General features: G+C 48.9%; 1 protein-coding gene across 3 annotated transcripts; it reads left to right on the top strand.

The window, feature by feature from the left end:
• Window positions 1-5,090: 5,090 nt before the first annotated feature.
• On the top strand, window positions 5,091-58,359 carry LOC114680185 (SH3 domain and tetratricopeptide repeat-containing protein 1-like). 3 transcript variants are annotated; one of them, XM_077943046.1, is made up of 8 exons: window positions 5,091-5,223; window positions 33,758-33,875; window positions 48,504-48,684; window positions 49,860-50,009; window positions 53,104-53,226; window positions 53,932-54,087; window positions 55,049-55,245; window positions 57,973-58,359. In XM_077943046.1, the coding sequence occupies exons 3-5, from the start codon at window positions 48,551-48,553 to the stop codon at window positions 53,144-53,146; spliced, it is 327 nt and encodes a 108-aa protein (XP_077799172.1). In that variant the 5' UTR covers window positions 5,091-5,223; window positions 33,758-33,875; window positions 48,504-48,550; the 3' UTR covers window positions 53,147-53,226; window positions 53,932-54,087; window positions 55,049-55,245; window positions 57,973-58,359. The 3 variants fall into 3 exon arrangements, with proteins under 3 accessions (XP_077799172.1, XP_077799169.1, XP_077799171.1); XM_077943043.1 differs by lacking the exon at window positions 33,758-33,875; XM_077943045.1 differs by lacking the exons at window positions 33,758-33,875; window positions 53,932-54,087.
• The last annotated feature ends 1,658 nt before the right edge of the window (window positions 58,360-60,017 follow it).

The raw sequence follows: 60,017 nt of genomic DNA, 5'->3' as shown, positions 1-60,017 counted from the left end.
AGGAAAGATGAAAAGAAGAGAGGCACAAACATTTTTTTTTACAGTAGAGTGTCAGATAATTTATTCTCCACTTTCCTCTCATATAAAATGTTTGGAAACAGAAAAATATTTTGGCCAAGGTGGCTCACGCCTGTATTCCCAGCGCTTTAGGAGGCCGAGGTGGGTGATCAGTTAAGGTCAGAAGTTCAAAACCAACCTAACCAACATGGCAAAACTCTGTCTCTACTAAAAATACAAAAATTAGCTGGACGTGGTGGTGGGCGCTTATAAGCCCAGCTACTTGGGAGGCTGAGGCAGGAGAATCGCTTGAACCCGGGAGGCAGAGGTTGCAGTGAGCTGAGACTGCGCCATTGCACTCCAGCTTGGTGACAGGGCGAGACTCTGTCTCAACAACAACAACAACAACAACAGCAACAACATAAAAAAATATATATATATTAAAAAACTATAAATTTAAAATTACTACATGTAGATAGTATTTGAAGTCATGGGACTGACTGTAGGTAGAAACAAGAGAAGGCAAGGAAAGTTTTTATATTTATATTTATATATATTACATAAAATTAATATACATAATTATAATATATAAATATATAATATAGGCTGTGCACAGTGGCTTACACCTGTAATCCCAGCAATTTGGGAGGCTGAGGTGGGCAGATCAGCTGAGGTCAGGAGTTCAAGACTAGCCTGACCAACATGGAGAAACCCCATCTCTACTAAAGATACAAAAATTAGCCAGGCGTGGTGGTGCTTGTCTGTAATCACAGCTACTCAGGAGACTGAAGCAGGAAAATCACTTGAACCCAGGAGGCGGAGGTTGCGGTGAGCCCAGATTGTGTCATTGCACTCCAGCCTGGGTGACAAGGGTTAAACTCTATCTCAAAATAAATAAATAAATAAATAAATAAAACAAGAAATAGATATTTATGTCTAAATATATAATTATAATACATAAATGTGTATATATACATTTATTATAAATTTATTAATATATGAAATATATTTATTTCTGAGACAGGGTCTGGCTCTGTCACCCAGGCTGGAGTGCAGTGACACTATCATAGCTCATTGGAGCCTTGAACAGATGGCTCAAGCGATCCTCCCATCTCAGCCTCCTGAGTGGCTAGGATTGCATGCACACACCACCATGCGTAGCTAATTTTAAAATTTTTTGTAGAGACAGGGTCTTCCTTTTTTGCCTAAGCTGGTCTTGAACTCCTGCGCTCAAGTGATCTTCCTGCCTCAGGCTTCCAATGTGTTAGACGTGGGCCACTGCATCTGGTCTAATGCATTTTTTAATTTGCGAGTTTATATTATTTAATATTTTTAAGTACTGAATGTGTTGAACAACCAAGTTGCAGAATTCCCACACAATGGACGGTCAGCTGTCATGACCTGGTTCAAATTGTCCCAGCACACCAAGGCTAGAAACCTTTCAGCCAACTTCCACTTATGTCTCCCGGGGCAGGACAATGTCACTAGGCCAATCCCCACTAAGAGGGACTCTGGAAAGGCAAGAAACTATTCTGTTCTCTATAATGGAATGTGACCAAAGAGAAGGCAGCTGGGAGGACCAGCTGGGCCCTCCAACCAGCAGCATGCACCATCGACTAACTGCCCTAGAGCTACACCGTGCTGGGCATTTGGGGCACTGTTATGAGCAAGAGTTTCCATTTTTCTTCTCATGGAACCTTCATGCTAGTGTCAAGAGACAATTTTTTTTTTTTTTTTGAGACAGAGTTTTGTTCTTGTCAATCAGGCTGGAGTGCAATGGTGTAATCTCAGCTCACTGCAACCTCTGCCTCCTGGATTCAAGCAATTCTCCTGCCTCAGCCTTCCGAGTAGCTGGGATTACAGGATTGCACCACCACATCTAGCAAATTTTTGTATTTTTAGTAGAGATGGGGTTTCACCATGTTGGCCAGGCTGGTCTGGAACTCCTGAGCCACTGCACCCAGTCAAGAGGGAGATTTTAAATCAGTAAGTATAATTGTGATGAATGCCAGAAAGCAGAATGTGTGTGATGGGGAGGGGACTTAAGTTATTGTCTCATATTTTAACACTTTCATAGGCAATAACTAAAAACTTAGAAGCTCAAAACAACACACACCTTTAAGCCAATTTTGGCAAGCTAGGAGTTGAGCACATTTTAGCGGGTCGTGTGCTTGGGATCTCACGCTAAGCAGCTGGGCTGCATCCTCATCTGAGGCTACATCAGGGCAGAATCCATTTCCAGGTCCGCCGAGGTTATTGGCCGAATTCATTTCCTCGGACCCGCTTGGCAAGGGCCCAGCTTTTTGCTTCCTTGCCTACGGGCCCCTCCAAAGGTCCTTTCTCAGCACAGCATCTCCCTCCTGCAGCGCCTGCAGGCGGAACCGTTCTCTCTAGTGTGCGAAGGTGATGCACTGTGACATTGACATCCCATTGCTTTCGCCAGGCTCTATGGGTTAGAAGCCAGTCACCGGTTTTGCTCGTACCCAAGGTCAGGAAGATTATGCAAGGGCATAGGTCACTGGGGGGTGGTCAGCCACTTTAGGGTGTGGCTGCCACCACTGAATTTGGTGAGACTTTAAGGGTTGGTAGGAGTTGGTCAAGTACAGGGGTGAGGGTGTGTCAGGCAGGGGTGAGGGCATGGAGGGGGATGCAGAGGCCTGCACCCTGGAATGTCCTTTCACTCCCTGAGGTTTTGTTCTCCTGATCCCTGAGTACATCCCAGAACACGGTGGGGCACTAGCAGGGGAGAGGTAGGGAAGCATGTGTTGTTCATCCGGGGACCTTGTTAGGCAAATCAGATTAAGGAACAGGCTTTCAGTGGTGGGTGCAAGCTTGGGAGTGATGAGTGTGCAGGTGTGTGTGGGAAGAGCGATGGGGATGGGGTCAGCCCCAGCCACCAAGAAGACTTTAACTGTGCATCCACCCATCCCAGCAGCCTCCCTGGGTGAGTGCCTTCAGGGTGCAGGTCCTGTTTTACACATGGAAGTGAATCAGAGTGGGACACTGCCTTGCCTTAGAGAGGTCACACTTCTTCTCCTTCTTCTTCTTCTGCTTTTTTTTTTTTTTTTTTTTTAATTTGCAACAGATTCTCACTCTGTTGCCCAGGCTGGAGTGCAGTGGTGTGACCTTGGCTCACTGCAACCTCTGCCTCCCAGGTTCGAGCAATTTTCCTGCCTCAGCCTCCTCGGTAGGGTAGCTGGGATGATAGGCACGCATTACCATGGCTGGCTAATTGTTGTATTTTAGTTTCACCATATTGGCCAGGCTAGTCCCAGTCTCCTGGCCTCAAGCGATCTGCCTGCCTCAGCCTCTCAAAGTGCTGTGACTACAGGCGTGAGCCACCACACCGGGCAAAAGGTCACAATTCATGCCACGTGGGTGGCAGCCACTCAGACAGCACCCCAGCCGGCGCTGGGAGTGAGGGGTGCTCAGTGTCCTAGGAAGGCAGAGGGCTGCATGAGAGGTTCTGGGAGGAAGGACTGGAGGAGGATTTGAGATTTTCACCTGAGCAGCTGGGTGGATGGAGGGGCTGTTCACAGAGAATCACAAGAATGTGAATGAGCAGGTTAGGGCACTAATAAAGCACTCTGTTTTGGCCTGTGGAAAATTTAAGATGCTTCCCTGCGTCCAGCTGGAGCTTTGGGAAAGGTCAGGGCTGGGCATCTGATGGGATGGATGTCTCTGGCAGGCAGCAGAGCATGTGGATGGTTTGTGAAGCCCGGAAGAGCAAGAGATTTCTTGTGGCAGTGCCCACTGCAAATGGAAGGGCATTTGGCCTGAGTCCAGACATATATAAGTTGGGCAGAGAAGGCGGTGGGTCCCTGGGACCCACCGAGGAGCAGCTATGGGAGTACAGGGAAACCAAGGGTGTGGGGTCACATGAAGCAGGAAGCTCAAATAAGATGAGGAAAGAGGTTTTAAAGACGATCAGGTCTGGGGACAGTGGTTCATGCCTGCAATCCCAACACTTTGGGAGGCTGAGGAGAGGATAGCTTGAGGCCAGGAGTTTGAGACCAGCCTGGGCAACATAGGGAGACCCCATTTCTATAAATAAATAAATACCATTGGTACTTGGCATTTCAGGCGGGGAACAGCAAACACATGAAAGCTCTGAGGCAGGAAAGGGAAGTGATTAGTGCTCGCTCCTGGTTCGTTTATCAGACCTTAAAGAGATGCAGAGACATTTCAGGTACTCCTTGGCCGAGCTCCTTCAGGGAAGGCCTAGGTTCGCCTCTACTTCCCATCTATTATTATTATTTTTTTTTTTTTCGAGACGGAGTCTCATTCTGTCGCCCAGGCTGGAGCACATGCAGTGGCACCATCTCAGCTCACTGCAACCTCTACCTCCCTGGTTCAAACGATTTCTCCTGCCTCAGCCTTCCCAGTAGCTGCAACCACAGATACGCGCCACCACGATCGGCTAAGTTTCTGTATTTTTAGCAGAGATGGGGTTTCATCTTGTTGGCCAGTCTGGTTTCGAACTCCTGGCCTCAAGTAATCCACCTGCCTCGGCCCCACAAAGTGCTGGGATTACAGGCGCCAGCCACCGCGCCCGGCCCTACTTCACTCCTAACGCCCACCATCCGTGCTTCCAAATGTTTGCTGAATGACAAGGTGAACGAGTGAATGGGACTACGTGACTTCGGGCAGCAGGCAATCCTATTCCTTGGACCTCAGTTTCCCTTTTTGTAAAGCAAGCCTGTCTCTCGCTCTCTGTCCTAAAAGCCAGAGTTCTGGGCTTGAGATGAGCGCGTCCTGTACAGTAGACTCCAGGTGGACGTTGAGCTGGGTCTTCCAGGAGGCCAGGATCCGGCCAGCTCTTGGGTCCGGTCCTCCCGCGGTACCCCGCACGCCCAGTCCCAGCGCCGCCCCGCCCAACCTCCCTTTGTTCCCCCAGGCCCCACCTTCTCCGCGCAGCTGGCTCCCCCTTGGCCGGGGGGCGGGCCCTGGGCGCCCGGCTCCGCTGGGGGCGGGGCGGGGCGGCGGGAGGCGGGCAGGGCCGTGTGCACCTGCAGGGTGTGTTTCCGGGCCGCAGCCCCGCGCCAGCTGCAGCTCCTTGATCCGAGCCGGATCCTGAGCGGGCAACACGGGCTGAAGCGGCGCGGCGGCGGCCCCGCCCTGGGGCTCCATTGTTGAGGCTGCCGTGGCTCTGTCGGCTGCTCAGCTGCGCTCCAGTCGGCCCAGGCGCCGCGGCGAGGAGCTAGGGCTGCGAGGCGGCGGCCTGAGGTGAGACGGCGCCATGGGCGACGGGGTCTCCAGACCGGGTGGGGGTCTCTGCCCCGGGTGTGGCGGCTCCGAGCTCGGCTCCGCAGGGTCCGAGCTCGGCTCCGCAGGGTCCGAGCTCCGCTCCGCAGGGTCCGAGGTCGGGATCCGGGGTCCTTGCGCCTGGGCTTTGTCTCGGCCCCGTGTGGCACCGGGGGCTCGCGCCTGCTGCGATACCGCGTGGGCCCGCGCGGGGAGTCCCGGTTGCCCTGCGGGTGGGGGCCGGTCCCCACTGCTCCCCGGCTCCCCGCGTCTGCCGCGGAGGGGACTGCATGGACCCGGGCGCGGGCTTCTGCCCCGTACCCCGCAGCGTGGCTGGTCCCCGCGTGCGGCAGAGGGGGCCCTGCGAGGACCCACTCGTGGGGCGGGGTACGGGTCACCGCGAGTGGGAGACTCCGCCGCCCTCCCCGCCCTCCCTCGCGCAAGACTGCTTCGCCAGACTCACCGAGGGGACTGCGCGGACCCTCGGACGAGGGAGTCCGTGACTCTGCGTGGGGGCTCTTTCCCGGCCCCGCATGACGGCTTCCTGAGTGTTTTGTCACCTATATAGGTGGCTGCGTGGACCCGCGCGCGTGGGTCCTGGCCGCCCTGCTAGTGGGGCTGTGCGGCGCCCCGTGGCTCGTCTGGGTCGACCCCGCCTGGGACGCGCGTGTAGTGGAGGTCCGTGCGCGGGGGGCGCGGTTGGTGGGGGCGCACTGCCCCCGCCCCATGGTTTATCCTCTCACTTGCCTGGCGGGAGGAAGCGAGAGGCGCGGGCCCGGAGCTGTCGCGCAGCGGCCACACAGACCCCACTGACCTCTGCCCTGGCCGGCGGGTCCCCGGGGTCGAGGGGCTGTCGCCGCGCGTCCCACCGCCGCACTTCCTGCTCTGGCCCCGGGCTGGGCTCTTATTGGCGGGAGCAGGGCCCTTCTGCCCGGCGCTTCTTGATTTTTTTCCGTTAGTAATGGGAAGAAAAAAAAATCTGGAAAGCCAGATTGAACTTTGTAGCTCTCAGCGCCTGGAGAGTGGAAGAAACTCTCCCAAGAATTTGGCGGGTTGGAAAATGCGTTTCAAGCAGGAGCATCCACACCCACGGAATGAGACCAAGGCAGTTACAGTTAGAGGTCAGATTTATGAGGGGAGAGCGAGGGTGAGGTCCGTGGGTGGGGAGACTCCGACCTCAGCTTGATGGGAAGACCTGATGCTGCCTCTCAGACGCTGTATTTCTCAGCCACCAAAGAAAGTGGAATCACTCCTTAGTGAATGCTTTCATCAAACTTTTGAAAAACCTGTAATGTACCGGGAAGCGAAATCGAACTGGACAGTTTTCCCCTTTTAAGAGTGTTAAACGTCCCGGAGACAAACAGCAGAAGGCTCAAGGAGTCCAAATACTCAACCTGAAGTTCTTTCTGAACAAGAGATGGTGTATAAGTAACAGGCATAGGAGACAAAACTGAACTAATCACCACAGCTGTGGCTCCTAGCCCTGTAGCGTGTCATGCAGGCCCTTTTGCCTTCTCTGCCCTCCGCTGTCCCAGACCCCAACGCTACCGCGCACCTCCAGTCATCAGCTCCTGCTGACCCATTGCTATGAACTCTGTTTGGTGGCTCCCTTCTCTCTGAAGTTTTGCTTGTTCTCCTGAAGTCCTGGTCTTTAAGAGCTTATGATCTGCAGAGAGAGATTGGCTTTGGGCAGTACATAGTTAACTGTAGCACAGCTTGAAAAATGCTCTGATAGAAGTGCGCAGGCAGTTTGTACATGCGGGTAAATGCGAGGTCCTTTTTCAATACCATGAATCCAAGTAGTCATGCTATTTTAAATCTGCAATTCTTTGACTCTCCAGAGGGTTTTTAGATTAATTTTTTTTCTATTACTTCCTAGTGTTTGTTGCATAGTTCAGAGTACTTGATTAAAACTTACCAGGTCGGCCGGGTGCGGTGGCTCACGCCTGTAATCCGAGGACTTTGGGAGGTCTAGGCAGGCGGATCACTTGAGGTCAGGAGTTGGAGACCAACCTGGCCAACATGGTGAAACCCTGTCTCTACTAAAAATACAAAAATTAGTTGGGCGTGGTGGTGGGCGCCTGTAATCGCAGCTCCTCAGGAGGCTGAGGCAGGAGAACAGCTTGAACCCAGGAGGCGGAGGTTGCAGTGAGTGAAATGACTGCACTGCACCCCAGCCTGGGCCATAGAGTGAGACTTCCGCTCAAAACAAAAACAAAAACAATGTACTGGGTCTACCTCCGGCTCTGGAATTCTCCTGGAAGGCCTTCTCTTCTGGGCTTCATTTTTCTCACTTTTGAGGATCGTAAACTGAATAATTCCCAAGAATTTTTGCCCTACACCTTTAATTCTTTCAAGCAAATATAGCAGAGAAAAATTCTCTTCCCCGCAATGGTGTAAATAATGGAGGCCTTTGAAAATGCGGATTCTAAAGTGGAAGTTCTTTTTCTTCTTCCCCTTTGTTTGCTTTTAAATGAGTTTAGTTACATGAGTATATACTTTATCTCAGAGTTAAGGACAAGTATCTATGATGAAAACTTAAGCAGCTTTTTGGCAATATCTTGCATATTCTTCACAATTGTGTTTTATGTGCAGCATCTTCTCTATATCCAGTTGGTTTTTTTTTTTTTCTCATTAATGGAGTTGTTGAGCTCAGAACTTTTCAGGAGCATTTTGTTGATCTTTTAAGTGTCGTGTGAAATATGTTCCAATTTAACATTTTATTTTGTCGAGTAAAATGGGAGTAAATGGAAACTTGAGAGTGCCTTGAGTAGATGTACTTGGCTTGTGTAATGGTTTGAAGCATAGTTGAAAATTACCACTTGTGGCCGGGTGTGGTGGCTCACACCTGTAATCCCAACACTTGGGGAGGGCAAGACAGGCAGATCACGAGGTTAGAAGATGGCTAATCTGGCTCATACAGTGAAACCCCGTCTTCACTAAAAATACCCCGTCTCCACTAAAAATACAAAAAATTAGCTGAGTGTGGTGGCACACGCCTGTAGTCCCAGCTACTCGGGAGGCTGAGGCAGGGGAATCACTTGAACCCGGGAGGTGGAGGTTGCAGTGAGCGGAGATTGCACCACTGCACTCCAGCCTGGGCGACAGAGTGAGACTCCATCTCAAAAAAAAAAAAAAAAAAAAAAAATAGCACTTGTAAAAAATTGCATCACATGTTGAATGACCTATATAGGAGCTACAATTCTAAGGTATATGGTAATTAATTCTTTAAAATAGGCCGGTTGCTGTGGTTTACACCTGTAATGCCAGCGCTTTGGGAGGCTGAGGAGCGAGGATTACTTGAGCCCAAGATTAGAAGCTGCAGTGAGCTATAATCATGCCACTGCACTCCAGTCTGTGTGACGGAGTGAAACCCTTTCTCTAAAAAATAAAAAGGTAAATAAATAATTTAAAAATAAAATACTAAGCTCCTTTCCAATTTATCTGTTTGGTAAGGTGGGAATTTGATGTGTTTGAGTTTCTTAAAGCCAGCCACGTGTCTCTGTAGAAAGGAGACACAATTTTCTCTGCTATTCCTAGTTATTTGGATGATTATAGGGATTAAAAATAGCCATTTGGTCAAGTCTTGAGCTACTGAATTACAATTTTTGCTTCACTCAGTAGGATTTTGCCTTTATTTTGATTTGCATTCTTAGTTTAGGAAAATATCTTTGTTATATGCCCCATACACTTTGTTCTTTTGGGGAATCTGATCTTAGGAGAGGGCTTCAAAACGCGACCAGATTTTCTTTATGGTTTTCTAGATTTTATTAATGTCTTAATAAAACTTAACTAGTTAATGCTGCTTCTATGTCGAAGTATTTTTCATTTAGAGTAGGCTTGATTTTTATATGGATTAAATGAAAGGAAGTCTCTCACGGAAGGGGACATATGGGTATGGAGAAGACAGAGGGTGTGTGTGTGTGTGTATATATATATATATATATATATATATATATATATATATATATTTTTTTTTTTTTTTTTTTTTTTTTTTGGAGACAGAGTTTTGCTCTGTTGCCCAGGCTGGAGTACAGTGGCAGGATCTCGGATCACTGCAAGCTCCGCCTCCTGGGTTCACTCCATTCTCCTACCTCAGCCTCCCAAACAGCTGGGACTATAGGGGCCTGCCACCACGCCCGGCTAATTTTTTGTATTTTCAGTAGAAACAGGATTTCACTGTGCTAGCCAGGATGGTCTCCATCTCCTGACTTCGTGATCTGCCCGCCTCGGCCTTCCAGAGTGCTGGGGATTACAGGTGTGAGCCACTGCCTGTGGCCGACAGAGGATGTATTTCTGAGCTCTACATTTCAGAGTTCTTTTCTCTAGCCCTGGCCTGGGTCCCAAACAGGGAACTTAATTCACTCTATCACTGAAGTATACTCTTGCTTTGATGCCATTGGTATGTTGTCCTAGAGATTTGCTGTGGCTGCTAGGAGTGTTTCAGAGTTAAGAACTGATGCAACCTCTCTTTTGTCAGATTTTGAGTCTATAAACCATCTTGTTTCCTTTAGCGTTATCTCCCTGGAACTGGAAGGTCAGAGATGAAGTTTTCTTAGATTATAAGTCTCAGCCTTTGCTATCTACCTTCGTCTGTCTCCCATATCACCTGCTGTTTTTTTCCCCGTTTTTCATTTTAATGTTTTTATTGGATAGGTGTCTATTATTGCAGGCTACCTCAAAACATTTTTGGATATTGACAGGATATCAGTATGAATAATATGTAAAAGATAACTTATTCTAGTTCTTTTGAGCAGAGGATTTGGTTTCGATATGTGGCCCTATTAAAGCTTTTGTTAAGCCCAAGTACTTGCTGAACTTCAGTTCCCTTACCTATAAAATGGAGTTAGTTGTTAGTAATACCTGTTCTGCCTAACTCAGGAGATTGTTTTGAGGATCAAACGAAATTATGAATGGAATGGAATTTTGTAAATTTTAAATGAAATATTGTATTACCTAAGATTTTTTTTTTAAACGCCATATTAAGAATGGAATGAATCTGGGTTTTCCTTTGAAATCTCAAATGTTTAACGTACAGAGAAGTTTTAATGTGTCTGTTGGGGAGCTTCATTAGGATTGTTTTCTATCTTTAATTGGCCAGTATTTTTTTATATGTTAGCATTTTGGGGGAACATCAAAATTTGTGTTTCAGTTATCATTAATATTTTACAAAGTTATTGAATGTGCATGATTAGTCTTTAACAATCTCTTCAATTATTTACATTCCCATGTAAAAAAAATGCAGTAATGAAGGTTCATGTAAATAACATTCCCATGCCTTAATGAAGCATAATTTCTTGACATTGCGGTTTCTAAGTGCCCTGTCTTGAGGTTGGGAAGGCTAAAGGGCAGTCAGACGTCAAGGTCAGCAAAGCGTCACCTTTGACATTTGAAATCCAGCAGCAGGTATCACAGTGAACCCCATCCCAGCATCCAGGAAGTTTCTCTGTCCTGCCTCTCCTCCAGCCACCTCAGAATCTGTGTCTGCGGTGTTGGTCCTGCTTTCCTCTCTCTCCTCTGCCTTTTCTTTCTCTTCACCAACTTCTACCGAGTGCCTCTGATGTCCCAGACAGTGGCAGTGGGAGTACGAAGGCTAATAAACCCTGCCCTGGTCCTCAAAGAATTGATGTTTTCTGTGCAGATATTAAGTGACACTGTCATATATAGTGTTGACAAACATTGATACAGATTTCCTGTGAAGTGCAGAAGCACCATCCTAGAAGCAGAGATGCAGAGGCAGCACTGGTGAGTCACACATGGAGAGCTGGAGTTCTTGGTCTAGTGGGATAAACTGACTTGGACATCATTTCAGTGCAGCGGAGTGAGTGCTGGGACGGGCTCCCTCGGGGCATCTGGGGCTGGGTTTGTCTGGTGTTTAGTCTCCTGCCTGGTACTTAGAGTTTGTCAGTAAGATGAGCATTGGGAGGTTTCTAAGTGAAAGGAAAGGCAATCACTTACCTGAAACTTAAAATTTGTAGGTGTTCTGGGCCATTTATAATTCACTGAATCTGTTTTGTCAGAACAAGTCTATCATCTATTGTTTTGGATGGAGTGTGGCCAGCCCTGCCTTGCGATGTAAGGAAATCAGTAAACACTTGTCAAGTGTCAACACCGTGCCAGACACTCTTCTAGGGGTTTCCACGTAAATCACTATTCATTTCTGTTGCTGCTTTACCACATTTCCACAAATTTTGTGGCTTAAAATAATTGAAATTGTATCATCTCACAGTTTTTTGGGGCACCCACTGTTCTGACGTGGGTGTCACCGGGCAAAAATCATAATGTGGGCTGAGCTGCATTCCTCACTGGAGAATTGTTTCCAAGCGCTTTTGGCCAAATATAGTTCCTTGTGGTTGCAGGACTGAGGTGTCTGTTCCCTTGCTGGCCATCTGTTGAGGGCTGCCCTCAGCTCCTGAGGCCTCTATCTGGTCTTTGCACGTGGTCCCATCAGCTCAGGACTAGCTAACCCAGGGACCTGGTCAGGCTCTTCAGTTCCCCTGTGTGCATTTCTCTTCTTGCACTTGGAGAAAGTTCTATGCCCTATTTTAAAATATTTTTTTGAGATGGAGTCTCGCACTGTTGCCCAGGCTGGAGTGCAGTAGCATGATCTCAGCTCACTGCAACCTCTACCTCTCGGGTTCAAGTGATTCTCCTGCTTCAGCCTCCTGAGTAGCTGGGACTACAGGTGCCCGCCACGATGTCCAACTAATTTTTGTATTTTTAGTAGAGATGGGGTTTCACCATTTCAGCCAGGATGGTCTCCATCTCTTAATCTCATGATCTGCCTGCCTTAGCCTCCCAAAGTCCGGAGATTACAGGTGTGAGCCACCTCACCTGGCCAGTTCTATGCTCTTAGAGGCTCATACGATTAGATTGGACCTCCCTGGATAGCCCAAGATACTCCTCCTAAGGACTTTGGCAAAGCCCTTTTGCTGCGTGATATAGTCACAGGTCTCGCGGGTTGGAATCTCCCACCACAGTTACCGATCCACTTACTACAGCAGCCTGGGAGGTGCTTTTCATTACCTCTGGTTAACAGATACCAATTTTTTTTTTTTTTTTCAAATTGGCAGGAACATGAAGATCCTTCTTTTTTTTTTTTTTGAGACGGAGTCTCATTCTCTTGCCCGGGCTGAAGTGTAGTGGTGCAGTCTTGGCTCACCACAACTTCCACCTCCCGGGTTCAGGCAGTTCTCCTGCCTCAGCCTCCTAAGTAGCTGGGACCACAGGCACGTGCCACCAAGCCTGGCTAATTTTTTTATTTTTAGTACAGACAGGGTTTCAGTATGTTGACCAGGCTGGTCACAAACTCCTGACCTCGTGATCCGCCCACCTTGGCCTCCCAAAGTGCTGGGATTACAGGCGTGAGCGACCACACCCAGCCATGAAGATCCTTCTTAAATGAAAAAACCGTTCCTCTGACTTGATGTGAGGCTGTTGGTGAGACTGATAGCAGTGGAGACAGGTCCATCAGAAATGGAGCTAAACTTTGTGTTCTGGAGTATTTTGATGGCCTGCCCTGATCATGTAAGTTTTGCTAAGAAGTCATTAGAGTAATTCCTCTACTGGAAGAAACACCCATATGGGGAATTTGGGACCTTGCCTTTTCAAGTTTTACACAAAGGACTCTTCATAGTCGCAAAGTACATGATTCCAGGTCCATTTCTAGAATGGAAACAGCTGCATCCACCCAACAGCGATTCACATTCCTGAGTTTGAGAGAATCCGATTGTTTCAAGGCTGAAGCCAAAAGCCCAATAAACAATGTTTGTACCTTTATTCATAGTTAGGAATTAGGTGCATCCTGTGGTCAAGAAAACAACTGATGGTGGTCACCAAGTAGTTTAAGACCAAGCAGGACCTCATTTTATCATGTAGGTGTTTTTGCTTTTCTTAACGAAATTTTTATTTTCCTGTGCAATAAATGACAAGCTCTGACTTGAAATAAATTTCCTTTAATAAACCAGAATCTAGGGCCGGGCGCGGTGGCTCACGCCTGTAATCCCAGACTTTGGGAGACCGAGGAGGGTGGATCACGAGGTCAGGAGATTGAGACCATCCTGGCTTTGGGGAAACCCTACCTCTACTAAAAATACAAAAAATTAGCCGGGCATGGTGGCGGGCTCCTGTAGTCCCAGGTACTCGGAAGGCTGAGGCAGGAAAATGGCGTGAACCTGGGAGGCAGAGCTTGCAGTGAGCGGAGATCACGCCACTTCACTCCAGCCTGGGCGACAAAGTGAGACTCTGTCTCAAAAAAAGGAAAAAGAAAAAAAAAAAACCCAGAATCTATAATCCTAAGGTTTTTAACCTGGCTTTCAGAACTTTATGAAGTCCCCAAAATCCTGTGCAACAATTTTGTGTATATGCATCCATGTGTGTTTATGGGGAGACGATTTATAGCTCTCCATAGTTTTTCAAAGTGGTTGGATTACAAAAAATTTTAGAAGACACCACTTTGGCCTGGTGTGGTGGCTCACACCTGTAATCCTAGCACTTAGGGAGGCTGAGGCAGTAGGATCCACTGAGGTCAGCAGTTTAAGACCAGCAACATAGTGAGACCTCCACCTCTACCAAAAAAAAAAAAAAAAAGAAAAGAAAAAAAAGAAAGAATGCTGGGCGTGGTGGTGCACACCTGTGGTTCTAGCTGCTCGAGAGGTTGATCACCTGATCCCAATAATTTGAGGCTGTAGTAAGTTAGAATTACACCACCGCACTCCAGCCCAGGCAACAGAGCAAGACCCTCTCTCAAACAAAAACACAAAACCATATCACTTAATATACTATTGTTGTTGGTCAAGTATCAGATTTTGTTTAAAAACTAAAAACTTTTTTTTTTTTTTTTTTGAGATGGAGTCTCGCTCTGTTGCCCAGGCTGGAGTGCAGTGGCATGGTCTCAGCTCACTGCAAGCTCCGCCTTCCAGGTTCACACCATTCTCCTGCCTCAACCTCCTGAGTAGCTGGGACTATAGGCACCTGCCACCACGCCCGGCTAATATTTTGTATTTCTAGTAGAGACGGGGTTTCACCGTGTTAGCCAGGATGGTCTTGATCTCCTGACCTCGTGATCCGCCCACCTTGGCTTCCCAAAGTGCTGGGATTACAGGTAAATGCTCATTTTTAGCAAAGTTGTACAGACCTACAGCTCTAAGAGTCAGAAATTAACAAGGCTTAGGACAAAACCCAGCAATCCCCTACCTTATCCTTCTCCACTCTGATCCCTGGTCCCTGGAGGTTACTGTGTTTATGTTTTAGCTCGTTCTTCCAGATTGTGTGAAAGACAGGGAGATGTCTTACTGTGGAAGACAAAGATTCAGGCTGCTTACCTTCCCCGCTCCTCCAGTTCCCCATGTTTTTCTCCCCCATCCTCTCAGTATAATTATTGTGATAGTGAGGCCAGGCACAGTGGCTCGTGACTTATCCCAGATTTTTGGGAGGCCGAGGCGGGGAGATCACTTGAGGCCAGGAGTTGAAGGCCAGCCTGGCCAACACAGTGAAACCCCATCTCTACTAAAAAATACAAAAATTAGTCAGTTGTAGTGTTGCACACCTGTAGTTCCAGCTACTCAGGAGGATGAGGCACAAGAATTGCTTGAACCTGAGAGGTGGAGGTTGCAGTGAGCTGAGATCGCACCATAAGCTGAGATCGCACCACTGCACTCCAACCTGGGCAACAGAGGTAGACTCTGTCTCAAAAAAAATTATTGTGATAGTGGGATACATAGTACAATAGTGTATATATTTAGTATTCTTCCTGGTTTTTGGCCCAGAGCTTCTAAAACCCTTGTAATTTCCTGAGTGATAGGAACATCATTGGTTATAATATTTGGTCTTAGGTTTCAATACCTGATACAAGAGCTTCTAAGACTTTTGGAATCTCTGGGGTGATAGGAGTGTCTTTTGTAAGATAATGAGATGACAGGTGGCTTCGGCCCCTAGACAGGTTCAGGATCAGGGCTGGTTTCCAGAAAGATGAGTCATGATTATAGAGTTGGACATGTCAGCCCCACCCCTACCTCTGGGAGGGGAGACGAGACAGGCTGGAGATTGAGCTAGTCACGGGTAGCCAATGACTTAATCATGTTGATGTTATGAAAACTCCATAAAACCCTCTAAACACTGGGTTTGGGGAGCTTCTGGTTTGGTGAAGTCATTTGGTGCTGGGAAGGTGGCACTTCCAGGGACGGCATGGGAGCCCCGACCTCTCTGCCCCGTGGTGTGCCCTGTGCCTCTCTTGCATTTGGCTGTTCCCGTGTTCTCTTCTTTGTAATAAACCAATAAGAGTAAGTAACTGCCAAGCACTTTGCGTCTGTCACCTCACTTACTTTTTCAGCAACACTGTGTGGCAGATAATGTCCTCATTTTGCCGGTGACAAAATGAGACTGATGCATTGAGTAACTTGCTCAAGGTCACATAATAAGTGGAATTCAAGCTCTGACTCCGAAGCCTGTGCTTTTAACTGGCATGCTGCATACGCGGCCTCTTTATTTGTTAGGAGTTTCGGTGTCTCTAGGGCCTGACACCAAGTTGACCGTTGTGGCCTAGAGCTGTTATAACGGAGCTTTTAGCGGCCCTGCTGAGAACAGAGCCAGCACCTCCGGATTGGCAGGGCAGGGGCTGTTCCTGCTGGGAGCTGCAGGTCACTCCCTGTAGCCCTTGGCTGATCTTGCTCATCCACTCCCTCCCTCATTCAGTAGTTCCTGAGTGTGGCCTCTGTGTGGAGGAGAAGAAGGCAGCCTTCCAGCCCAGGTGGGGCCTGCAGGTACACACAGGGAGATGCAGCTGCGCACTAAGCTGGCTGTAGGCTGGGACAGCGTGGCTCCAGAGGTGGCGATAGAATGCTCTGGGACTGCAGAGGGAACACATGCTTGTGAAAGGGAGGAAGGGGCAGGCACCGCAGAGGAGGTGTACTTGAGTTGGACTTTGAGGGAGGAGTTGGATTTCCACAGTGGAACCGAGCAGCTGAGGCTTTCTCAGCAGCTGAAGATTACAGCCAGCCAGCCTCAAATGTTCAGCTTTTCCTGAATTCCCTTTTTTAAGACAGTGCAGTAAGTTTTCCACAGAGATAAAGCGGTCACCTCCATGTCATTCATGTTCTGCGAATCCTGTGTGTAGTTTTCGATGCTTAGCAGATGGGAGCAACCTGGGCCATAAGAGAAGAGCCTGTGTGTCCACTTGTTTGGACATCAGTCAGGTGTGGCACAGGGCAGTGATCACTGCCTTCCCCTGAGGAACTCAGTTGTACTTTTATGTGGAGAGGACAAAGAAAGCTGTTGTACAGGGGGCAGGAGACATTTCACCTGCAAAGCAAGGCACAAAATACATAGTCTGTGCCCTGCATGAGAAACCTAGCAGAACTGTGTGCTGATTCCCACCCCTGCCTCCCCTCCTGAGAGCGAACCGTCCATTGTACCATGGCGGAGGACATTTCAGAAGCCTCTGCAATCGGAGTGATCTGTTACTTGCCCATTGAGCGTTAGGGGCAGCAACCAGGTGGTGTGGCTGAAACACAGGCCTTGGCCAGACGTGGTTGGTCATGTTGGTTCTGCCACTGATTGTGAATTACAGAACCTTGGAGAAGTCATTGTCTTTGTCTGTGCCTCTCATGTAAGATGGGGAACACTGTGGCCATTGCAGAAAAGCAGATAGGTGGAGCGAGTATGGAGTGCTTTGTGTGTGTGTCATACGGTGAATGAAATGGCACTGATTGACATTATTGATAGTAATAACAGATTTAATTCAGGAATAAAACTGGTAAAGTAGGCCAGGTGCGGTGACTCACGCCTGTAATCCCAGCACTTTGGGAGGCCAAGGCGGGCGGATCATGAGGTCAGGAGTTTGAGACCAGCCTGGCCAGTACGATGAAACCCCATCCTTACTAAAAATACAAAAATTAGCTGGGTGTGGTGGTAGTCCTGGGTGCGCCTGTAGTCCCAGCTACTTGGGAGGCTGAAGCAGGAGAATCGTTTGAACCCTGGAGGTGGAGGTTTCAGTGAGCCGAGATGGTGTCACTGCACTCCAGCCTGGGTAGAGAGTGAAACTCTGTCTCAAAAAAAAAAAAAAAACCTGGTAAAGTATTTTACCCAGCCTAGGTACATGTGGTAGAGCCGAATGAAAGCTTAGAAAAAGATGACTTGAGAACTAGCCCAGCAGAGGAATCAGGCGGGATGTGTTGTTACTGAGTAAGTGAAATTTGCACCTGCTTTCTCCCAGGCCTTGCTGAGTTGTGTACAACAGAGAGGTCAGGTGTTGGGGGCAGTGGACCGGTTGAAGAATGCATTGCTATTATGTGAGGAACATTGGGCTTTGAAAAAGCAGAACTGGATCCACGTTTTTGCCTGGTAACTCTAACTATCATCTAGTTTGTAAAGGGGATTGCAGTTCACTGAAAAATTCTTATGACAGTGGGGAAAGGATTGGGGCGTCTGCATTGGTGTGTGTAATATAGGTCATATGAAAGAGCATTTAGGCTGGAGGGAGACTTTTCATCTCTATAACTTTCACAGAACAATTCCATCATGATGTGAAGATTTTTGAGTCAAAACTACACTGTTCTGCTATGTGTGTTGGGGCAAATTTATACATACAATTTGCTTAAATATTTCAGATGATACAAGAATATACGTGTAGCATAAAAAGCTGAAATTTGCATTCCCCCTTCTCTAGAAGTAACCTTTGTGAATAGTTAAGTCTGTATTCCAGCTATTTTGTGTATTATAAATACGCTGTGAATACATGAGTGTGTATATACATATACGTTACAGAAACACATTTTTAGAGATGGAATATTGCTGTGTTGCCCATGCTAGTCTCAAACTCCTGGGCTCAAGTGATCCTCTCGCCTCAGCCTCCCAAAGTTTTGGAATTACAGGCATGAGCCACCGTGCATGGCCTGCATGAATATATTTACTAATTGCTAAGTTACTCTGTTCAATACGTGTCTATTGAAGTCCCCCATGTGCCAAGCATTGTTCTGAATACCTTATATGCACGAATTCACTTAACTTTGAGAGCAGCTCTATTATTGTGGCCCTTTTACAGTGAGGAAATGGAACCACAGAGAGGCTGGGGACGTTGTCTAACATCACACAGCCAGCGCTGTTGGAATTGAGGATGGAACCCAGACAGCTGGCTTCAGATCTCTTAGCTGTTATCATAGATGGCACACCCAAACCTTAGGGCCGCCTCCCAAGCCTTGCGTGAGCTCTGCCTGAGCTCTGCGAGAGCCGTGTATGTGAGGCTTCTTTCCTCTTTAAGAACACAAGTCTTGGAATTGTCCCAGACCCTGGTAGGACCCCTTGAGGACCAAAATCAGGGATTCTTCCAGCCTGCCCCAAGGCCGGATCTCTGATTTAGCTACTTGGAAGGTAGACGTGGAAGAGAGTAATTTTGCCAGAATAAAAAGTCAGGATGGCTGGGCTGACTCGGCCAGATGCGGTGGCTCATGTCTGTAATCCCAGCACTTTGGGAGGCCGAGGCAGGTGGATCACCTGAGGTCGGGAGTTCGAGAGCAGCCTGGCCAACAAGTAGAAACTCCGTCTCTACTAAAAATATAAAAATTAGCTGGGCGTGGTGGTGGGCGCCTGTAACCCCAGCTACCAGGGAAGCTGAGGCAGGAGAATTGTTTGAACCTGGGAGGCAGATGTGGCAGTGAGCTAAGATTGCACCACTCCACTCCAGCTTTGGTGACAGAGTGAGACTCCATCTCAAAAAAAAAAAAAAAATGAAAAGAGGGAAAGGGAATGGCTGGGCTGGCTCATTCTAGGGAAGAGACCCTACAGCAGCCGTAGGACCTTGGCCACTTGGGTGGAAAAGAAGGAAGGAAAAACTTCACCCATGGCGGTGACCTGGACTGCAGAAACCACACTAAACAGTCCACGTCCTGGAGCCTGGCCACCCCGTTTGCTTCTCTTCTCCTTGGGTAGCGGGTGTGGGGAGCTTTCTACCCTGGAGGCTGAGCAGCGCAGCTTCTAATGAGGGTAGGCGTTTGTCTGTCCCTGGGAATACAGACAGCATTCTCATAAACAGCCCAAATCCTCCTGAACAGCTTTTTGTAGGGCGGGGCGGGGCAGAAGGTCATTTTGACTCATAGGTACCTTTTCCACTTTCGCTGCTGATAACTGTGTTACAGGTTAAAGTTTTGTTTTTGATACTGAAGAGGGCTTAAGAGAGTGAGCTATTATGGCACATCTAAGTCTGCTAAAATAGAACCACGGGGTAGTGTAGGAAAATCTCTTCTAAATTATGGATCATACATGGTGAACGTTAGAAGCCATGTGTACCTAAGTTGAAAAATGAAAACATGTCTTGTATTTGGGTGACCCTGGTAAGTCTGGATACCACTGTGCCTTGTGTGAACACCGGTTGCTGAGGTATAGGGATCAACAGGCTTTTTCTGGACATCTTGTGCTTCTCCCTTGGGGTAAAGTGGGGCGGCTGTAGGAGCACACAGCTGTTGGGCCCCTAATGTTTGTCAGCTGTTTTACATGTGGGATTCCATTGAATGCAATCTTAGAGGTAAAATTATTTTACTGAAGATGAAGATAGAGGCTTAGACAAGTTAAGAAAATTGTTCAAGGTCCCGTTTTTTTTTTTTTTTTTTTTTTTTTAAACAGAGTTTTGCTCTTCTTGTCCAGGCTGGAGTGCAATGGCGCGATCTCGGCTCACCACAACCTCTGCTTCCCAGGTTCAAGTGATTCTCCTGCCTCAGCCTCCGGAGTAGCTGGGAAGACAGGCATGTGCCACCACGCCAGGCTGATTTCGTATTTTTAGTAGGGATGGGGTTTTTCCATGTTGGTGAGGCTGGTCTTGAACTCCCAGCCTTGGGTGATCCGCCCAACTCAGCCTCCCAAAGTGCTGGGATTACAGGTGTGAGCCACCACACCTGGCCAAGGCCATGTAATTTAAGTGGAAAAATGAAGTACTTGATGAACTCAGAAGTTTGACTTCAAGGCCCTTGATCTTTCCATAACACGTGGTTCCTTCCCTGGTTGGTGGGGAGTGACTGAGGAACTCAAGGAAGCTGTGTTTTGTGGAAAGAGGACCTGAGGGGTGTACGGTCTTTCCAGGCTGGGAATCTGCCATGTTGGGCTTCTGAATTGTATAGCTTGGCCATATGGAGAGAAGCCCCTCATTTAAGACTTATTCTTTGGGGGAAATAAAGGAAGACTGCCCACATGAGACAGGCAGAGGCAACTTTCTCAGAGCTGCTGTGGCAATGGAGTCGACACTGTCACTTGCGTGTGGCAGAGACTGACATGGCAGTGAGTGGCGGATGAGGAGTGGGGAAGCTTCAGGATGGAAAAGAACGGCTCCCAGTGGAGGCTGTTTTGGGGGCTGGAGGCGGCTGTGCAGAAGTGGGGTGTCTTATGTGATTGGTTAGGGGCATATGTGGCTTTCTCTGAATTATCCTAACTGGAAATAGGGGCCAAAATTAGGGTGGCTGTCAGTTTTGAGTCAAATCCTGGCCACGTGGGACAGAGTCGTGGTTTAGTTTCTGGGTTGTGGAGAGAGAGCAGTCTGGCTTCCGGTCTGATGTGCTAGCCTGGCTGGCCTCCTGGCTGTTGACTGTAGATAGGGGATTGGTTTCCCGGGTGGGCAGCTACCGGTTGTGGTCTGAGTTCTGTCTTTATACATATGATCAGGCATGGTCTGTTTGTATATTCAGTCCCTCATTTTTCTTGTCAGTAAAAATATCAAATGACAAATTGGATACATTGGGAACTTTTTAGATGTCTGTGTCCCCTGGAGGAAGTTTTCACGTTCACATTTAATCAGAATGAATATAAACAATTGGGCCATTTATGTTGAAGATGTAAAATAGGAAATCTTCAACAATACTACCTCGGCGCCATTGCCTGTCTGTCCATCGTTAGGGAATGTGTTTTTATCCCCCGCCGGCTCATCGTCCACCGGTTTGTGGTTGATCCACTTCTCTATACGTCTTGTCTTGTGTGCATCTCATTGTTTGCTGGTGTTAGCTTTCCCCTTCATCAGTGTAGTTTATTTGTGTAGCCTCTGTTGGTAGGAAGTTATTTGTGGAATTTGTGAATGGAAGGGACCTTGGAGGTCTGCTAGATCAGCCCAGTGATTTTCAAGATAAACGGAAATACAGGGAAATGTTCCAGCTTCTTTGGTGGCAAAACCAGGAATAGAAAGCAGTGTTCTTTGTGCCGCAATGTCATTGGAAGACAACTCAATGTGGGCCTAAAATGCAGAGTAGCTAACTTTCATGTATCTCTGCTTCTGACTCTTATTATCAGACATTTTAAATTGACCTTAATGTATTAGCAGAAATATGAAAAGTCCTGACTTGTTTACATATAAGGTACTTCTTCGCCTACTCATTTGGTTGCTTTTTTCAACAGGATTGAAAAGACATTGTTATAAACTGAATGTTTATGTCTCCCCCAGATTCTTGTACTGGAGCCCTAACTGTCAGTGTGATGGCATTACGGGATAGGACCTTTGGGAGATGATTAGGGTTAGATGAGGTCATGAGCGTGGGCCCTGGTCTGACAGGATTAGTGCCCTTAGAAGAAAAGAAACCAGGCTGGGTGTGGTGGCTCACACCTGTAATCCTAGCACTTTGGGAGGCTGAGGTGGGCAGATCACGAGGTCAGGAAATTGAGACCATCCTGAAACCCTGTTTCTACTAAAAATATGAAAATTAGTTGGGTGTGGTGGCATGTACCTGTAATCCCAGCTACTCGGGAGGCTGAGGCAGGAGAGTTGCTTGAACCAGGGAGTCAGAGGTTGCAGTGAGCTGAGAATGTGCCACTGCACTCCAGCCTGGTGACAGAGTGGAGACTCTGTCTCAAAAAAAAAGAGAAAGCAGAGAGCTCCCACTGCCCTGGTGTGAGGAAACAAGAAGAAAGGTGACTGTCTGCAAGCCAGGAAGAGGTCCCTGTCTCGGAACTGAGTTGGCCGACACCTTGATCTTGGACTTCCAGCCTCCAGAGCTGTGAGAAATAAACTAATGTTTAAACCACACAGCCTATGGTGTTTTTTATGGTATTTGCCTATGGTATTATGGCCATGTGATTTGACTGATACAGAGATGGTTCCAGAATACCGTAGCCTGTATTTAACTTGGTGATGCCATGAAAATAAATGTGGCAGTTCATTCCTTTATATAAAGACAGCGCTGTGAGCCCAGGGCATTTGCTCATGTCTTAGTTGAGTCTTGTCTTCTTATAACAGCTTCCTAATTTCTCTTTTCCTCTTTGAACTTATATTATATATCTGGATTAAATCATATACGGTATGATTTTATACTTTATGTCTCTACAAACGTTTAGTGATTTTATTTCATTTTATTTTATTTTTGAGACATGCCCTTGCTCTGTTGCTCAGGCTGGAATGCAGGCATGCCATCACAGCTCACGGTAACCCTAAATTCCTGGGCTCAAGTGATCCTCCCACCTCAGCCTCTTGAGTAGCTGGGACTACAGGTGTACTATCCTGCCTAGCTAATTTTTAAATTTTTTGTAAGGACGAAGTCTTGCTGTGTTGTCCAGAGTGGTTTCAAACTCCTGGCCTCAAGCAGTCCTCTCACCTCAGCCTCTCAAGGCACTGGATTACAGGCATGAACCGCCACAGCCAGCCCAGTGATTTTTCATTGTTAAGATCAAGGACGGGTTCCCTGGCTTGGCATTCAAGGCTCATGATCCGGGAGTGATACGGAAGTTTGGGTTTCAGTGTTTTCATTCCCGCCATCAGCCTTGCACCCCAGCTTGTTGCCTAAGCCCTGTTCTGAAGCCCAGCCTGAGAGCTGCACTTAGAATTTAGACCTTCTCATCTCTTCATCTTCTTCGCCTATGTTCTTATCTCCATCTGGGACATCATCTCCACACTTCTGCCTCTTTATATCTTCTCCATCCTTCAAGACTTGAAATACTCACTTCTTTTACATGATCCCTGCTCTGACAACCAAGGTAGAATTAATCTTTCTTCCTTTGAACTCTGATAGTGATTAAAATTTTTCATCCTTTAATTATGCAGCAGTCCTGTGTGTTAGATATTATTATTATTTCCCCAGTTTTTCATAGTTACTTTGAAAATATTTACTGTAGTCATATATTTTGAATATGTAATATGAGCGACATTCAAAAGGTCCTGGAGAGTGAAAGGCAGTCCTACTCTCATCACTGCTCTGTGACCACTGTTGTCAGTTTTGTTTGTTTGTTTGCTTGTATGTTTTTCCAAGATGGAGTCTTGCTCTGTCACCAGGCTGGCGTGACCTCAGCTCTTTTTAAAAACACAGATGTTGGCATAAGATAAATACTGTTCTCTACCAGTTCCACCTCCTGAGTTCAAGCGATTCTCCTGCCTCAACCTCCTGAGTAGCTGGGACTACAGGCGTGCGCCACCATGCCCAGATTATTTTTGTATTTTTAGTAGAGACAGGGTTTCACCATGTTGGCCACGATGGTCTGGATATCTTAGCCTCGTGATCCACCTGCCTCAGCCTCTCAAAGTGCTGGGATTACACATGTGAGCGACTGCGCCCAGCCTATGTATCTTCTTTTTAAAAACACAGATGTCGGCATAAGGTAAATACTGTTCTCCACCAGTTCCTCACTGGTAAATATTTAGGTTGTTCCCAACCGTTTGGATTAATCAGTGCTGAGTTGTACGTAATTCTTGCATATTTGCGTGAATATGTTCATAAGATGCATTGCTAGAAATGGAATTGTGGGATCCAGGGTTCTGCACATTTTAAATGTTGATGGGTGTTGCTCGATTCCCTTCCCTTAGGGCCATACCGTTATCTCACTGTCAATGTGTAAGGGCGCCTATTTCTATTTCCTTGCCAACAGTTTCTTCTGAGCTATTTTGTTTGACATCACACACACACACAAATAGACCGCTTGTTCCAAAAACATGGGCGTTTTACATTTCTACTTAAAGTGTGTGCACACTGACTGAAGTTCTGTGTTGCAGTGATATGTGCTGCTAGGATTGTGGCTCTGTTTCGAATTTGCTAGCCAGGCTACGGCTTTCCAGTCAGGTATTTTTTGTTTGGTTCATGTTGTTGCTGCCGTTGGGCTGGAGTAACCTGTGTGAATTTCCCTCTACTGCCCAACCAGATTTCCTTTCCGGTGGACGGGCTTAGTGTCTCATCCGGCAGCCCTGTTTCCTGGTGACCTGGGCCGAGTGTCTCATCCGGCAGCCCTGTTTCCTGGTGACCTGGGCCGAGTGTCTCATCCGGCAGCCCTGTTTCCTAGTGATCTGGGCTGAGTGGCTCCATGAGAAGTTGCACCCATCTTCTCCAGTAGTGCATCTTTTTACAGCAAGCAAAACATTTTCACCACGTTTCTAGCGGGACAGGCACTAGCTCTTTTCTGGGCATCAGGAGACCTGGCTTTGTTCTGGTTCAAGCAACAGCTGGTGAGTTACCAAAGACAAGTCGCATCTGGCCCCTGGTCCTTTGCTTTATAAGTAGAATCACAGTCCGAGTGGGCATCACTGCCCTGGTCTCTATGCGGTGCTGAGTGTTGTGGGGATGATGGCTAAGTGTCCGGGTGCATTTCCACCACTAGGGGATTACAGGCCAGCCAAAGACACAGGAGGAAAGCTAACAGCCCCGGGCAGGTACACAGAACCAGAGGAGTTTGAAAGGGTGGTTCCAAGCTCCGTGGTGTGATTGATGTGATCACAATAAATATTTTATCTCTAAGTCTTGGGCCATAGGACCAAGAGAAGAGAGAGCTGGTGTTGAGTTGTAGTGAGAGGTGTGTGGTTCGTGTGCTTGCTGAGCCTGGCTGGGACTCAATTCCATTGAGTCCCATTCCATTTTACCTTCTGTTTCTACCTTTTTCATGCTCCTGCTTGTTTCTCCAGAAAAAAATTGCAATAAATTCCTTTCAAAAACTTTACAAAAGCCATAGATGCTTATTGAAAATAGTTCAAATGATTTGGAAGACAGAAAGATGGTGAGTGTTTTTCTGTTGTGTGTTTGGATGAATGTGTCTTTGGGGTAGTCACTATTAACACTGGGTGTATTTCCTTCCAGATCTTTTCCAGTGTACCTACAAAGATACATGTACACATTGTAAAAAACAAAATAGTACCTGATACACATTGAGTCCCCCTACTCCCACTCCGCAGTCTACATGGACATCCTTTCATGGTGATACGATGAGACTTGATCGACTCCTTTTGTTCGCTGTAGTACTAGGTAATAATAGCTACAGATAACTCACCTTCAGTGGGCATTTACCATATGACAGGGTCTGTGCTCCAGGCAGGCTACATGAAGTGGGTCTTAAGGCTTTTTACAACAATGCTATGGGTGAACACAGTAATTGTTAACATTTGGCAAAGGATAGAATTGCAGTAGAGAGAAGCAAAGCTGCGTGCTCAAACTCATGGCACGATTCCCGCGGGAGAGAGAGAACACTTTTAAAACAATTGTTGTTATAATCAGGTGATTTATGATCATTTCAAGAAATAGTGCATTCAGTGAATACATTTCAGGGTCTGGTACAGTCTGGGAGCTGGTCCTGAAAATGCACTGGGCTAGAGGTAAGGGAGCTGTCCATTGGCCCTGGGCCCCTAGTTCAAGGAGGGAGGTCCCGGGGAGAGGGGGCATGGAGAGGAGGTTTCTGAACAAACCTTGCAACATTCATTTCGGCTGAGTCTGGTCCGAGGTCTGGGTCTTGCCATGTACACTTTTCAGAGATACTTGGTTTTGATTTTTATCATGGCTCACCTGAGCAGCCATGGTTTCAAACTGCCTGGAGATGTGGTCTGGCAGGCCACTGCTATGCCCATCCTTCCTGCTCCTGCAGGAGGGGAGGCATCCTGGACTAGAGGACTTCGCCTGTAATCAGCTGTCTCATAATAAGTGGATTTGATGCTGGTTTCGCTAGGTCAGGAAATTTCCCATTTGGAAGGAAAACTGATACTTGTTTTTGGGTTTTGCTGAGGAGCCACAGGGTTTAGAGGAGGGACTGGAAGCTTGTTGAGACACACGTGAGTGCACTCAAACATCTTCCATGAAACGTGGAAATAAAGACAGTGTTCCAGAGAGGTCCCTGGCTTTGGGATATAAATATTTCTGTGACAGAATGGCACTGGATGTCTGCTGTATTTTTTTCTCTGCTATTTTGGCAAGTTTTATTTGGGTGTGTGTCTCCTGTACAGAAGGTATGACATCCGTTTTTGCCACCAAGTATTTACAGCCATTGGCCCCTCCTATGTGGGTCACTTCTGTGCCGTGGTTTCTTTGGGGAAATTGTAGGTCTCCTACCCAAAGCACAATGCCCATTTCAAGGTGCTCCTCGTTTCTGAACACCTGTGGCAGTGCCTTTCCTGTAGGTGAAGCCAGCGGAGAAAGTACCCCTCCCCAGGAGGTGGGGACTGGTGATTGCCTGAGTGAGGAGGCCTGAGTGAGGAGGCCGGGGATGAGCCCTGGACTAGAACTTGTGACCAGCTGCTTTTCCTTCCCCTCCTCTCCCTCCTATTTTGCCACCACCCCCTCTTTATAAAATTTATTAAAAATTAAGCAACTATTTTGGTTTCCTTTTTTCGCTATTCCTTGCTAATCGCATGCAGAGTGAGCCTGGGACAGTGGAAAGGAAAGTTGTATTTGGCTTCAGATGATCCTACCAGCCCCGCATTGAGGGGCTTCCGCCAGGCGGCATCGTCAAGTGGCGTTGTGGAGGTTCTCCTTTCAGTCCTCAGCGTTAACCAGCAGAGGCAGGTGCTACTTATTACTGGTTAATGTTGAGGAAGTTGAGCTCAAAGTGGCTAAGGGAACTTCCCAAAGTCACATAGGAAGTAGCAGAGTAGAACCAAACACAGATTGTTTCTCAATCAGGCAGGTCGTCTGATTCCATAATGGGCTCTTAATTTTTGGAGATCAAAAAGCTGAACAGACACAGATATTTCTTTTTATTTTCTTTTTTTTTTTTTTTTGAGCGAGGGTTTTGTTATGCTGCCTAGGCTGGTCTAGGCTCAAGTTGTCCTCCTGCCTTAGCGTTGTGAGTGCTGGGCTTACAGGTTTGTGTCACCACACCCAACCGAACAGACATTTCCTGAAGAAAGACATACAAATGGCCAAAAAATATGTGAAAAAATGCTCAGTATCACTTAGAGAAATGCAAATCAGAAACCGCAGTGAGGTATCATCTCACGTGTTAGGATGGGTATTACCAAAAAGACAAAAAATAACAAGTGCTGGTGAAGATATGGAGAAAAGGGAGCTCTTACACACTGTAGGGGGGTGTAAACTAGGGCAGCAGGCTGGGCGCGGGGCACACGCTGACATCCCAGCACTTTGGGAGGCTGAGTCAGGCAGATCACCTGATGATAGGAGTTTGAAACCAGCCTAGCCAACATGGTGAAACCCCGTCTCTAGTAAAAACACAAAAATTAGCTGGGAGTGGTGGATCACACCTGTAATCCCAGCACTGTTGGGCAGCTGAGGTGGGTGGTTCACTTGAGGCCAGGAGTTCAAGACCAGCCTGGTAACGTGGTGAAACCCCATCTCTACTAAAAAATACAGAAATTTGCCGGGTGCAGTGGCGGGCGCCCGTAATCCCAGCTACTCGGGAGGCTGAGGCATGAGAACCACTGGAACCCGGGAGGCGGATGCTACAGTAAGCAAGCCAATTTGCACCACTGTACTCCAGCCTGGGCAACAGTGAGACTCTGTCTCAAAGAGAAAAAAGAATAAGAGTGAGTAAGCTAGGGCACCCAGTATGGCAAACAGTATGGAGGGTCCTCAGAAAACTACAAATAAAATTACAGTGTGATCCAGCAGTCTCACTACAGTGTAGATACCCAAAGAAAAGGAAATCAGTGTCGGAGGGGCTTCTGCACCTGTGTGTTTCCTTCAGCACTGTTCACCGTAGCCAAGATATGGAATCAGCCTTGGTGTCCAACAGCAGATGATGGATAGAGAAAATGTGGTCTTTATACACAGTGGAGTACTATTCAGCCATAACACAGGATGAAGTCCTGTTATTCTCAACAATGTGGATGGAACTGGAAGATATTATGAAATAAGCCAGAGACACAAAGTTACACAGCACATGTTCTCTTATGTGGAAGGCAAAAGAGAGTGGATCTCATGAAAGTTGAAAGTAGACAGAGGATCCTAGAGGGTGAGAAGGGTGGGGGAAGAGGGAGATACGGAGAAATTTGTTAAAGGATACAAAATTATAGCTGGATAGGAATAAGTTCTAGTGTTCTATAACATAGGATGTCTGTAGTTAACAACAATATATAGTTTCAGGCTGGGCGCGGTGGCTCATGCCTGTCATCCTAGCATTTTGGGAGGCTGAGGTGAGTGGATCACCTGAGGTCAGAAGTTTGAGACCAGCCTGGCCAACGTGGTGAAACCCCATCTCTACTAAAAATACAAAAATTAGCCGGGCATAGTGGTGGGTGCCTGTAACCCCAGCTACCAGGGAGGCCGAGGCAGGAGAATAGCTTGAACCTGGGAAGCAGATGTTACAGTGAGCTGAGATCACACCACTGTACTCCAGCCTGGGATACAGAGAGCAAGACTTTTTCTCAAAAAAAAAAAAAAAAAAAGAAAGAATATATAGTTCCAAATAATTGGAGGAAGGGTATTGAACGTTACCAACACAAAGAAATGATAAATGTTTGAGATGGTGAATATGCTAATTACACTGATCACATACATTACATGTATTATGACATCACTATGTGTACTCCATACGTATGTACAGTACACAATTATGTGTCAATTAAAAAAAAGCTGAACTTAGATTGGAATGGCTATGAAGTAGCTAGCTTTTTCATATTTTTGATATAGACCCTAGGCATTTATTTTAAGTAAACTACCCTTGGCTTCAGGAAATGTTTAGTATTTGAATTTTAGCCTTGCAATTTGTAATACAGAGAAGTAAAACTGCAGGCTTGCTTTAGATACAGCCACAGGGGTTTGCCGTGATGACTTGTTTATGTAATAAGGGGGAAATATACCTCAATTAATAGGCATACATGCTCATTTTTCTCTCTCGTACACATTTTTAGTTGTTGTCCAGACATTGTGATACTTATGTAAACAGTATGCGATATCTTAGGTAGGAATCAGAATTTTAAGGTAAGAATACTTAGAGTTATATATTTTTCAAGCTTTCGAAGTGGACATTTTACATGTCCATTACATAACTGTAATTAAATTTTTAAAAAGACAATACCTGTCTTTAATATGGGTGATGCTCTAGCATTTTTTTTTTTTTTTTTTTTTTTTTTTGGAGACAAAGTCTCACTTTCTCCCAGGCTGGAATGTAGTGGTGCGATCATGGCTCACTGCAACTTCAGCCTCATAGGTTGGAGAGATCCTCCCACCTCAGCCTCCCAAGTAGCTGGGACCACAGGTGTACAACACCATGCCCAGCTAATGTTTAAAATTTTTTGAAGAGACAGGGCCTCCCTCTGTTGCTCAGGCTGGTCTGGAATTCCTGGGTTCAAGTGATTCTCCTGCTTCATCATGAAGGCTAGAAACTGGAAACAGCCCGGAGACTGCTCAGCAGGTGAATGGTTAAACAAACTGGTGCACCCAGGCCCCAGATACCACTCTGCAGTAGTTAATGGCATCGTTGGTCATCAGTCTTTCAAACTAGAAACCACCATCATGCTTAATCCCCCTTTTTCCATCCTGGGTCTGAGTGGATTTCATTTTGCATTTCTTTCCAATGCATTTTCCCTCTGTCCTTTCTGGTTGCGCCTCATGCCTCATTTGAACTGTTGTAAGAGCCCCCGAATTGTTTCTCTGCCTCATCATGGAATCCTTTCTACACTTCATGCCCCGCATTGTCATTGGAACAATCTTTCCAAAACATGAACAAACTAACTTAAAAGAAATATCCCAGGTAGTCTTCCAAAAAAGTATAAGCTTTCTGTTAGAAGTTTGACTTCTTGTCTATAGGGAACCCCAGGACTGTAGAGAGATGGATTTCCTGTCTGCATTTCAAGATCAGGCAGAAATCCCTGGAGGGGCCCATGTGGAACAGTGGCACAAATACTGGTTGTAGAATCAGAAGCCCTCATATCCTGGTTCTAACACTAGCTGGATGTTCTTGGGAAAGTTTTGGTTTCATAACCTCAGAAACTCCATTTCTTAAGAAATGGCGATGAAGAAGCACACTCAAGGTATTACACAAGGCTGCTGGGAGGAGCGGATGAGGGGCTTGGTGAATATGCTGTGTAATCCATGAAGCACGTCGTATGTGTGAGACGTGGAGCTGTGTGGATAGCGGTTCTGGAATCATTGTATGAAAACGATGGAAAGCACATTCGTAGTTCTGCCTGATGATACCACTGGGCACCTTGTTGTACATGCCTGCAACATGGGTGAGGCCCGAGTCAGTACAACTCCCAGTTTGGTTTTCATGCAGTTAGAAAGGCCCGAGAGGACCCTTCCCCCCTCCAGCTGTAGGAAGGAGGCGGCTGTCCCCTGCCTATATTTGATAGGATTGTCTGTGGCTCCTTAGGGACAGGAATGCAGGAAGAGGGGAAGAAAGCCGGCCTGACTGCTCGCTAGTCAGCCTTCCCCCAGGGAGGAGTGGAGGGTTCATTTCGTGGTAACTTGCCAAGCGTTTCTTAACCCATCTGCTCTTAGAAATGACCAGCATGACAAGGAAAAGACCCGTTCGAGACAGATGGGCTGTGTGTCCCCTGCGTTTATGGCTTTGTGGCCTCAGAGCTGCCAGAACTCGATAGCTTTCTGGGGAATGGTGTGTCAGCCAAGGGGCTGAAAATAGTGAGAGGAAGAAAATTCCCCCTCGCTGCTCTGGTCCGGGAGTGATTACTGAGGAGAGCAGCATGGACGCCCAGCCGTGGGGTTCCTCTCAAGCACGCCCTCACCGCAGTGGGAATGCGGGTCTCAACCTCCCTAGGCCTCCATGATTTTCATCTGTCACATACTCACCTCCAGCAGGGATGTCTATGGTGATGAGATGAGGGAGCATCATAGCACATGTGGCACTTAGTAGGCTTGCGGAGAGTGGACGCTGGCGTCGGTGGAACAGGAGACTGGGCGCTGCATGTGGACGCACTCACGTGCTGCTGGCATGGGTGGACAGAGGAGAGAGGGACGCTCTGCGGTTCTTCTTTTGGTCTGTCACCCCCGATGTTGTGAGCAGAATCCATGAGTGTATTCTGTTGCCCCAGTCAACTTGATAGGCTGATTGCTCAATTTTCTGCTTCCACTTTTGATTTCTTAAGAATGGGAAAAGGAATATTTCAGTTACTTTTCTGGTTGATGGCATACATTCCTTGATATCACCTTAATGCTTTTTAATTTCTATGTATTTTCGATGCTGGAGCTTGCCTGACATCTGTGTTTTTATGCCTCACCCTCTCATGTAACTGTTGGCCACACCAGGACCAGAGAGAAGTTACCAGAGCGATTGGTAGCAGGACTAGGACTGGAATTTCCCAGCCTTTTGCCACCCAGCGGGCTCTGTTTTCTGTATTGCACTGCTCTTCCCTATTTCGACCCCTGTTAGGACAGTGGATGTGAAATGTAGCTGGGCGCTTTTGGGGGTGTGCTAGGAGTGTGGCAGATGCCTCAGACTGGCATTTTCCCCTGATTCTGAATTCTCATGGCTCAGAGTCAGTCTCTAGGCTACTGACTGGGAAGATACAGGAAGTTGTTTTGTGTGGCAAACTATGCCAGGGCATTTTTTTCACCCGGCAATTTATTTGGTTTGGACTGAAATAAATCTCTGATATTGGTTTCTTTGCCAATATTATTAGGGAGTGGAGCCTGACTTGTTAACTTACCCTGATTCCTAGTGCTTAGAATCTCAGTGAGTGTGTGTTGAACTGAGCAGAAGTGTGAGAGCATCTTGGACAGTGGTTTGCAAACCTAGCTGCATCTGGGGAGCTGTGAAAAATGCATGCGTGCTTACTCCAGACTAGTTGAAATAGAATCTGCAGGAATGGAGCCTGGGCAGCTATCGTGCTGTTAAAAACCCCCAGGTGATTCTGATATACCGTAAAGGTTGAGATCCACCGATCCACAGTGAATTGGAGTCCTGGATCATAGACATGCCTTATGCTTTCACCAGCTTAGAATGGTTCTTGTGCTTTAGAACTGTGAAAAAAGTGTTATGCAAACAAATGTGGAAATAGCCTAAATGCCACATCCTGTTACTACCTGTCATGAAGTATATTTACCAGTTATTCACTATTCTGATCTCTACCCATTCTACCTTTTCTTCATGGAACAATAATTTGACAGTTGGTTATGCAGAACCAGAGTAAGTCTAGTTTGATTGGCGGGAAACGATTTTGGGTATGAAGTACCCTTTAGGCATTTATTGAACTCTTGTTTGCACCACCGCTGTGCTGGACAGTTTATAAATATTACTTCTTTAAACAAGGCCTATGGAGTCAGGCTGCCTGGGTTTTGCTAACTAGCTGTGTCATTTGGGGCAAGTTTTTAAGCTTATATAAACCTGACTTTCATCTATGAAATGGGGTGACAAGGGGTCATTATCATCTCACAGGATCGTGCAAATGTGTGTGTAAAGTGCTTAGTTTGGTGCCTAACACATAGTAACTACTCAGTAAAGTTATTATTACACCATCTTCATCATATTTAAATGTAAATATTAAGAGCTAATAAATTTGTAAAAGGTAGTATACCCTTACCCCTTGAACCAAAGACTACTTTAGTTTTAAGTGGTTGGGTTAATTTATCACTTAAATATTGGCCTCTTGAATACCTTGAATTTCAATTGAACATAGTCAGAGGATTTCATAATTGGACCGTTGCCTCTGGAAGTTGGAGCTTTGTTAGTTTGGTTGGTTTCACTTCCTACACTAAGCACGTGGCTGTGGGCACCTTTGTGGTGACTTCTGGTACTGGGGAATCAAAGCTTCATTAGCTTCTTTGGAGGAGATGATCTTATGCTATATGAAGCACTCAGACTTCGTTAACTGTGTACCATCCAGACAAGACCAGGTGCTTCCCACAGCAGCCTGTCCTTTTCTTAGCTCTCTCATTAATCTAGCCTGTTCCTTCTATTCCTCTTTATACTAGAACTTCTCTTTGAACAAGGAATGTTGTTTTGCCACTGCTAGGTCCCCAGCAATTAGTAATGCCTAGCACATACTAGGTGCCTCCTGAATGTTAATAGGTGATAATCTAGCAGAACACAAGATGAATCCGCAGGTTGAGATTTAAGCTGTGTGGTATGAACACTGCATTGGCAAAATTATTAAATCAATTTTGTTAATACAAGTTTAAATGTCTTAGTAACTGACTTAGTTCAGTAATCATTTACTGAGTGTCTTCTAGGCCATACATTGGGGCAGAAAGGTAATAATATATGATCCCTGCCTCATGTGCAGGAAGTCTAGTGCCATGGACAGACACGCGCCAATGGCTGCCATGGAATATGGTGAGTATTAAGATAAAGGGGCACCCTTTGGAGCATAGAGCAGGGCTTGTGTTCTGGGAACATGGGCTCCATGTGAAAACACAATTTAGTTTTCTTTTTTCCTTTTTTTTTTTTTTTGAGACAGAGTCTTGCTCTGTGGTCCAGGCTGGAGTACAGTGGTGTGATCTCGACTCACTGCAACGTGCTCCCCCCAGGTTGAAGTGATTCTCATGCCTCAGCCTCCCGAGTAGCTGGGATAACAGGTATGCGCCACCACGCCTGGCTAATTTTTGCATTTTTAGTAGAGATGGAGTTTTACCATGCTGGCTGGGCTGGTCTTGAACTCCTGACATCAGATGATCCTCCCGCCTCGGCCTTCTAAAGTTCTGGGATTATAGGCATGTATTTGTTCATCCTTTTAGATATCTGTGGGTAGCACTTAACTTTAAATGGGTACTAATTAAACTATTGAATGACTTTAGTATGGATTGAATGACTTTGCTCAGTCCTCATTTTTAATTTCCTTCATTAGAGGAAAAAAAAAAAAAAATGCGGGTTGAATATCCCTCATCCAAACTGCTTGGAACCAGAAGTGTCTCAGATTTTTTTACATTTTTGGATTTTTGAATATTTGTATTATACATGCTGGTTGAGCATCCTGAATTCAAAAATCCAGAATCTGAGCTGCTCCAATGAACATTTCCTTGAGCGTCACGTCAGCACTGAAAAAAAGTTGTGGATTTCGGAGTTTCTGGTTAGGGAGACTCATCCTGTATGGGAGTTGGGTTGTTGCAGGAGTTCTAGACCAGAGGTTAAGTGACTAGGCTTTGGTTTTTGCTTTGTTACTAAATAGGCTGTTTTCTTCCATAAGCTCAGCTTTAGATCCCCCGGTTGTCAAAGAAGGGGATGGGCCATCTGATGTTTAAGGCCTCTGTTAGTTCTGACTTGGAGACCCCTGGCTTCAGTTCATCTTCCTTAAGAGTGGACAAAGAATATGGGAATTTTGAAATTGTTAGTCAACATCTACAGGGTCATTGCAGCCTGGTTTTGGGTAAAGGTCATCTTTAGTGAGCCCAGGGAGAAGCACTGGTTTAGCTGTCAGCTGAGAGGGGTAAGAGGTCCTATTAATTTTCCTCTGTGGTAGTGAAAGCATTGTTAAGGGTCACAGCGTTAGTGGAGCTGGCTGGAGAGAGGAGGGGAACTCACTGTTACAGGTTATATTGAATGTCTTTTCAGTCACTAAATGCTTTTTATGATATGTTTTTCAGGATTTCAGTATTATATGATTTCTCTGTATTAAGCACAGGAAACTTAACATCAGCAAAAAAGAATGCTCTTTCTTTTTTTTATTTTTCTTTGAGATGGAGTTTTGCTCTTGTCACCCAGGCTGGAGTGCAGTGGCGTGATCTTAGCTCACTGCAACTTCAGCCTCCTGAGTTCAACGATTTTCCTGCCTCAGCCTCCCGAGTAGCTGGGATTACAGGTTCCCGCCAGCATGCCCGGCTAATTTTAGTATTTTTAGTACAGACGGGGCTTCGCCATATTGGCCAGGCTGTTCTTGAACTTCTGACCTCAGGTGATCCTCCTGCCTCGGCTTCCCAAATTGCTGGAATTGCAGGCATAAGCCACCACGCCTGGCCTTGAATGTTCTTTCTATGGGAATCTACAAAAGCCAGCTTTTGAGCCTAGTGGCAGAAAACTCTTCTTCATTGTTGAGCTGTGCTGTGAGCTTGGAGGGCTTCAAGCCCAGCTGAAAAATCCATAGTATTTTCTGTCAGTTGGCTGTCTTGGAGAACTTAGTGAGCACTGGGCTGGAGCGATACTGTCAGAGTTCATGAGCTGTTTGAGGCTCTCAAAGCCTAGATACTGGGGTTGCCCAAATACATCGGCTGGACTCACTATTTCTCTCGGGAGCCGGGGGGTGGAAAATGCTGTGGTCTTAACTCTACTCTTAATTTGACAGTGCTGTTGTTAATGGTAAGAATGATTTCATGCGTTTGTATTTTGCTTCGTAATTCACAGAGAATTTTAAAATCCATTATCTGATTTTATTCCCTCAGCAGTTCTGTGAAAAAGGCAGAGCAGTTTTCATATCTTCTGTTTTCCCGTGATTCTCTTGTGGCTCACAGAAGCTAAGAGCCTTCACCAAGGTCATAGGGTGAATGAGTTGCAGAGCTGGGAGTAGAGGCTCAGGCTTCTAATGACCCTGTTTCTTCCTGGATAGCTCGCTCTGGTGGCGCTATGCTCAGGTAACTGCGCATGCTCGGTTTGGTCTTTTGTAAATCCCTGCCCCATTTCGGGAGAGGTTCTTGGGAGGCTTCTATTCATTTTGGAGCATTTAAGTATCTTGTCCTCTCTCCATCCTCCCAGATGCATGGGCATTTCTGCAGGCCCCCAGGCTGGCCCTTGTGCATGGGGGCGTCTCCTGCCTCCACGTTGCTTGCATGCCCCCTTCTGAAGGTGCTCTTCCCCGCATGAAGCCCCATCGTGCCTGCCTCCATACTGCAGGCTGTTCAGTACATTTTACTGACTCAGCATCGTTGTTTTCTAGAAATGGGACGGGATATGGATGCCAAGTTCTTTTGTGTGTGAAGGCTGCGATGGTATCATCTTGCCTTCCCCATGTGTGCTCCTTGAGGGTGTCGCTGTGCTGCAGTCATCTTGAGGAAGGCCAACAGAGCCATTAAATCTGGAAAATGACAAGTGAGGGAAAGGAATTTTTATTGAAGGCATGTGAAAAAGAAATCTTTTTAGAAAAGTTGACCTGTTTCTCAACTGGAGTTGAATTTCAGCTCAGAAAAGCAGCTGTGTGCCCAGAGGGCTTTGGGATTTCGGTTTGTGACAGATGAATTGAATTTCTTTTTGTATGAATGTATTATCCTTTTGTGTTTTTATTAGACCTTTCTCCCAAATGGAATCGATTTTTCTATACAAGTCACACTTCCTTTTTGAGAAGTGTAACACTAATTGTATGGGATGGTCTCCCAAAAGATTACCTGCCAGGAACCAAACACACTGCCTCAGACTCACGGCCCCTGGTTTCTGCCTGTGCAGCTGCAGGGGAGAGATGCACGCTCGAGCTGAAATCAGGACGCATGTCTGCATCTTCTCTTTCTTGACTCTGTTTCATCTCTGAGCTGGCCTGCCTTCAACATCTAGGAGCTTGGTGGGTGCAGACACATTACGGTATGGAGGAGGGATATGGTGTTGCAACAGCCAGGAGACTCACTGAAGTTTCTGTTCTCTTCCTGCTCACTGCTCTGACTTTGTACAAGTCGCATTTGTAGGGCTGTGCACAGTGGCTTACACCTGTAATCCCAGCACTTTGGGAGGCCGACCTGGGAGGATCTCTTGAGCCCAGAGTTTGGAACCAGTCTGGGCAACATGGTGAAACCCCATCCCTACAAAAAATGAAAATTAAAAAATTAGCCAGGTGTGGTGGCTCATGCCTGTAATCCCAGCTACTTGAGAGGCTGAGGTGTGAGAATCACTTGAGCCCGGGAAGTCGAGGCTGCAGTGAAACATCATCACGCCACTGCACTCCAGCGTGGTCAGAGCAAGACCCTGTCTCAAAAACAAACAAACAAACAAACAGAAACTCATTTGTAATAGTGGCAGTAGTTAACTTTTGAAAGTTTGGAGAAAAGTTCCTAAATAACCTGTGACCATGGACAACTTACTTAGCCTTTCTGTGCCTCAGTTTCCTCATTTATGAAAAATAAGAGAATATGGTACTGATCTTACAGGATTTCAATGACAACTAAACGAGATCAAACCCAGACCCTGGCACCTCGTGAGTGCACACTCAATGTTATTATTTCAACATTTTACAGGAACAAGAATGCTAATGGGTCACTATGGCTAAACACAGTCTATAACTGGCGTTACTCATGGTATTGGAAGGAACTTGAATTCCATATAGATAGTGTGATGGAGAAAGTATTTTGGGCATTGGCAGCATTTATTCAAAGAACAAAGGACGTGTCTGTCCTGTGTGGAGAGCCGTTTCTGCTTGTTTCTTTAAATGCTATGGGAAAAGCAGTCGACCCTGTGCTGTCTGCCGGACAGCTTCAGTCTCCACGTATTGATTTGGCCAATTGTCGCTTGCTGTCATGGCAGCAGCAGTTGAAGGGTCAGCTTGTCTTAATTTGCATTTTTGGGTGTTTGTGTTATTTATAGACAATTAAGACACGGAAGCCTGTTTATGGCAAGCTGGCAAATTCAGCAAAACATGGAAAAACCTGTTAGCACAGTTTGCACGTGTGCAGGGACAGAGCAACCAAATAAACACACACATTTTCCTGTATTTTAAAAACCCTCTGGAAAAAAAAAAAAAAGACATTAAACCATTGCCCAGATGGCTGATAGAGCTAGAGATTTTTCCTTGAAGTACATGAGTATGGCTGTCAGACATCTGAAACCTGAAGTCATCTTAAAACATCACCATCATTTTGATGTTACCCCCTACCCGCCCTTTTTTTTCCATTTGTAAGGGACAAGGATCCAGGAAGGAAAGTATCAACTTACAAAGGCTTTTGTTACAATTAATCGTTCATGTACTTTCTTTTGGTATCTTATTCTCTGTTTACATTTTATTTTTATTATTACTTTTTTTTTGAGACAGAGTCTTGCTCTGTCACCCAGGCTGGAGTGCAATGGCGCGATCTCGGCTCACTCCAACCTCTGCCTCCCAGGTTCAAGTGATTCTTGTGCCTCAGCTTCCTGAGTAACTGGGATTACAGGTGTGTGCCACCACGTCCAGCTAATTTTTATGTTTTCAGTAGAGACAGAGTTTCGCCGTATTGGTCAGGCCGATCTTGAACTCCTGAACTCGGGTGATCTGCCTGCCTCAGTCTCCCAAAGAGCTGAGATTACAGGTGTGAGCCACCGCGCCCGGCCACTGTTTCCATTTTGTAACGCTAGCGTCACCCCAGTGTAGGGTGGCTACGGGTATTCTTCTTTCCTGTTTCCTGGTGTATTTTCCTCTACAGCATTGATCACTCTTTAACATACTTTTTGGTTGTCTGTCTCTACCTACAAAAATATATGTTCCCTGTTATATCACCAGTTCCTGGCACATAGTTAGTCAATATTTTTTGAATGAATGAATGAATGAATGAATGGGCTTAAAGAACCTTCTTCTTTCTTCTGTCACTTCACACCAAATGCTTTTGGAAAATGCTATGTGAACAGGGATCCTAAGCAGGAGAGGTTACACACATTGCTGTGGGATAGGCCATCATCCTCAGATACTTGTCTGGAAGGAGGCGGAGTACTTGAGTAGAAATGATACAAGACAACTTCTTCAGGAAATCAGCCAAGTGTCACAGCTTTCACATAGGCGTGTGATGTTTGCGTATGTATGTATGAAGAGCTGTCGTGTTCTAGAATCACGGGCCTTTAGATCCCTTGTACAGATAGAAAAGTAAAGGTCGAGGCCCAGGAGTGCTGCAGGCCACCGAGGTAGAGTCCCTGTCTGCCCTTCTCAGTGCCCGGTCACTTCTCACTGCACTCCCCTCTTTACTGCTAAAGCCACTTTCCCTGACTCTGAATATGTAACCACGAGGGAGAAAATGTACTCCAGGCTCACAGTTTGTGGAGAAAAAGCCCAGCAGCTGAAAATCATGTTCACAAAGTTTGTACCTAGAAAAAGTGGCCATTTCTATCATGTCTTTAAATTTCCCTGTTTCTCATACATTTTATGAACAAGACAGTAGAAGGAGATTCGGGAACAGCAACTTTAGAACAAGGGGGAAAAAATCAAATCTAGAGCATTTCAGTTTCTGTTTTCTTCTCAGTTTAGGGCTGAGGCACTTTAGCTTTCTGTCTAAGGGACCACTCAAATCTGATTAGAAGCCATTGTGGGCTGGTAATTATCCATAATTTTAGAAAGATGCAGCACCAACTCTGTTCTCTAATAGCAGGCTTATTAATTTTAAATTTGCATGGCAGGAGAAGCAGATGGGGAGGTGGGATAAGCGTTCAGATGCTTGGTCATTGATAGCTTTTTACTTCCACGTATCACATGGGGATTTGGGACCCGGGAAGCCCCCTGAGAAGTGATGATTTTCTGTCCCCTAACCAGCTGGGTTCTTTTTCATCCTGAGCTCAGAAAGATTGCTCCTACTGTAGCCAGGGAAGACAGGTGGTTGACTGGTTAGAAATCACGGCAGGTTATTTTCTCCATGGGCAGTTCGCATTTGGAAAGCAGAGCTATCAAAAAGTTGTCTTCTCTATTGTATTTCAAATCTGGGTGTTTAAAAAATTGTGTAAGCAAATTAAGCGTTTCTTTAATGGTAGTTGTGTTCTTGATGTGAATGAGAAGTGCATTCCCTTGTGAAATCCCTAGGACTTTATAGGAGGATGTGAGCCTTAGAACAGAAGTTGGTTTTCTAGATGATCATGTAGACATGATGCTGAGCACCAGACAAAGATGTTAAATGATTTAAAAAATTTTTGTCTGAGTTCAGATTTTACACCAATATTTAGAAAATCAGCAAAAGAACTTGGAGGAATGTTCTCAGGCATCCAGTTCAGCCTCCTGCGCACATTGTCATAAAATCCGAGCGTGTGTACAGGGAGGCGCATTCCTTTCTGTTCTCATCACAGATCCTTCCCTGGCTCTGCACCTGCGTGTCATGCGCGTCCCTGTGAAGTGACCACCAAACAGGCTTTGTGTGAGCAATAAAGCATTTTAATCACCTGGGTGCAGGCGGGCTGAGTCCAAAAAAGAGTCATCGAAGGGAGATAAGGGTGGGGCCGTTTTATAGGATTTGGGTAGGTAAAAAAAATTACAGTCAAAGGGGGTTGTTCTCTGGGCAGGAGTGGGGGTCACAAGGTGCTCAGTGTGGGAGCTTTTTGAGCCAGGATGAGCCAGGAAAAGGAATTTCACAAGATAATATCATCACTTAAGGCTAGAACCGGCCATTTTCACTTCTTTTGTGGTGGAATGTCATCAGTTAAGGTGGGACAGGGCATTTGCACTTCTTGTGTGATTCATCAGTTACTTCAGGCCATCTGGGCATATACGTGCAAGTCACAGGGGATGCGATGGCTTGGCTTGGGCTCAGAAGCCTGACATTGCCCTCTTCCCTACCTTCCCTAGCTTTTCCCTCCTGTGCGGTTCTCTCACAAAGTGAATGGCCTCAGCCACAGCTTCTCTGCAGCTGCATCAGACTGTGGCGACAGGAGTGGTGGCTGCTGCAGGGTCTGCTGTCCCCACGGAGCCCAGTCTTGCTTGCCGCTGCAACCTGGTCACCATTTTGCCCCGAAAGTATGTAATTCTACAGAATGAGAGCCCACATGCTGGGGATGGAGGCGTCTTTATCACGGTGCTCTGCATATTTTAATCTTGGGTGGAAAGTGTGGAAAAGTATGTGATACCTGTGGTTGGATGTCAGAAGAACGTTGTGAACTTGATGTGGACTGAGGATGTTAAGGTGCAACAGGCACCCCGGCTTCATTAAATGAGACTTCCCCATCTCCCTGCCAGGCACGCACAGGTGTATGGCCACGTCTTATGTGTTATCCTTATCTAGAGTGCGCCTTGTCGTCATGCTTAACATTACATGATGATATTCTGCCTCATAGAGTAGGTCCCAAACCGCATTCAACACAGAAATGTACTCTTGCTATTATACATAGAAAATGCTTTCATATACCAAGTGGGAGAGCAGTCCTAAAATCTGGGCTGGAATCGCAGAAGGAAGGCATTGGAAAGCAACAGGTTCCCTAGTCCAAAGCTGATTTTTGATGAACCTAGAAACAGGACCAAGAGAAGTGAATTTGCCTAAGGCCCTGACAGTGTCTCACGGTAGCATCTGAACCTAGCAGTTTCTTGACCTATTTCTTTAAATGATTAGTCAAGCTTCTTCTGATTCCTATATAAACATATTCCTCATTCATTCTTTTGTTTCAGTGAATTATTGCAGTGCTACCACGAAACAGTATTTGAGTCAAAATGTGGCAGTGTTGATCCCTTTCCAAGGATTTTAGTTGCACAGTTTGTCAAAGTTGTGCTTACAGTTTCTTGTTGGTTGCAAGGTGTCCTTTCAGAAGCCAATTGTGTGGTGTATTTATGTTGATTGTTGGAGGTAGTTTGGTTAGAACCTACTTCGAGTGGCTGGCGTGGGCCTGGGGGACAGTGACAGCTGCCTGCTTCATGGGCAGAGATGAAGTAATTGCTTCCTGGGAAGTACCATCCTCCTGGCCACACTCTCCAGCCCATTTCGTTTGTGTTGGTTTCCTTGGCATCTGCACATTTCTGGCTTCATGTGAGTCTCATTTATTTTAGCGTATGACTTCAGGCTGTGGGGAAGAATGGCCATTTTAGCACAGAGATGCACACAAAGGAACAACTGGCTAAATGTGAGTGAAGACATTCTTAGGGGGGATTTCATTTCTTTTATTCTGTAACAGGCAGTCTGGGAAGCAGTCTGGACACGTGGCCTGCGCTGTCACAGTTCCTCCTTGCAGGATCACAGATGTTTGGAGATTGTAGTGATAACTGTTATCATTGAGAATGTCATTCTCACAGGCTCTAATAAGTCAGGATGTATTCAGTGTTAATTTGTTGAAGACAACTGTATTTCTAGCCAAATCCATGTGAGACGTTTCTCCTGGCAGTGTTGCTGGGGGGGTATTCCCGTGGCTTAGTCTTAGGGAAGCACACGCCTTTGAATACTGCTGCAGCTGTGAGTACCCAAAGCGCACGGGAGTACTTTTACCATACGGGGTGTTAGTCACTGATACACATCTCAGTCAGACCTGATGGATTCTTGACCCCTTCCTTTTTTAATTTTTTAGTTTTTAATTTTAATTTTTGTTTTTTAAGAGCACAACCCCTCAGGTGGCCACCATGAATCTCTGGTGTTTTCAGTTGGCTGCAGCCTATTTGCCATCTCTGGTTCAAACATATTCGAAGCCAGATGATGCTTCCCTCTGTTCTTCTGCTGTGTGACCCCCGCGCCCACAGGGTTCAAGACTGTCAGAGCTGGGAGCCACCTTCACAACTACCAGGGTTTCCAGAACCTCCTTCATCTAGCCCTGGGGATGGAAGAGATGTCATCAGAGGTGAAGGCTTATTAGGTTTACATGCCATTGATAACGAATGAGGAGGTTTTCTTTTATATAAGGGGAGCTTCTTAGAACGTGCTTTAGTAGGGTAAAGAAGCTTTTGATGTTTGCTTTCTCTGGAAAGATAATTTGTGATCCTGCCCTTGTTTTCAACAAAAATATAATTTGCATACCAGTGCATGTTATGTTACTGGGCACTGGCTGACAAATGGTTCTTAACTCGTCATTCACTCAGCCACTGTTTCTTGAATGGCATATGTGTGCCAGCTGTAGTAGGAACTCGCTGGGCTCTAGGACTAACCCTTATGAAACAGAGGTCCTGGGGGAAGCAAAAGCATATAACTATAAACGTTTGAGGTGATATCAGAGGGGGTGCCTATAGGTGCAAAACTTCGTTCATTCATTGCCCCATCTAGGAGGTTTTGTGTCTTAGCAGCGTGTTCCATAGCAACACATCCCTCGATCAAAATATTCATCATATTGTTTTGAAATTCTCTGCTTACGTATGTGTTTTTCCGACTAAGTTTAAAACAGGTTAAGGACAGGCTATGGGGTATGTATTATATATATCTACACACACACATATATTTATATTTATATACATTACCAATGTAAATATACTATATATATAAACACATATGTATTTCTCCCTCTCTTTATATACACACACACACCACACACATATATACACACACACATATATATGAAATACACACACACACACACTTCTACTGCCAAGCACAGAAAGTCAAAACTAGGCAAGGGTTCTTTTAGTGTTCATGAAAAAATAGATGTGTTAGTTGAGAGCGTCCTTCAGTTGCCAGGGGAAAGACAGGATGGGTTCCCAAAGGAGACAGTGTTTTATTTTTGTTTTTGTTTTTGTTTTTTCTTTGTTTAACTCTTGAATTCAAAATACTCCAGACTTATGGAAAAGTTGCAAAAATAGTACAGAGAATTCCCATATACTCTTCCCTCAGATTCCCCAAACATTTCACCCCATTTGTACTTTCTCTTTCTCTCTCTGTGGATATAAGTTTTTTTTTTTTCTGAAATGTTTAAGAGTGGAAGGTAGAATGCAGGGCAGGGTGAAAGGTGGAAGGAGAGACGTGGGTTGGGAGGCTTTTTTTTTTTTTTAACCTTCTGAGATGGAGTTTCGCTCTTGTCACCCAGCCTGGAGTGCAATGGCACGATATCGGCTCACTGTAACCTCTGCCTTCTGAGTTCAAGTGATTCTCCTGTTTCAGCCTCCTGAATAGCTGAGATTACAGGCATCCACCACCATGCTTGGCTAATTTTTTGTATTTTTAGTAAAGGGGTTTCACCATGTTGGCCAGGCTGGTCTTGAACTCCTGATCTCTGATGATCCACCCACCTTGGCCTACCAAAGTACTGGGATTACAAGCATGAGCCACTGTGCCTGGCGATTTTGGAAGCTTTTGCAGTAACCCAGAGCGCTATGATGAGGGCTGGACCTGGTTGGAAATGATGAGAAAGGTGAGAAGTGGTTAGGTCTGGCATAGAGTTTGAAAGGAGAGTTTAAATGGGTTAGATGACAAGAGAGAGACATGGCTCTGAAGGCATAGTAGCCCTTGCCCTGCTGGGCCGGATGAGACAGGCAGCCTAGGGCTACTACCACACCCTGCGGGCAGCTCAGGACCTGGGCCAGCGGAGGAACCAGGCAGTGGTGCTGGCCAACTTCGGGACCCTGTGCCTGCACGCGGGTGCCAGCAGCATGGCCCAGCACTACCTCCTGGAGGCCGTACGGCTGTTATCGAGGCTGTCCTGCAGGGAGTGTGGCCGGGACTTCACCACGTGCTCCTGCAGCTGGGCCACCTCTGCACCCACCAGGGTCCGGCCCAGCAGGGCAAGGGCTACTATGAGTGGGCCCTTCTGGTCACTGTGGGGATGGGCCATGTGGAGAGTGAGTGCCCCGGTTCCTCATGTGCTCCTTCCGGGGCCACTCAGGTCAGGGCCCACCTGGGGTTTGTGATTCAGAAACAAGTGGTGGTTTTTCCACCATTGAAAGTGCTGATTCATGGCCAGCAGCAGATGTTAGCAAGCGCCCTGGAGACAGGCGGTTCCCACACAGGGCTAGGCTGTCTGCCCTACTGGGGCAGCCAGCTCTTCCCAGTTTGCCCAGGGACCATGCTGCCTTGAGCACGGAAAGTCCTGCGTGCTGGGAATCCCTAGCCATAACCCTGGGATCAAGGCAGGCTCTGCTGAGCTGGGACTTGGGGCCCCTCCATGAGCCAGGCCGTGAACGCCGGTTCTTGTGCCCGTGTTATCTGCTTGGTATGTTGGCAGCCTGCGCACCTGTCATCCCACTTCACAGAGGACACGGGGCGGGTGATTGCCCAAAGCCGCAGAGCAGTTCATGCAAAAGCAGCTCGTTGTGCACTGTGTGCCAGGCCCCACCCACAAATGAGGCTTGTGGGGTCCTCGGGTGGCAGGGACTGAGCGTGGGAATGTGAGCTTTAGGCCAGAGAAGCCACAAAAGGGTAAGTGGTGTGATGGCGGGCCAGCACTTGGCCCCGGGTTAGGGAAGCCTCTTTAGTCTGGGACCAGAGGGTTGAGAGGATTTAGTCAAGTAATAGGTGGTGGGGGAGGGGCTGGTGGTGTAGCCTGTGTGAAGGACCAGGGATGAGCGAGTGTGGGTGAGTGGTGGTGAGTGAGTGGGGGTGAGGGAGCGGAGGTGTGATGGGGGTGAGTGAGTGGGAGTGTGAGCGGGTATGAGTGGGGTGTGAGCAGGGGTGAGCGAGTGGGGATGAGTGAGCGGGGATGAAGGGGGTGTGAGCGGGGGTGATTGAGTGGGGGTGGGTGAGTGGGGGTGAGTGAACGGGAGAGAGAGCGGGGATGAGTGAGTGGTAGTGAGTGAGCGGAAGTGTGATGCGGGTGAGTGAGCAGGGATGAGTGAGTGGGGGTGAGTGAGCAGAGGTATGATGGGGGTGAGTGAGCAGGAGTGTGAGCGGGGATGAGTGGGGTGTGGTGGTGTGAGTGGGGGTGAGTAAGCGGGAGTGTGAATGGAGATGAGTGAGTGGGGGTGAGTGAGCGGAGGTGTGATGGGGTGAGTGAGTGGGAGCGTGAGCGGGGATGACTGAGTGGGGGTGAGTGAGCGGAGGTGTGATTGGGGTGAGTGAGCGGAAGTGTGCGCGGGGATAAGTGGGGTGTGAGCGGGGGTGAGTGAGCAGGGCTTATGCAGGGAGGTGCAGAGTTAGGAGTGGGTGGTTTGGGTGCTGGATGGTGAGAAGCTCTTCTGGAGAGCTAAGCAGGGCCTGGGGCCTCAGGCTGTGGCTTGGCCTTTTCCCCAAGAGCACTGGGGAGCCATGGAGTGCTATCGAACAGTCACTGCAGACTGAGCAGTGAACAGACAGACAGTAGGTGGGCAGGGCTTTCTGAAATCTAGGCCGCACAGGATAGATGAGGAAGTTGAGTCCAGGGAAATGGCCGAGACAAGGGATACTGTTGTGGGTCCCCTCTGCCTTGCAGCGGTTTGTCATGGCATAGTGAGACCACTCAGAGATGCCTCCTGTGGCCTGGACCAGAGTCCCAGGGGCTGTGGCCAAATCTGCCCATTTCCCAGCACAGGTCTGGCACCCACTCCTGGCCCTAGGAGGGATGAGATTTTGGAAAGGACCGTGTGAAGGGGCCCCGGTTCAGACCCAGGCTTCTTCCCCAGGGGCATTCTCTGACTGGAAGGAGACCCTCCAGGAATCCAGCGCCCCAGCCCCCACTGCAGCCTCCGGTTGCTCGTGGCATAATAGCCTGTGGCACCTCCTCCTAGGAGGCCCTCCCCGGGGTGCTGGGGGATTCAGTCTTGGAAATGCAGGCCAGGGAACGGGGATCATGCTTTCCTGTCTCCCCACCCCGCGCTGAACGGTCGAGGAGACCGAGGGCGGGGCTGCTACCCCACATGCTTACTCGGGGTCATTTTTGAGTCACTTTTGGTAGTTTGTGTCCTTCTAGGAGCTTGGCTGTTGTGTCTAGATGGTCTGATTTGTTGGTGTACAATTGTTCGTAGTGTTTTCATGGAATCCTTTTATTTCTGTCAGGTCGGCAATAATGTTTCCTCTTTCATTTCTGATTTTAGAAACTTGGGTTTTTAATTTTTTATTTATTTCTTTTTATTAGAGATGGGGTCTCATCATGTTCCCCCAGGCTGGTCTTGAATGCTGGCCTCAGCGATCCTTCCACCTCGGCCTCACAAAGCGCTGGGATGACAGGCGTCAGCCATGGAGCTCAGTCTCTGATTTTAGTCATTTGTGTCCCATCTTTCTTTTCTTGGTCAGTCTGGTGAAAGATTTGTCAATTTTGTTATTATTTTCAGTAAACTCACTTTTGGTTCTGTTGATTATCTCTTTTGTTTTTCCATTCTCTGTATTTTTACTTCCCATTTCCACTCTCATGTTTATTATTTTCTTCCTTTTATTTGCTTTGGGTTTAGTTCATTCTTTTTCTAGTTTCTCAAGGTGGAAGGTTAGGTTTTTGATTTGAGATTTTTCTTCTTTCTTTGAATGTAGACATTTACAGTTATAAATTTCCCTTTCAGCACTGCCTTAGCTGCATCTTGGAATTTTTGATACACTGTGCTATTTTTTTTTTTTTAAGGCAGAATTTTGCTCTAATGCCCAGGGTGGGATGCAGTGGTGCAATCTTGGCTCACTGCAACTTCTACCCAGGTACAAGCCATTCTCATGCTTCAGCCTCCCAAGTAGCTAGGATTACAGACGTGCACCACCGCACCCGGCTAATTTTTATATTTTATTTTTTTATAGAGACGGGATTTCACCATGTTTCCCAGGCTGATCTCAAACTCCTGGACTCAAGCGATCCCCCCACCTCGGCCTCCCACAGTGCTGGGATGACAGGCGTGAGCCACCGCGCTGGCCCGGGCTGTTCATTTGTTTGCATTCTTCTCAAATTAGTTTTGAGTTTCCCTGATGGTCTCTTTGACTCACTGGTTGTTTAGGAGTGTGTAATTTCCACATATTTTTGAATTTCTCACATTTCCTTCACTGTTGATTTCCAGCTTCGTGCCAGTACAGCTGAAGAACACCTCTGCTTCGGTCTCAGTCCTTCTCCATTCACTGCGGCTCATTTTGTGGCCTGGCGCATGGTCTGTCATGGGGAATGTCCCCTGGGTGCGCGAGAGGACTGTGTATTCAGCTGTTGTTGGGTGGCGTGTGTAACAGATGTCCATTCGGCGTACCTGGTTTCCTGTGTTAATCTCCGGAATGTTTCTGGCACTAGAAAATCAGAAGCTTTCCACTGTTCCCAGCGCCCTGGCTTTGGGAGAGGCCAGTGAGCATGTGGCTTGGGAGCCTGGTTGCATGAGAGAAGCATGTGTGGGAACACCAGGGGCCGGCTTTGAACCCCATTCCCCCAACATGATGCCGTGTGTGGCAGACATGACGCTTGGCTTTGCTCTCTCAGCGTTCCATCGGCGACAGGGGCTACTTGTGCCCCTGGCCTCATCAGCTCAGGCTGAAGGCAGCCCTGGTCCTGGCCTGAGGGGCTTTGTGAAGCAGAAATAGATGGCCTGGTGCAGGGGCCGAGCCTGGCCAGGACCTCGGCCCTGGGAGTTGTAAAGAAGGCTGGCCTCTACCATGAGCCTCTGCACCAAGGTGTGCCCGTGTGACTGTGTGCTCGGCGTCTGCCCTGGCACGGGTGCATGGCCTGTCTGCGCTCAGTCTCCCCGCCTATGGGGCCCAGGCTCACAGAGGTGTGAAAGAGGCAAGCACGGCGCAGGGGCCTCCGAGCCCAGCCAGCCTCGCTTCGATGCTGGGAGACTAACGTCTTCCATTTTGTCTTCTGCCCAGGCCAGTTGCGGGCCGTCCACCGGCTGTGCTACTTCTACAGCACCGTCATGCCCACCGAGGCCCAGTGTGTCATCTACCATGAGCTCCAGCTCTCCCTGGCCCGCAAGGTGGCCGGCAAGGTGCTGGAGGGGCAGCTCCTGGAGACCATCAGTCAACTCTACCTGTCCCTGGGCACCAAGCGGTAAGGGCTGGCTTTGCAGTGGTGGAGGTGGGGGTGGGCTGGGCAGGGAGGGGGGCAAAGGGAAGCTGGCCCAGGACACCAGCAACCCCTCTCCTTTTGATCATTTGGTTCCTTGGCATCAGATGTTTTGAGCTGGTGGGCCTGGGGTCGTCCCAGGGCTGCTGCTGGCCCGTGAGTCCCAGCTTGAGCCTCCCTTGTTGGGTCAAAGGTCATCTCAACCCCAGCAGAGGCAGTACGTGCACTCTGGGCTGTTCTTCCTACTATGATGGCTTTGGCCTCTGACCTCTGCCTGCCCCGAATCTTCACTCCTGGCCTTCATCTGTCCCCTTAAATATGACCACAGCAGCCACCTGTGGCTTCTCTCCCACAGAAGACAGAGTCAGTTGTGTCACCTGCTTCCCTGGGACAGGGTTTCAAGGTCTCACGTCCCATATGTGGCCTACTCGGCTTCCCCCAAGCATCCTGACCTGGTGGGGTAACCATGGCCCTGGCCACCCCACCCACAGGGCCCAGTGACATTGCTGCAGTCACACCCCCTCGAGTGTCGGACTTACTGAGAGGGCAGGGAAGGAGCCAGATTCCATGGGGACCCGGGAGACTGCCTCCAGTCTTGGTCTCAGGTTCACAGAAGGAAAATGGGCCAGTGTGCTAGAGCCATGCTTCTCAAAGTGTAGTCCCTGGACCAGTAGAACAGCATCCATGTCACCTAGGAGCTTGTGGCAAGTGGGAGTTCTAGGGCCTGCCCCAGGCCTGTGGAGCCGAAAGCTCTGTGGGCAGGGCCAGCAAGCTATAAGGACTGGCCTCCGGGTGACTGTGATGCCTGCACACCTTGAGAACCATCGGCCCAGATAGCCTCTGAACACTAACGGCTCCTGGTGCGTCTGGAGAAGACACAGGTCATGTCTGGGAGGCAGGGGAGATGGACTAGCACACTCCTCCTGCCACAGGGCAGCATGATGCTCGATTCCCTCTGAAGGATGTCCTTCATCTTTTCCATGCCATGTGTGTTCACCCTGGCCCTCCCAGCAGCCTGGGAAGAGCAGAACACTGCACACACAAGAGGGCCGTTCCCAGTCCGCACATTCTAGATTCATCTGTCACCAGACCCACGGGAGGAGGCAGACTGGTTCCAGGAGGATGAGAACCCTTGTTCTGACACCTGTGTCTGATTCCAGGGCCTGCAAATCCACTCTGGACTACACCAAGGAAGTCTGGGGATTTTCATTGACCTTCAGAAGGAAGAGAAGGAGGCGCATGCCTGGCTGCAAGCAGGGAAGATCTATTACATCCTGCGGCAGAGCGAGCTGGTGGACCTGTACATCCAGGTGAGTGGCAAGGGATGCAGGAGGACCCCTGTGTTGTTGACTCTCCATCCACCCATCCATTCATCCTTCTATCATCTATTTACCTGCTCATCCTTCCATCTATACATCCATCATCCATCCATCCATCCATCCATTCTTCCGTCGTCTTCCCATACACCTGTGGGTCCTTCCATCCATCCATCCATCCATCCATCCTTCCATCCTTCCATCATCCATCCATTCACCTGTTCGTCTTTCCAAGCATCCATCCTTCCATCCATCCATCATCCATCCCTCCATCCATCTATCATCCATCCATCCTTTTATCATCCATCCATTCACTTGTCCATCCACCCATTCACCTATTCGTCCATCCATTCACCTGTTCGTCCATCCATCCATCCTTCCATCTATCTTTCCATCATCCATCCAACTGTTCATCCTTCTATCCATCCATCCATCCATCATTCTTCTGTTCACCTCTTCGTCCATCCATTCACCTGTTCGACCATCCTTCTATCCATCCTTCCATCCATCTTTCCAGTATCCATCCAACCATCTTCCATATATCCATGATCCGTCCATTCACCTATCCATCCATCCCTCCATCCATTCTTCCATCCTTCCATCATCCATTCACCTGTTCATTCTTCCATCCATCCATTCATCCATCATCCATCCATCCATCTATCATCCATCCATCCTTCCGTCATTCATCCACTCGCCTGCTCATCCTTCCATCCATCCATCCGTCCTTCCTTCTAGCATCCATCCATTCACCTGTTCATCCATCCATTCACCTGTTCATCCTTCCATTCACCTGTTCTTTCTTCCATTCATCCATCCATCATCCATCCATCCATCCATCCATCCATCCATCCATCCATCCATCCATCATTCATCCATTCTTTTATCATCCATTCATTCAGCCACCATCCATCCACCTGTTCGTCCATTCATCCATCCATCCTTCCATCATCCATCCATCTTTCCATCATCCATCCTTCCATCATCCATCCATTCACCTGTTCATTCTTCCATCCATCCATCATCCATCCATCCATCCATTTATCCATTCATCCATCCATCATCCATCCAGCCATCATCCATCCATCTGTCCATTCATCCATCCATTCTTATATCATCCATCCTTTTATCATCCATCCATTTATCATCCATCCATTCATCATCCATCCATTCACCCGTCTATCCATCCATTCACCTGTTGATCCATCCATCCGTCCATTCATCCTTCCATCAACCATCCATTCACCTGTTCATCCTTCCATCCTTCCATCCATCGACCTGTTCATCCTTTCATCCATCCACCTGTTCATCCTTCCATCCGTCCAACTGTTCATCCTTCCATCCATCCACCATTCATCCATCCATCATTCATCCATCCATCACACTCACCTCCTGTTCATCCTTCCATCCATCCATCATTCATCCATCTATCCATTTATCCATTCATCCATCCATCCTTCCATCATCCATCCATTCATCTGTTCATCCTTCCATCGATCCATCATCCATCCATCCATCCATCCATCATCCATCCATCCATCATCCGTCTATCTGTCCATTCATCCATCTGTCCATTCATCCATCTGTCCATTCATCCATCCATCATTCTTCCATCCTTTTATCCATCCATTCACCCGTCTATCCATCCATTCACCTGTTCATCCATCCATCCGTCCATTCATCCTTCCATCATCCATCCATTCACCTGTTTATCCTTCCATCCATCCATCATCCATCCACATATCCATTTATCCATTCATCCATCCATCCATCATCCAACCATGCTTCCATTATCCATCCATGCTTCCATCATCCATCCATCCACCTGTTCATCCTTCCATCCATCCATCATCCATCCACCCATTCATTCATCCATCCATCCATCATCCATCCATCCTTCCATCATCCATCCTTTCTCCCATCCATCCATTCACTGTTCGTCCATCCATCCATCATTCATCCATCCACCCACTACTCTACCTATTAATCCATCCCTCCATTCATCTATCTGTCCATTGGTTTATCCCTACATTCGTCTATCCACCATCTAGCCATCAATATGCACATACATCATCTACCCTCCACCCATCCATACATTATCTACCCACCCATACATACATGCAGACATACATACATCATTCCACCCACCCACCCATCCATCCATCCATCCATCCACCCATCCGTCCATCCATCCACCCATCCGTCCGTCCATCCATTCATCCATCCATCCATCCATCCATCCATCCATCCATCCCAAAATTAATCTATCCACACACCCATCCATCCATCCATGTGTCTACATCTCCTCATCCATTCATCCATCCATCCACTCATTCCTAAGCCACTGCTGAGCACCTGTTGTGTGCCTTTTCCCTCCCTCCAACTGGTTCCTGCACATCCTCCCCCAGTGGCCAGCATCTTCTCCCTGAGGGCAGAGGCGCGGCCCCTCACAGTGCCCAGCACCTGCTGGTATACAGCACATGCTCAAATAATGTGATCACTCAGTTAACACACAGAAGAACTTGTTCCAAGCGACACGTGGCACATCTCCTTACAAAATGAATCTATCATAGTGGCTGTTTTCAGCGGCTTTCCCAAACACAGTGTGATCTGGAACAAATTGTGAAGCTCACCAGCCTGGTGAAGCTTTCGTGATTGAGCACCTGCTGTATACCTCCTTGAGCTGAGGAGAGGGATCAAGAGCTCATGGCCAAGAGGGGACCAGGCCCACCCACAAACACCGTTGATGTGGCAGGGATGTGGCAACCCAGAAAGGAGCCAGGGGATGGGCTCCCAGCTATCTGGGGGCCACGGAGACTGGTTTGAGTACAGGCGGAGTGGGCTAGGCCTAGCCCTGGTGGTAGGATTCACGGGTGTCGGGCTCCTGGGCTGCAGCTGCTCAGTCACCTCCTGGCACTCAGGTGCATCAGTTCATTGTCCTCACGCCAGTGGTGGGGGCATCCCTAATGCACAGAGCCTGAAAAATGCTCAGGTGTACCTGTAGTGTGTGAGAGGAAGGAGGCTGGCAAAGGTGGGCGTGGCCAACTCGCCAGGTGTGGGTCTTGAAGGAACTTCTGTCTCCTTTCAGGTGGCACAGAATGTGGTCCTGTACACAGGCGACCCCAGCCTGAGGCTGGAGCTGTTTGAGGCAGCTGGAGACATCTTCTTCAATGGGGCCTGGGAGCGGGAGAAAGCCGTGTCCTTCTACCGGGTGAGCTGGCCTGTGGGCTGATGTGGGTGGGCCTCAGGGGAGCACCTGGAGGGCTGAGGCACAGGTGTGGCAGGGCAGAGGCCTCCCACCTGGAGGCAGGGCCACCCATGCACATGCTCAGTTTCCAAGTGGTCTCACCGGGAATGATATTGACCATGCCCCTGCCCGGGACAAACGTTTGGGGCCTGGATGTGACAATGGCTCTACCCTTGTACCTGATGATCTCAAGCAACCATGAGCTGGAAGTTCTGTCCCCATCTTCCAGATGAGGAAACTGAGGCTCAGAGAGGCACAGGGACATGTCAAAGGACACACAGCATGTCAGTGGGAGGCCCAGGTCTGCTTGCACCCCGAAGTGGGACGGCTTCTCCCTTCCTCTGAGCTCACGGTGTGGCTCAGCCCTGGGCAAAGATAAATGTGGTGTTTTTAGAGCAGAGAGGAGTGCTGGCTCCCCCAGCCAGACCCCCTGGTGCCCAGGTGGGAAAGGCTGGTCTGAGGCTGCTGGGTGTAGCTGGATGGGCCTCAGGTGACTCTTCAGCCCCCAACTTGGGTGTCTGAACTGTGTGTTATCCCAAAGCACAGAGCTGTGTGGAGGTGCAGGGGTAGCTGGGGCGTGGGAAGCTCCAAGCACATGTTTGAGCTCTGAGGAGGGCACTGGGCAAGGTGGGTGCTGTGGGAAACCTGAGCCACCTGCCTGTGTGGTAGGACCGGGTCCTGGCCCTGGCAGTGACTACGGGCAACTGAAGGCGGAGCTGCTGCTACAGCTGTGCAACAAGCTGGTGGCACTCCTGGCCACACTGGAGAAGCCCCAGGACGGCTTGGAGTTTGCCTACATGGCCTTAGCACCCAGCATCACTCTGGGTAAGTCCCCTGAGCCCCCACCCTGCCAGGACCCACACTTTGCCAGAGCCCAGCCTCCAGGTCTGCAGGGCAGGAGCTGAAACAGCTGCTGGATTTTCCTAGTCTCCTGTCCAGGCAGGCAGATCTGCCCAACTGGCTTCCCCGTCTAGCTGTGGGGCACGGCCCGAGGTGTCTCACGCAGTGCAGAGCTCCCTGCCTGACTGAGCTCTGTTTCCTCTACCTGTTCCCGCTGCTGACCACAAGGGCCGCCCAGTGTGCCCTCTGCCTTCCAGACATGCCAGGCATCTCGTTGGTCCCTGTATGTGCCAGGCTGAGTGGCACATTCCCTTTCTCTTGTGCCCTACCCAACCTCATCAACCACACGGCTCTCTGGCTGATAAAATCCCAGTTCTCCTTCCAGCAGTCAGCACCTTAAGGCCGGGCATCCCCTAGTGCTGTGCCAGGGTCGTCTGTCCCCCTCCAGAGACAGGGAACCCTAGGCAGGCCGCATGCCCCAGCACATTGTGCCCCGTGGCCCAGTACACAGTAGGTGTGCAGCTGACTCCCCAAAGTAGGGGGCTGTGATTGTGACACACGCAGGAGGAGTCGGATGTCACGTCTGTGGGTTGCCTGGAGCCGGGGTGCCCGGGAGCACCTGGACTGCATGGCTTTTGGGCTCCCCTGGTTAAAACCAGTGAGCAAAGGCAGGTGGCTATGTGTAGGCAGAGAGCGGGGCCATCCAAGTCCGACTTTGCCAAAGCCTCACAGTAGACAGGGGCAGGCCTTATTAGTTCTGCTTTGCAGATGGGAAAGTGAGTCTGGGAACCTGGAAGGGACTGGCCAGAGCTGCCCAGGTGACCGCAGGTGCCTGGAGGCAAGCCAGGTGCTGCCCGGGGTGTGCATACCTGCTCCTGAGGGGCCTGTGCCCTCCCTGCCCCAGGGAGCCACTTCCTCACACCTGCCCCTTTGGCCTGCACCCCAGGGGTCCGGCTGAACGAGCACGTGGCCTACCACCGGCTGGCCGCCCTGCACCATCAGCTGGGCCAGGGCAAGCTGGCGGAGCACTTCTACCTCAAGGCCCTGTAGCTCTGCAACTCGCCACTGGAGTTCGACGAGGAGACCCTCTACTACGTGAAGGTGTACCTGGTGCTCGGTGACATCATCTTCTATGACCTGAAGGTGGGAGGGGCAGGGCTCGGGGTGTTCCCGGCCCCCTTGGAGTGGGATCTCCACCCAGACCCCAGAGGCCTGGGTTCCAGCCTACCTTAGGAATGGCCCAGTGGCCTCCCTGGAGCTCTGCATGCGGCTGGAGGAACCGGCAATGTTAGCAGATACAACCCAGCTCCCAAGCTGGCCAGGCCCCACCCTCAAGAACTCAGTCTCAGCCAGGGAGGCTGACACATGAGTGCGCAATTGTGGCCTCTGGGTAAAGAAGGGGGATTGTAGTCAGGGGGACCCTCCTGGAGGAGGTGACACCAAAACTGAGTCTTGACAGTCAAGTGTCAAGTTGCACTTAACAAAGAAAACAGGGTCAGGAGAAGGACATTTCGGAGGACCACATCATCCTGACATTGAATCCACGTTGCAAGATCCAACCCAAATCCTGGCGCCTCCTCTAGGAAGCCTGCCCAGGGTGCCAGCCTGTACTGAGCAACTCCTTCCTGGAGTCCCGAGACACCTTGAACCTTCACATCACCCAGGAAGGGTGGGGTGGGACCAGTGTCTTACCATCGGGTTCACAGATAGGGAAACCCCAGCTCAGTGCAGGTGCAGTGGGGCGGGGCCCCACCCAGCCAGGCTGAGGCCTTGCTGGGTCGGGTCTGTCTGGAGCGGAGGTGCTGTGCTCCCTCTGCCCCCAGCCCTGCAGGGGTGGAGAGCTGGGACTGTCAGGTTCAGACCTGGCATGTCTCCACCCCTCTGCCCAGCAGGCACCGCCCCTCCTCAGCATCGCACCGGCACCGCATCAGTGCTCCTTATGGGCTGAGGGGCCAGGGCACTCCAGTCCAGGGGCCGAGATCTTGGGGTCCTTAGAACAACATGAGGAGCTGGGGCGGCCCTACGACCTCGCCCCGTATCCCCCACCCGCAGGCCTGGGACTGCCCGGGAGGCCCCCGCCCAGTGCTGGCGACACCTCGTGGTCAGAAGTGGTCCCTGTGGCCTCCCAAGTCCCAGCCAGACAGGGAGGTGCCAAGTGTCAGACCCAGAGGGACGCTGCTCAGCACTCAGGGGCTCGCCTGGGACCCAGGGGGACGGGCCTCCCAGAAGAGGCCTTTATCTCTCTTGGTCAAGGCTGCCGCCCACTCCGCCTGCCCAGGAGGAAGGAAAGGGCCAAGTAGTACCTGAGAGGCCAAAGTCCACGGTTGGGGTTGAGGGGCAGAGGCCTCCTTCACCTCCTTCCCATGCACAGCCCTCTGGGCCTCATCGTGACTATGCTGTCAGTGCAGGCCAGCTTCCCACAGGGAGGCCCCCTTGGAATTCCCTAACGGCGGCTGTCTTTCCAAGGCTACACCCTCCTCCTTGCATAGGAGGCTCTGGACCCAGGGCCCAGAGGAGTAGGAGAAAACGCCAGGCTGCATGGGGCCTGGAAGGCTGGCAGAGAGGCAGGGGTAAATGGGCATCTTTGCCGATTGCCTCTAAAATGGGGTCGCCTTTAGTGTACACGTGAGAGTGAGCCCTGGAATAGGGAAGATTAGGTGTGTCCTGGCTCAGCCTGCCACTCACTAGCTGTTGCACACACTACAGGCACATGGAAATGCCCACGCAAATGCACTCGGGCACAGGCACACGCACACACAGGCATGCACACAGACACACGCACAGGCACACAAAGGCACAGGCACACGCAGAGACATATGCATTGGCTGGCTCCTTCCTGTTTAGTTGGGATGCCCCCACCCCTTCAGGAAGCCTTTGCCTTCCACCCCCGGCTGAGTCTGGGGCCTCCTGGGCCCCCCACAGGCTCCTGGGCTTCCCTCTGCCACAGCCTGGGCCACCCTGTGTGGTCAGTGTTTACTCCCAGCTCCCTCAGACTGGGAGCAAGGACGTTAGGCTCAGCCACGCACCCAGCACAGAGTCCAGTGTTCGGCTGGGCCGGGGGCATTGGATGAGCAGTGGCAGTGACTCGGGGCCTTCTCACGCCCCTGCTCCGTGTGTGGGGCGGGGCAGTGGGGGAATGGACTTGCTGCATCTTGGACTTTGTCCTTGACCCTGGGAGCCATCTTGAGATGGTAAAGAGGGACAGGCCAGGCATGGGTCTCAGAGAGGTTCCTTGGGTGACCCCCATGTGGAGGAGGCGCCTGGGGAGAAGCCGGGTGGGGGATGGGAGGGTGAAGGAGGAGGTCTGGGAGGTGGCATCCCAACCCAAGGATGGTGAGTTTGGGCCAAAGATGCATTGAAAATGGGAGTGGATGTCTGGGGAGTCACACTCCGTCAATATTTCAGGGAACATTGCCAGAGAGGACACCTGTGAGATGGTTTTGTACCTGGCCTGTCCCGTGGAGGGCCTGGAAATGGTCAGCATGGACAGGGGCCAGAGGGGAGCCTGGGTCACTCAACGCTGTGCCCCTGCTGTGGCTCGGAGCCACGGGTCCTGCATGGAACTCTCAGAGCAGGCAGGATCTGCCCTGACCTCAGCCCATGGGGAAAGCAGCCACTGCCTGCGGAGAGGGTGGCACTGGGGCAGGACGGTTGGGGTGAGTGGGGCGTAGGGGCAGTCAGGAAGGCTTCCAGGGGTGTCAGGGTCGTCCCCACTTCCTGCAGCTGAGACCACAGCAGTGTAACAGGTTTCGGGGCTCATGGGGTGAGCCAGCATTGGCTGGACACGTGGAATGACCTGGAGACAGCAACGGCCTCTGGGAAGACGGGCTCCGAGTCCCCCTTTTGCTGAGCATGACCTGTCCCCTTCAGGACCCGTTTGAGTACTACCAGCTGGCACTGGCAGCCGCCGTGGACCTGGGCAACAAGAAGGCACAGCTGAAGATCTACACGCGGCCGGCCACCGTCTCCCACAACTTCCTCCTGGACCGTGAGAAGTCGCTCCTCTTCTACCAGAAGGCCAGGACCTTCGCCACAGAGCTCAACGTCCGCGGGGTCAACCTGCCTCCTCTGCCACTCTGCGGGTGGGCCCCCTGGTTGGCCCCCAGCCACCCTCGCTGAGGACAGCATCCGAGGGTGTGGGTTTTGTGCAAGGAGGACGGTCTCCTCCCTCTCCTGGTGTCTCCCGTGGCTCATTTTCTGGGAAATGGGGCATGAAAGCAGGGTTCAAATAGCAATAAATTTTTCTTTGCAATAACCTACCGAAGTCCCCAGGGCATCCTTCCCTGTGTGCTTCCTGGGCTGTGTCTAGGGGCCAGCTCCTTCCCTGGTGGCAGCCCTCTGATCTTGGGGATGAGAAGGACCATGAGTCCAACAGACCTGGGCCAGGTCACCATGAGCCTCGGTTTCCTCGGTGGCCAGAGGGGAGATGGTGGTGGAACTCTCTGGGCAGCTCCCTGCCCTCCCTGCTCAGAGCTTTTGCTGTAGGTCTCGTGCCGCCCTTGACTTTAACCTTCAGGCCACTGTGCCCGGATGTGGGGGCTGCTAGTGTCCCTGTTTGCCATTGAAGAAATAGAGGCACAGCGAGGTTAGGTGTCTGGCCCATCGTCACACAGCAGGTAGGGGCGGAGACGCAGAGCCCAGTACACTGACCACCACACCACCCTGCCAGCCTGCAGCCAGGAAGGTGTCCCCCATTAGGACCCAAGGTCAGCTCCTGGACCTCTCTTGTGGTGTCAGGAGAGCCACAGGCCAGTGACGGTGGCCCCGGGGATCCCTCACTCAGTGCCCTATGCTTCCAGACTTGGTTGGGCTGAGCCTGGCCAGTCCCACCTCTGGCCACTGGTCAGCCCTGCGGGAAGTGAGATGCAGGGATCTCTGCCTGTGTAGATGCTGCTGCCCAGTATTGAAAGCCTTATCTGGGCTGCCCCCCAGCCATCCCCACATACCCCTCCCCTTCCGGTCCCCGGCCCTCATCCCAGTCCCTGCAATCCCAGGTTTTCCTTGTTGGAATCTCTTGACCTTAGGGAACACAGCTCGCACGGTCTCTTTGCCAGTTTACGGCAAGGAAACCGAGGTTCAGAGACTGTGGGTGTCCCACGTGATTCTCACATACACTGCACTCTCCCAGGCCCCCCTTTTAAACACTTTAAATGAGGTGACATTCACATCGCATGCAATGAACTGTTTCAACGCGAATAATGTGGTGGCATTTGTGGATTCACAGTCCTGTGCAACCACTCACGCCATCTACTTTCAAAATGTTTTCATCTCCCCAGAAGAAATCTGCCATCGTCAGTAAGCTGTTACCCCTCCTTGGTATCCCCCAAGCCCCTCGTTTAATGGAAGGGGAAACTGAGGCCCGGAGAGAGACTTGCCAGTGGGCGGAGCTCTGATCATAAGGAATCAGGCACCCATCTGCTGCTTCAGTCCTGGGTTGGTTTTCCACCCAGCAGAGGTGACAGAGCCAGGAGGTTCTGGGAGCGCCACAGGTGTCACTGGTTCAGTCCTGGGTTGGTTTGCCACCCAGCAGAGGTGACAGAGCCAGGAGGTTCTGGGACCCAATGCTTGCAGCCAGAGCCCTGCCCCGAGCCTCCCCACCAGGGGGCAGCAGAGAGCTTTCCAGAACTGGCCGCGGGACCGGCGGGAAGCAGCGGGTCAGAGCTGCTGACAAACCTCACGTGGACCCCAGATCGCTGTCTCTGTGGGTCGGGCTTGGGAATTGGAGAGGAGGCCGCATGATTGGAAACGTGAAGACGGCACGGCCTGGCTGGAGGAGTGGGAAGCGCCGTCACGTTGACTGAGGACACAGACCTCCTGCCCGCTGGGCCGGGCCTGCAGCCATTCTTCTCAGGGTGGGGTCCGCAGGTCCGGCTTGCTCTCGGCCCCCGACCTGCCTCAGAGTCCGGGGGGCTTTG

Source organism: Macaca mulatta, chromosome 8 (genome assembly GCF_049350105.2).
Source record: "Macaca mulatta isolate MMU2019108-1 chromosome 8, T2T-MMU8v2.0, whole genome shotgun sequence".
NCBI lineage: Eukaryota > Metazoa > Chordata > Mammalia > Primates > Cercopithecidae > Macaca > Macaca mulatta.
The sequence above is the reverse complement of the archived record's forward strand: the minus strand, read 5'-3'. Positions and strand labels throughout refer to the sequence as shown.

Coding starts and splice junctions, on each gene's coding strand:
- LOC114680185 (XM_077943045.1), top strand. CDS start 48,551: ATGCCCACCGAGGCCCAGTGTGTCATCTACCATGAGCTCCAGCTCTCC. Junction 48,685..49,859: donor CTGTCCCTGGGCACCAAGCG/GTAAGGGCTGGC, acceptor GTCTGATTCCAG/GGCCTGCAAATCCACTCTGG. Junction 50,010..53,103: donor TGGTGGACCTGTACATCCAG/GTGAGTGGCAAG, acceptor GTCTCCTTTCAG/GTGGCACAGAATGTGGTCCT.